The sequence below is a fragment of the Bactrocera oleae genome, chromosome 2 (genome assembly GCF_042242935.1).
Source record: "Bactrocera oleae isolate idBacOlea1 chromosome 2, idBacOlea1, whole genome shotgun sequence".
Classification (NCBI taxonomy): Eukaryota; Metazoa; Arthropoda; class Insecta; order Diptera; family Tephritidae; genus Bactrocera; species Bactrocera oleae.
Genome location: NC_091536.1, coordinates 94,601,660 through 94,673,748, shown reverse-complemented (window position 1 = coordinate 94,673,748; position 72,089 = coordinate 94,601,660). Strand labels below are relative to the sequence as shown.

The 72,089-nt window shown below is 34.4% G+C and overlaps 1 protein-coding gene across 1 annotated transcript; it reads left to right on the top strand.

Moving 5' to 3' along the window:
- Nucleotides 1-38,098: 38,098 nt before the first annotated feature.
- On the top strand, nucleotides 38,099-69,321 carry Dr (muscle segmentation homeobox protein Drop). The gene is made up of 2 exons (XM_014238188.3): nucleotides 38,099-40,275; nucleotides 68,251-69,321. The coding sequence occupies exons 1-2, from the start codon at nucleotides 38,892-38,894 to the stop codon at nucleotides 68,586-68,588; spliced, it is 1,722 nt and encodes a 573-aa protein (XP_014093663.1). The 5' UTR covers nucleotides 38,099-38,891; the 3' UTR covers nucleotides 68,589-69,321.
- Nucleotides 69,322-72,089: the final 2,768 nt, after the last annotated feature.

Here is a 72,089-nt window from a genome sequence, read left to right as displayed (position 1 = left end):
ACAGGGTATATTAAGTATGCTACGTAGTTTCTAACAGCCAGAAGGAAACGTCGTAGACTCTATAATATGTATATACTACATGATCAGCATGACGAGTTGAGTCGATTTAGCCATGTCCGTCTATATGTATACAATATACGCGAACAAGTTCCTCAGTTTTTGAGATATCGATCTGAAATTTTGCACACCTCCTCTACTCCTTAAGAAGCTGACGGAATCGTCGATATCAGATCATAGTGGCATATAGCTATCATACAAACTGACCGTTCAAAATGAAGTTCTTGTGAGGAATCTTTTGTATTTGTGAAGGATAATGCAGCTTCGGTGCAACCGAAGTTAACGTTTTTTCTTGTTATTTGCTTAGTTAGTATCAATACAAGGAGACGTCAAGTTTATAATAGAAGAATGGAACTTCGGATTCAGCAACATTTTCGAACACTTGTGTGCTTTGTTACTACATTAGATTAGCTAATTGTTCATTCTATTAAAGATAAATTATTTTTCCTATCTCTTTCTCCTTCTTTGGCGAAATTTACAAAGCTTTTGATGTCTTTTACATTTCATGGCATCATTTTGTGATTTTTTTAATGCTAAATTAAATACATGTTTTCGACAACGCGAAGGTATTTTTAGGTACAATAGAAAGTCTCTGCGATTCGATAATATACGAACTCGTCACGCCTATCAATTATATATATACATATGTATATTACAGCGCCACCGACGTTCACTTCTAATAGTACTTAATATGTCCTGTTCAGGGTATAAAAATATATTTTGGGTTAAAAATCAAAGAGAAAAATTCCAAAAGGGCGTTAAATCAATACATTCAATGCTATCATCCATTATTACACTGTACTCTAACTCTACAATACTATATATGTACTCAAATACTCGTAACCGACATGCATAAGTCGAACGTCTAAATGGATGATTAACTGCAATGACAAACATTTATATGAGCGAGCCCTTGTGTTAGAGATTATTGTGTGGGCTGTCAACGAATTTATCAAATAATCTCCATATAATTGGCATATACAACAGTTGTATATATGTAAATATATAAATATATATTCATATACACAAATATGGTACATGAATATAAGTAGTTGATTAGATGTGTAGATATGCTGCGAGAAGTAATATTCACTTTATGTAAAATATTTAGTTCAAAGGTACACTTTGGGGATGTTTTCTCTTCTCAGCCCCTTGCTACCCTTCAATACATGTATGTATTTATCACACATACATACACATAATTTTATCATTCCATCATAATCATAACAAAGTACCAAAAAGAATTCCAAATTGACTTTAAGCGAAGAACAAAAGCAATGCCAATTTATAAAGATGCCTCATTCAATTCGACAAATCAGATAAAAATCTTTATAATGAGCAGATTTGAATGCTTCCCACTCCTTTTGTGAGGATTAGAATGCGTCGTATTGTTATTGCTATGAGAAACCACTGATATTATGTTCATACACATCTATGTCTACACATGTGTTCGTATGTATGTATGTGTGCTAATCAAGTTGACAGATGTGCGAAATTTTATTCATCTTTTAATCAGCGCTGATTTCAGTTTATGTGAAAGCAAATATTTATATATATAAATTTATGAGATTTTATGTACATACGTGTGAACATGCATTTGTGTGAATTACGAGTTTCTTCTCACTTAATTTTCATGTATTCAAATAATCAATGTTAGTTTGGCATTTGGCTATTAATTACACAGATATTTATTTCACCTATTCGCCATTTGATGATTAGTAGAACATTTTTTTTTTCATTTTGCTCTATACAAAGTGTTTCAAACTAAGTTTTTTCTCTAAGGGTTACACTATGGTTCAAAAATAATTTTTTTTTCTTAAATAAGTTTTTAAATACTTTTGGCATTATTCACAAAAAGCTTATTTTTCGAATTCTCTGAGGTCAGTTTAATAAATTCGTCTCTGTTTGGCGCTCATCTACAGTAAGGCGCAACAATAATGCAGTAAACCATTTAAAAGGAAGAAAGTTGTATCATTAAACACTATACAATTTTTAATAAAGCTTTTTGGCTAATTTTTTTTTTACTTTCAAAAAGTTGAGATTTCATCGAAGGAAAAGCCCACTAACTTTGCCAAAAAGCGGATAACTTGACGTGATAGTTTTCGATTGAAAATTAGAGTCCTGTACCGATGGTGGCTTACAATAGAGTAAAAATAAATATTTTAAGTAAAAAATTACATTGTAGTTGAGACATTAAAAGCTTAGTTTACTCCAAATTTCGAAAAAAAAAATTTTTGTAAAAGATTAAAATAAAAAAAATTAAAAACTTAGATTTTGATATTATTCATATGATTTGTCAGATTATGTAAGAAAAGTGTTAACAAAGAATTTGTATATCATCGTATTATCTACAAATTTATCACTGTAATTTTTTTCATATGGCGTTTAGTTTTTCCGAAAACCGAGATAGCCGATCACAGATCAACCTTTGAATTTTCTGATACTCTTCCTTTTCCAATGATTTTCAACCTAATGTTATTATAATTTTTTTTTTTTTAGTTTCAAAAATTATCGACCCTGTCGCATATACATACCTATTGTCCAATTATAACATACAGCGAATGTTACCATCTTAAAGCCCTTCGGCTAGTCTTTTTTTGTGTAAACATGAATAATGCTTTTAAGCGTTTCTTCAGTATAAGAAAAAGTTGCAAAAACCGGCGAGTGAATCGATTTTTCACTTTTAATCAAGCTATTTTCGTAGTTCCCCAAACACAACTTCAAAGTAATTCCCACACTTTTTGTTGGTTCCTTTTGTGATTATTTGAGTCACGACTATAATAGGCTTTTCCATTGGAACGCTCGCTATTTGACCATTTGAAATCAGAATCCTAATTAAAGTCAGTCAGCTCCTAGTGAATACATTTGTAAAGATTCTTTGGAAACCAACATTGCTAATACATTCCTCATCCTCGAAGCATCTAGAAATTTAGAGACACATACTAACTGAGATAACTACTTCTACCTTCTTAAATTCGGATTGGAAAATGCCGCCGCGTAACTTTCGCTCTCAAAGTGTATATATAATGCAATGAAGTTACACATGCTAAAATCTACTTCAAAAATAAAACTCAAAACTAAACTTCAATACTTACCTAACCACAACAATAGATCCGACAGTGGCACAAAGCCACATTTCACGTCAAAATAATAAACTAATCAATAAATTCGGAACCTTCGCCGAGCGGACTCTTTTCAAGGCTGCAACCGACACATATCCTCGGTAACTTTAGTGCTGCTTACGCCAAAGTCATAAAAATCAGACATCTGCTGCACGCTTATCAACAGCAACAAATCAGACAACAAACGGTGTGGCGAAGAGGGAAAATGCAAGCAACGACAGGATAAGCAGAGCCGTGTAGCGGTAGAAGGGCTGATTGGATGAGATGCATTGCGAGAAAGGTTAAAATGCTTGCAATATACCAATGCATATCTACCAACAATAAAATTACGAGTATGTTAAAGATAGCAGTGCCATATACCTAAATATACATACGTACATACATATGTGCATAGAAGTAGTTTTATATGAGTTTGTGTTTGACTCATATGTGCCAACACCTTTCCTTTCAAATGCGTTATTGAGTTGCGGCAGCCAGTCAACAAAACCGCCAATCCGTCACAGACATTTAGGTTAACTAACACGCACAAGGTGGTATACATATATGTACATTTATGGTATATATATATGTACGTATGTAATTCTAAAGTATGTAACGATCGTATGAGGTATAGATCAGTGGACGCTTGTTGGCTAAATGCCTAGCTATTTTGTTTCTCCTTAAGTGTCCGTAACTCCATGTGGCAGCCATGTAGTTAGAATGGCGCACTTCTTGTGGCTAATTCGCCGAATCGAAACGACAGCTGCGCTCCCACCTTTCATTTACCCATCGACAATAAATAGGTAGAAAACAAAATTAACTGGAGCAAGGCCGAGGAGCAGAGAGAGGCACAAATAGTTGGGTAATTAAATCCATAAGGTATTACACACATTGTAGTCAGAGTTTAATGCAAAGAATTTCAATAATCAAAAGTCAATGAACCTATAAATATGTGTGAATATGAAAGGATCTCTTGGACAATGCTTCTACGCAGAAATAGAATTACAATAAGAAAAAAAATTTAAAAAAAATGCGCCACTCATGGCACGAAAAGCGATTAAGAGCCAAGAAAGCAGATTAACCAAGAAAGTATACAAAACGAAGGCATACCTAATCCCATTCTTAAATAATGCCGAAGTCAATTTAGGAGTCACGAGTCCTTAACCCGCTTGTAGTGCTTGTGCCGACCACCCGAAACTGAAAATGTCATTTCGAAAACAATACCGAGCGAGTTATCATTCTCTTTCACTGTCACTCTCTAGCACACAGTCTTGCAGTCTCTTACGCTCTCAGCCGCTCGACTGTTTAGCGCGTTAGTTGACGTGTCAAAAATTTGTATTTTCAAACAATATAGTTTTCATATGTTCCATAATTAGAATTTTTCATTGAAATGTTAAAAAAAGATAATAGAAAATACAAAAAAGGATAGCATAAGCAAAAACAAAAACAAATAACAACAATGCAACTAAAAATCCTCTTGACCTTTTGTCTTTTTGGCTTTCAGCTTTAGCAGAGTTAATCGAATAACAGGGATAACATGGATAATAACACAAACAAAACAAACACTTCGTCACTTCAGTCCTTTTCTGCTTTCCGAAATAATTAACAGTAACAAAAACAACAACAAATCGTTGAAAAACAATAACAATGACTAAGTAGATTATAATAAACCGTACGCTTAAGCATCTCGTGACCATTGATCATACGGCGGAGTGTAATGGCCGAGACAGCAGGGCGCTGCATGACAGGGGGCACTGCCACCATGTGATTAACCAATTTTTGGTAATAAAATCTACATAGAATTTCCTTTGGTCTTAACACCGGGTCGGTACTTGAAGACAGCATGGCACGTGAGTTGTAAGACGCTATGACTCTTCGTTTCTTACGTAGCATGCACACACGTGTTATTGCCACATTTTTCGCTTTGGCAACCGTTATGTGTACGCAATTGTATGCAGATGAAAATTTGAAAGTCAGTAAAATGTGCGAAAAGGTGCTGAAACCATTTTTCTTTGCATTTTTTATGCATTTTTCCGAGATTCTAATTAATTTATGAGAATTTCTGCTTTATCAGGTTGTAAATAGCGTTGCTAATTAAATAATTAATAACTGTTGCGTGTCTAAACTGATGAATGAATGCTAAGGAATAAAAGCGAACATACATAGACACTAGCGTGGAGCGAAAAAAAAAAATTTTGTTTTGCTCAGCCTGACGATAAAATTTGTAGATTATAAAAAAAAAAAATTTTGGAAAAAAAAAAGTTTTAACATAGCGGCCCACTCACTTTTAAAGTAAATTTCGAGTTAAAGTTTGATAAGTGTTCTAGAAGCTGTGAGGAGTCTTCTTTCTGGCCAATTAAAAGTTCTCAACTTAAAAAAAATGTTTGTGGTCATTATTGAAGTTTTAAAAAAAGTCTTAAACGACAACATGTTTTCCTTAAGCGTCAAAATAAATTTTGAGTCAAAAACCGTCAAATTCGGTAATTTTTACATAAATGTAAAGAGTTTAAACCAAAAAATGTTTGTGTCCAAAAAATTTTTTAACTCGAAATTTACTTTAAAAGATGTTTAAGAAAAATTTTTTTCCAAAAAATTTTCTTTTTTTATAATCTACAAATTTTACCCTCAGGCTAGTAAAAAAAAATTTTTTGCTCTACCCTAATAGACATACGTACATTAGAGTAGGTCAAAAAAAAGCGTAAATATTTTTTTTTTTTTTTGGTACTCTGAGAACTATGTAGGTTCTTAGACACCTCTAAGAAAGTCTCGCCAAGTTTGAGCTCGTAATTGTAATGAGAAGGTGCTCCACCATGCAGTTTTATATTTTGTTCTTAAAAAATTTAAATATCGCTTCCAACTACTTGAAAAAATAACTCGTTCCATGGGTAAAATATTGAATGCTCTACAAAAAATATTTATTACGATATTTTCTTAAACCTAATTGTTTAAAAGATATTAACGCTTAAAGTTTGATTAATTTAAGGGACAATTTTTTTTCTTATGAATTTTATAACTCAGTGAAAAAAAATAATTTTAAATTGCAAAGCTCATAGTTGTGTTCGAAATTTAGTGCTAAAAAAATGTTGGCAACACTAATTATTGAAATTAATTTTATCAATACTATAAACGATATATATTTGTTCTTTTTGTAGGCATGGCTCACGAACGCTAGATGAACGCTGCGAACCAGTTAAAGAACCTTTTTAGCGACTCTAGGTTTTAAAAACACGTTTAAGTTGCCTCAATTAATTTATAAGATTGGATTTGTCCTTTTACTTAATAAATATGCTAAGAAAATTGAATCTAAATTGAGTTTCAATTATATAATATACTATTCGAATAAATTAACATACACTTAAATAAGTTCTTTGTGGAGCAAAACAGACATCTTGTTTAATAGATGTGAATGGCAGCTAAATGGGTCTGAACTGCTCGGAGATTGTAGCGTTGCCGCAAAATTTATTTTTAAGATTATGTAAATATACATTTTTTCCTCTGACTTATTATAATTCACAGGGTTGCAATAATTTATTGCCAAATAAATAATAATTACGCAGTGCTAAATTGAAATAAGAGGTGAAATTTGTTAAATTCTCTTAATAGTTCAATTAGAAATATATTTTGCTTAATAACTCAACAGCTGAGAACTACAATTTGAATACTATACTAAAATTCTTAATCGGAATAATAATAGAGATATGTAGATTACCCTAAACTAAGAAGCTGCTGTAAGAAATTTGTGGCAATATGACAATAATGTCGGAACGCCTTCGTAAGTATTCGTACCACGCTTGGATTGTATTCGCTAACGGAAAAAAGGTTTAAAAAAAACTGTCCGATAGTTGCTTTTCATTAGTACATGGAGCCGAACCGAAATAGAGCTTGTCAGGAGAATATGTTACGAAATTTATATGTCGATATAAAATCGCTTAAGGCTTCGTATGCGTTACTGCTACAAGTCAATTACTGAGTCATATAGCAAACGAAATAGTTTAGTCGATCTCGGCGCTGACAAAATGTTTACAGATTTTGTAGACTGGCCTTAGCCACTACATTAAATTAATTTCATTTCTTACGGCAGCGTTAATTGCAATGCAAACACACACAAACATGTAAGAGTGCGCTCATATCGGCCTAAGTGTCTCACCATTTCAGATTAGTGGCAAGCAAGTATTTTCAGTTTCAGCTTCATTGATTAAGTTCTGAATCTGGGCTTTGTAGTTATTTGCTTACGCATATTTCATTCAAGTAATCGATAATTGTCTACGAAAATGTGCTAATTAGGTGCCTGTGTTGATATCCTTTGACAACTGCTGCGCGACGGCTCACTCGCAAGCGGCTCACACAGCAACTTAGATGACTGCAATGTATGGTGCGGCAAAATGTTGCATGTTGCCGCATTTTCAGCCACTCAACTGTCGCCCTACGGCGGCGCAAGTGGCCGCTCCATTGCCACCACCACCACCTTTAGTCGCGCAGCGTTGCCAATGACGCGACCGCAAGATCTACACTCGCATGACTATGTACGCATATATACATTTTTATATAGTTATATGTATGTATGTGTTCAAGTGTGCCTGCTGGTGAATTTGCGCACAAAACAATTGTTGCGTCTGTTGTCTGCCGATGCGTTGTGACCAGTGGCAGTCAGCCGCGTCAATTGTTCACTCGTTCTGCGCTTGCTTGTTTGTTTATTTACTTATGCGCTCATTCAACAATTCGCCCACAGAGATTTGCAAGCAGCTTTGCCGGTCGTTGCTTGGGTCGCGGAGGGGGTGTGGCGAACGCGCTTATGGCCCTTTTATGCCGTCACTTGATCGTTTTTGGTCGCTGTCGTTGATTGTTTGTTTGCTCAATGGACTGTCTGTCCATGCCGATTGCCTCCAGTGCTTGCGCGTAGTAAGCGTGTGTATGTGTGTGTGTGTGTTTGTTTATCTGTTTGTCAACAGCAAACTTAACCACGGAGCTTTGGCTTTTAGTGTTGCACTGATTGCGTTCGCCAGCTGACAGCGCCAAAGCGAGTGTCCGCATGCGCGCCGGCATCGCTTACATTCGCTATTGTGGGTAGCTGCGGCTACTGTAACACCAGCGCTTGACAATTGTAGGCAGCAGCAGTCGTTGCCGCTGAGTACACCTTAGAATTTCTCATAGTCCGTGTCGTTGTTGTCGAACGTCAGCGTACTCCTTTGGCATCGTCGTGCTGCTTCGTCGCCTTCTTTCTGTCTTTCGTTAGCTGCCGCATTTGAGACACGTTAAGTGTCATTCTATGGCCGCTAATTGACATTGCAAATAATGGTACAGCATTTTTCATGTCGCTGACACTTTATTCATATCAATTGTATCGCAGCGCTGCCATCAGACCCCATCACTTAGTTCGCAAATAAGCAAATATCGCTACAGCTTTCTACACATAATCAAAATCTCAATTAGAAACACCAACACTGGCAACACTGTTCGCTTATTTTTATTGACTTATACTTACGTGTGTGTGTGTGTAATTGTGTTTTGTGGTTAGTCATCACCAGAGTAGTAGAGCAGTAAATATGCAATGAGACACTGAAATATATACATATTACATTTTTAGTTCCGATGTGTTAATGATAAAATGAATATCACACAATGTCGGGTCCGAACTGCCGAAGCTCACAAAAGGTCCAGTAAAAATAAATTCATTATTTTTTGCAATAAATTGAATGTTTTATTTAGCAAAGTTAGGAAGATCTGATTTGCATCAAATATGCACCGTTTTTTTCGATAACTTGTTGCTATTATGAAAATAATTTCATAATGTTACTTCTAGTCAACTTTGAAAAGCTTCTCTTGAGTATAATTTTTTACCAGCGAATCACTTGCCATAGACAGAAACAGCTAGCAATAACTTGGTGTCAGGTCTGGACTATAAAGTTAATGCATAAGAATCATTCAACCAAGCTGCCGGTGCTTCTGGGGAGTCCCTATCGTTGTGTGTGGCCTGGCGTTGTCTTGATGGAACACCATTCGTCTCCTATTGACCAAAGCTGCCCACTTCTGGGTGATTGCTTACTTCAGACTGTCTACTTACTGACAATACAGGTGCGAATTAAGACTTAGACCGTAGAGAAGCAGCGACCCGACCGTTTCCGCTTGACGTTGTCGGTAGCGACTCACTTTTTATCACCTGTAACTATCCGCTTCAGAAATGAATAGATTTTGTTGCAGTTCGTATAAAGAAATCATGAAGTTTTTTGGGTTAGCTCGTGTGGCAACCATACATTCAGCCTTATTTAAATAAATACCAATGGTTTTTGCGCAATGTTTAGCTCTTGGACAATCGAAACCGTGCTTATATGAACGTCCGAACCGACAAACCGACAATGGAAGAATCTGAAAAAGATTATACGTAGGTTTCCTTTTATATATATAGGGATTTGGCAACCCTAGAGGTGCAATCTGTTAGCTCACAACTTTAACGTAAAGTTTGACATTTTTGATGTTATACATACTCAGAACAATACAAGCGATATTGGTGTTGTTTACAGTCACTTAAAATATTCAACTCGGCAAAAAAAATGGAATTAAACCGCGAACATTATTTTTACGATTATTTTTATACAACTTTCGACGTGGATTAACTCAGCGATAGGACATCGATTAACTTAGTTCGTTTTTTGGTGCTACAGCTTCATCAAGGACCAATGTTTATCGACGGTATGGTTAATTCAATCAGGGTCGTAGATCACTCCAAGACGAATTTCGTGAACGTCCTCCAAAATCAGTTCTTGTTCCGGAAGCTATTGAGTGCGCAAACTGATATTGCCAGATTATCATGTGACCTATCGTGAAAAAGAGACAACTATAGGCATTAGTGAGACTAGCATACATACAATATTGCATGAAAATTTGACTGTAAAAAATTGTCAATCCCAAACAATTTGTTAATTGTGAAAAATATACTCCTGCCGATTGGTCGTGAGAAATGTCAAAAAAAGAGGATAGCACCACTATATGATATCCAGACAGGTTATGAATTGAGGATTCACGCGTATGAGCCCGAAAGTAAACAGCAGTCGACTGTATGGGTTTTTCAAGATTAGCCGAATCCAGCTTAAGTTGTTTGCGCACGAAACACTTGCACGCAAACGGGAAATATTTTGGAAAAAAATAAAGCGATTTTCGATGATTAATATAATATATGTTTTAGTTCTCTCATACCGAAAAATAAAAAGGCGACCTACGTATTGAAAGTCAGTGAAAAAAATGAACTACTACAACATCATTTATTTTTGTTAGAGATACTAGTAGTGTTATAGGGTAAATTTAAAATCTTTTGAGAATTTGAATACTGCGACATGGTATGTCAAATATTAGTGGCTAATCAAATTGACTATGTAGCAAAGTTTTTACAGGCCTTTTAAAAAATATTCAAGCCAGACATTTTTGTTTGGGCGTTTTTTGAAAACTTCTCGTTTAATGAATATTAGAGAATAGTTACCCCTCAATTTAATTATCAATTTCCTTAATCCAGTAGACAGAAATAGATAATGCTATGATTTATATATTATTAACTCGAAAATTTTACCACAAGATTTATTTTCCCCCTGTATAAAGCAGTCACTTTCAGCTGGGTAATAAAAAATAACCAAAATTACATTTTCAATAATCAAATTGTTCATGGCTCATTACTCTATCAACATTTTCGGTAGTTTAACCATTAAATCGCCCAAAAAAAAGAGAAGAGCCCTTGATTTGCTTTACAATGATGCCAATATATATATTACGACGTTTTCATTTTAAAAGCAATAAATAATACAGAAAACTTAAAAGAATATGAGTCTGGAACGTGTGAAAGTAATCACAAAGTGCAGCGTTGGCACAAATTTACATACATATACATACTATATGCTTGCACAGTATAATATGCGAGGGCTGTCTTATAAGTTTGAGTGTTTTGAAATTTTCAAACTAAAATTTTTAGAAAACAGAGCGCTTCTATCTATTTTTTAAAAGGTAACTGCAGTAAATATCTGTTTTAGTGCAAAATGTTTCAACTTCAGTAGTTAGGTTAGGTTAGTTTATATGGTTTATCCCAAACGAGGATGGCACTTAGAACAAGAATCTTGTGATGGCACAGGTATCGAGTGCTTACCAAGCTCCCGCCAAGCTCAACTGTACAATAGTAACCCGTAAATGGACAGCAGAGCTTAGGCCCGTATCCAATTCAACAACAGCGAGGTGAGGTGAGAAGTAACCCAAATAACTTTTTGTAATGGGAGCTTACCGATATTTTACGATAACGCAGTCGAGTTTTGTGGTAGTCATGGACATCCGAAACCTAGAAATAAATGTTTGAAATATTTCCCTCTACTGAACATGCTCAAAAAGCAGACAATGTGGCTTATAAAGCCACTGCTAAGACAAAGTGAAAACAATCATATAATATTTAGAGAATAATTATAATTAATTAATAATTATATTATTATATTAGTAAATTTGAGAATCGCTGACTCAATTAACGTTGCAGCAAGTTTCAGATCTCTGCGGCTATTTGCCGTTTTCGAAATAGTAAAAGTAAAAATAGACGTGAGCCATTTAGGTCAACAGAAAATGTTATACCTGAAGAAGTGTTTGGGAAACCCTGAACTGTCTAACAAGAAAATTATAATTTTTTGTACTATACCAAATATATTCAAGATCCACCCATTTATCAAACTACACCTGTAGCTGCCTTTGTGTGCAGTGAACCCGGCAACTCTGGAGACATTTTAATGTAAGGTGGCAGCGACAAATAAGCCGAAATGTCTTTCCACTTAATTGCACTTAATGGCAAGATTTCAGTTTTGTTTTGCTTTTTTGGTAAACGACCAAGGCAATAATATGGTAGAATGTACGCCATATTAAGAGGCCAAAAACAATAAATCAAGCAGTTAACGGTATTGGAATATACTTACTGAAAACAGACACATGGATAAGGCAGTAAAGGCTCTGAAAGGTTTTTAAAACATCAAGTTTTGCAAATATATAAAAAATTTCAAGTTTCTTACTCTAAATCAACACACTTTTATGTAACGGATCATCTTTTCTGTCAGCTTCAACAGCATTTAAGTAAATCGTGCTACAAATTCACTACGAAAATATCTGCAAAACACTTCCATTTGCTGGATAAATATTTGTCTGAATTTGCACTGAAATGTCGGAGCAGTTGGAGCGAATGACTTTTGGCTTCCTTAAAGCACACAATCTCCATTTACATACATACATTTACAACGGCGGCAAAGCACCAATTCAGTTGCACTGCATGGGTGAATGCCTCATCCGATTGCTGGGCAAACAGTTGTGAGCGTAATACGAAAATATCCTGTTTGCAGTGAAAATATTTGCGCTACAGCATTAATAATAAACCGCTAAAGAAAAAGCAATAACAATAGCAACAATATTTTTGCTTTATGCAAACAAAACGGCTGATCAACTGTAGGACAATCAACTGTAAGGCCGCTGAATCTTTGGGCCGCCGCTCCCACCTACCCGCCCTAACAATCGTCGAGCTTAATTATTTTTTGCTACGCAGGGAATCATTTAATGTATTGACTTGTTGTGTGAGTTTATTGTGTGGTCGAACTGTTGATGGTTGAACGCCATTAGCATTTTTGTTTGTCCACCGCTTCATAATCACTTTAGCTACTGTTGCTAAAGGTGGTCGCGGACAGTTCAGAGCCAGAGTCAGCGGTCCAGACGGCTATTATTTTCTTTTTGAAAAGAAACGGTATTTTTTTATACACTTTTTTTCCTTTTCGAAAGAGTTAAATTTCTAAATTGGTATTACAACTTTGTAGGGGATTTTTGCATCGACTAATAGAGACCTTTGATTAGGTTATATATGAAAAAAAAATTGAAAATTATACTACTGTACAGTTACAGTTCGTTGCAAAACACTGAGCGAAATGCAAAGTGATCGATTAGTATCTGTACAAAAGTTCGTTGTCTTTAAGTAAGTTCCAAAAAAGAAAATGAAAAAGATCTAAATGTAGAAGGATGTTAAGGAGGTCATCCCATGTGATGGGCTCCAAAAATCATAAAAAAAGAGCAAAATTCGCAACTCCGTTACATGGGATGACCCACTTAAATCGGTAGTCTGGCCAAAGGTATACTCAATTAGAATCCAGTGCCAGAACACTATTTAGCGCAGCTTAACGTGTGTAGGCAAGTACTACAGAAACAAAGCAGTATTCGATTCGCCAATTCTTGCAGCGTACCGTATCGAACAAACAACTGCTATAAATCAAATAGACTGATATATAGAATAGAAATAGAATAGCAAGCGGTTATTTAAATTACACTTTATTAAAGAAGACTTTCTAGAATGAGTTATCTCTATACGCTCTGGCATACAACTCCAGTGGATAATTTTGCTTCCGCCTTCAATATATCCATTTTTTTTAATATCCTCTGTAATTAAAATTCCTATAACCTTATTAGTCTCTTTCGCGGTTCGAGATAAGCAGCCTTAAAGTCTGATCTTTATTTTTTAAATGTATACATACAAATTCACTTATATACGCATTCCGATTACATACTTACCTAAATCCTTAGCTGTCTGACTTTTCATGGCAAAAAGGACATCGTGCGGCTACCATCAACAGCAACACCTTTTTCCACTGCTCAGCGCAGCTTAATTCGACTCAGCTGACATGTCACATCGATCACTCACCGCAACAAAGAAGCAGTACTCGAGGTTCGAGTACCAGTTCAAGTACTCATCTTTGGCATTCCTCCAGACATGACAATCTGCTTGTGTGTGAGTTTTTCAAGAGGCGCCCCGCGGTTTTTGCAATTTCGCTGTTGTAGACTATTTGTCTATTTCTATTATTTTTTGGAAAATTAGCAGTTGGACACACACACATACACGATCTTCTCTACATAGACAGACGCAAAACTAGCAGCTGGTCAATCACTGCCATTTGTTATACTCAATGAGTCCTAGTCAACTCCGTGGGCGAGCGAAGAGTCCTTATGTTGTGATTGTATGTCTGCAACAGCCCTTCGAAATGCCAACCACATTGCAGTCTTTAAAAGGCCAAATACCTATCCGTATATGTTTGTATTTGTGTGGATTCCTTGAGCAGCTCACCTTTCTTGTGGCATGTTTGTGGCACAATATGACATTTGGATTGCAATTAGGCAATCGTTTTATGGTTTTTAGATTGTAAAATAATATTGGGAAACCAAAATTGGAAGGGTGCGGCACCAAGGTGGTTACTTTGGAAAAAATAATAATGTGAAAAAATTTATTTTAAATGTCGCTCATGCTAGACGATAGAATCTTCTATCTGTAAGTTAGTAAGTTGACTTCACGGTAGTAAACCCAATGAGCTCAATTGTTTTGAAAATTGGGCAGCAAAGAGGTCAGCTCACTTTCGAACATCTTTTGCATAAGCATTTAAATGATCAGCCATGTCTGTCTGTCTGTATATAAACGAACTAGTTCCTCAGCTTCAGAGATATCGCTCTGAAATTTTGCATACGTCCTTTCCTATTCAAATAGTCAGTACCGACGATAACGGATATATACCCTATAACTGCTATACAAACTGATCGATCAAAATTAAGTTCTTGAATGGAAAACTTTTTTATTTGACAGGACACATAACTTCAAGAAATTTTCCATAGATTATATGCTACAATCTCCGCACATATCGTTCAGATCGAACCACTATGGCATACAGCTGCCATTCAAACTGAACGATCAAAACCAAAATATAGATCTTCATAAAAGATATTTTTTCCTTATTGAGAAACTTAACCACGACTTGAAGAATAATCAATCAAAGAACGAGGACTGAAAGAACTAACAAAACATTTTCCGTTGTATGCAAACCGTTGGTCAGTTCAGTTTTTAACTTAGTTATACATATAATTGACATAATAAATGCATCTGTGAGAGGTTATAGCTTCTTCGTAGTATTGGTAAAAGAACTTCGCCCAACCCAGAGTTTTTTTTTATGCGAGGCAAAGCTTTCCGTTTTTTCCGAGATCGCTGAGATCCAATTAAGTATTCGATAAGGGTACTCAAAGAGTACTAAATTGCTCGCAGAGAGGCGAAATGAAAGATGAATTGTCAAATGTCAGGCGCTCAGATCGTCTAAGAGAATTATATGAACAGTTTCGTGCTGAGTTTTTTGTTTGGGGACAATGATTTCATCTAAAATCTTTACGAGGGTATCAATTAACAGAAGCCTTCCATTTAAGGAACAGAATATTCTAGGTATACACCTAGTTGCAATCCTTACAGTTCTATGATCGTCAGCAAAAATAAGTATCACCCTTGTGGTCTCTAACACTGTAACCGTATTTACAAAGCGAAACTCAACCCAGCAACGCATTCACAAATATTTAAGTCCAATTAATATTTCTAAATTCTCTGTATAATCGCATTTTCACGCTAATACTTCAAAGCTAAATTTTAAATCCGTGCAATGTATGCGAATAACACAGCAAAATCGAGAATTCATTTTAATTTACCAAACAAATTATAAACAAAATTCTTGCAACCACCCACACAAAAGTGTGCCTCCGAAACCCTCGAAAAGAGGTTAAAACGGTAATTAAATAATCAAACAACAACAGCACGCCAAAATGGCAGACGACCGCACAAATTGCAATTTCCAGAGAACAAAAAGGACAAAACGAGAGAAATGCAAAGGAAGGACGAAAGCAAATAAGTAAATGCGCACTCCAGCGCTTGCAAAAGCAACGGCACACAATGGAGTAAACAAACAAACAACAGCAACAATAAAAGTAACAGCCACCCACCAAATCAAAGCCAAAAAAGCAACGAAAGATGGCAGGATATTGTGTACAAACAGTTAAACAAACAAGCAAACAGAACGACGAAGATAGAGGAAGACCAACAATTGACGATGCAAATGAAAAATAATACAAAACAATCAAAATTCATTATGACTAACAGCACAGCAAGATAAATATTGTATATTTCTATAAGTATGAGTATATACATATATATATGTACATATATATGTAAGCAGAAATGCTAGCATAGTATGTTAGCACATCGAATTGGGGTAGCTGTGGAGCTTGTTGTTTGATAGAGAGAACACACGCACATGTATGCATAAAAATAACTGTAAAACAACCGCTGGCATATGCTCCAGCAACACCACACGCCTACAGCATTTCATGCCACCAGACAAACAAACGCTTGTGGGCGACAAAGTGGGGTTGAGAGCTGTGAAAAAAGGAAGTCACTGAAGTCACTGCTAATATTTGCGCAGGCGGGGCGGCGTACACAAATAAGCAAACAACCAGAATCGACACCCCAGCTGCTCAAGAATGAAGTCACGGAGTCATAGATAAATATGCACATACTTGTACATATACGCTTATAAATATATATGTACATAAAGCGACTATGGGATTTGACAATGGCGTCACTCCCCAGGCGCACATTTTGAAAAATTGCAAATTGAATTAAGCCAAAGTTAACTGAGTAAATGGGCTTAAATAGCGCAAAGCTGAGTGGCATGCTCCATGTGAACGCACACACATATACTCACATGCCCGTTTAAGGCTCATGAAGAGTGCAAGGAGCTAACAGCCTCGCAGCGAGGAAGCGAGTTATTGTGGTTACAAACGCTTTGACTCAATTATCTACACATATACTCGTCCATGTATGTGTATGTATTGTATGGATGTATATGTGCTTTTCTTTGTAACATAACGGCATATCCTGCGCGCTGGATTCACATTCGCACTCTCCACATATTGTTAGTCACCCTCCGCTACTCGGCAATGACTCTTGATATGCCTTTGAGTACACATCGCCTCACTCGGCTGAGTGTTATTTACCCGTTTAAATTATTAAACGATTGTTAGCGAAGTGCTTGCTAGAAATTCTTTGCGATTTCTTCCGCCTCGTTATTATGCTGATGGCGCTACCACGTCTTCCTCTTCTTCGTATTCTTCTTCTTTTTCGCCATTGTCGGCATTCTCTATCAGGCGTTAATTGGCTGGAGGGTTGGTTGGTTGTTGCACGAGTGTTTGATTATCGCTGTAATCGTCCTGGCAATCGTCTGCCGCATCCTGTCGTTTCGTTTTGGTTGCTTGGGAATTTGATATCTCGTAAATTTATTTGATTATTTGATTAGCTTACGCTGCCTTTGCTGGCTTAAGTGTTTAATGTGTGTGTGTGTGTTTGTGTGGCGGGAGGGTTGCGTTGGATTTAACGATTTAACACTCGTCCGTTTTTGTTGGCAATTATGGAGGGTTGCATGCAAATACTTTCGCATTTGGATATGTAAGTCCATACGCGTTTATGTAGTCGAAAGGCTAATGGGTATCGTACTTTAAATATTATTTGTGTATATGTTTATATGTATATGTGTTTTGCATTTTCTAGAAATAGTTTAAAGGCAGCTTCGATTCACTACTTTGCTGCTCGCTAAATTAGAGCTCTGTTGGCCTGTTAAACTTCTGTCTTAAAAATAACCGCACTTTTTGGATCTAAAATAAAACACACATTATATTATCTTTAAAAGTTATTAAGTACTCAAAATAGGTTCGATTAAACTTAATACAACGTTCGGATCGATCAATCATTGTCTACACAGGTTTTTATGTCATTTATAGGTCATTTTTAGAACATAAAAGAATCTATGCTTGCAAATGTTCTTCAGCACTTTGGTTACGGCTGCTTGAATATCTGCGACATCATCCCAAAATGTTCTTTTCATGTTGGTTTTCGGTTTTGAAAATAGTCACATTGAGATAGGCGAATACGGTGGGTAGTTTTTATTCGAAATCAAATATGATCTTTGTGCTTTAAATGACAGGTTTTAACCAATTGTTTTGAACTAGTAGAATTATTTCAAAAATAGTTTGTATATAAGTTAAAGTTATAGTTCAACAGTTATTCAATTCAATTTCAATAAATGTTCAAAAGGATAAGCTTGCGATAATAGGAACAACAAAATTTATTTTTTCCTGCGACAAGGATATGTCTTATTTTACCTCATAAAAACTTAGTTTTTCGTCCAAAATTAGTTTGTCGCTATTGTTAAAGAATCCAGAACTATAACTTGTTACTTCTAATAGACTACTCCTACAGCATCATATTTATAGGAAAACTAAAAGACGCAGACAAACAATTTAAGTTACAATTCAATTAAGCATCAGCTAGACTAAGAAAACTCTATATTGGCGAGTAAAAAAAAGTAAATTTGGAAATAGACCAATTTAAGCGAGTAAAAGAGATCAAAAAACTTTCTTCAAATCGGCTTGAATGCATTTGTCAAAAACTATGAAAAAGGTCTAAGAACAAATCAATCACTGTTGATAACTCAGAAAAGCCAAACAACCAAAATTAAAGGAAATTCCTCAGCACTCACAACATGTAGAACCCACACACCGCTTTCCATGCGCTATAATTTATTGACCAAAGAAATAATAGAATCAAATTACGTGTTAATGATAGCTTTATTATCGCCGACGAACCATTAACTGCCTGCTTGGTTTTATCCCACCGCTTATCACAGCTTATCCCGCTCCTCCGCGCGGCTCCACTAACGTTTCGCGTGTAATTCATAGAGCACAATTTTTCTTTGGGGAATTAGCGCGCGTGTCGCAGACTGCCAATGCGACATTAAGCTTACCCAACCGTTTGCGAAAACTGAAATTATACCCGCCACTATGCACCACTCCTTCCAGACTTTCTCGCATTAACGCTGATTTCTGGTGCTAATCTAAAATTCATTACACTAGCAATGCGTTAAATCGGCGAACATGCCGTGGCAATGCCACATTACGTTGAAACAACAACAAGCTGTTCTGAATGTTTTTGTTGTTTTTGGCGTTTCTCGTTATATTCGGCGACAGCTCCACCACAGAGTGTGTGTTGAGAGTTATCATTCAAGTCACTCTCCCCACTCGCCCCTCATCGCTTGTTTTATACTCATCCGGCTTGTTGTTGTTATTGTTTTGAGGGTTGTTGCTAGAGCCTTGGCAGACGTTCAGTTATAACAACGACAACATTTAACGAAAAATTTAATTTTATATAATCTGACAAAGTTTGCTGTCACTGCGTTCTTCTTCTGCTTGACGTTGGGTTTGGGTGGCCAACAACAACAAATAAACAAAAAGGGAGTTTGTTTCGCCGTTATGGTGACAAGAGGGTAGTCAATTGAGAGTAAATAAACCACCCCTTAGTGTCAATGTGTACATAAACATTTAATTTTATGTTTATTTATGTGTGTGGTTGTAGTTGTATGGTTGTGTGTGTAAGTGTGCATATGTATGTATATGTAATCAAATCAAATGTTGCTTGCGTACAATGAAATTGCTGCCGCTGCAGAAGCCGCAACCCCGCAACTATTTCATTGCTGTGGTTGTTGCTGTTTTTGTTGTTGTTCTTTTCAATATATTTGCTGTGATATTCTATTAGTGACGGCGGTGATGCTGATGGTTATAGTGCGTTTATTGAATTACAACTAAATGGCTGCACGAACAACCGAATGTGTGGCAGTAGAAGCAGAAGAAGCACCTTTCCAGCCCTAATAAGCACCCTTCTACCACCACCACTCTCACTTGACATCGTAAAACAGCAAGCAAATAAATAGGTAAATACATTTTTGATTTCTTCATAAGCATTTTTGTCATTTGTCCTTCTCTGCTGGCTGTTGTTACACACACACTCGCATTTATTTCACCTAACGACATTTGCATGTGAAGACACGTCTCTTCTGCTTGCTTTGTGGTGGATGATGACAATTTTGATTGCTTTGGTTAAATTGTGTGCAAATACGAGCATTTCCCTAACACAAACACATACATATATACGCCCACACTGCCCTGCGGGAAATATCTAAATCGTAAATGACTAACTAAATGATTTTCGAAAATTTGGCTTCGAATGTCAATATTCTATATTAGGTGTAGTTACGACATATCTTTGTTATCACATTAATTTATTGAAGAAATATGCCTTCATTAATGTGGACTAGTTGTAGATGTGGACTAATTTCATCAATTTCTTGCACCAAATAGCATTATGCTAATGAAAAAATTTTTTCCATTTATTTTTAAATATTTGAAATTTCTGACCGAAATAGACTACAAACTCAGTCACAGGGACTGGTTATCCGGGGATAGGCGTAAATATGGACAGATTTTATGCAATCTTGCACCAAACCATACAATGATAAACAAAACACTCACACTTTTAACTGCAATAAATAAATCCATCCTCATAACCATGATCCATGAACTATTTATGGGGCTAAGGAGACTAAATATGCACAGTTTGCAACCAATTTTGGTGTAAACTTACAGATATTGTAATTTACGAAATATTTTCATTTAATTTTAATAGCATCCTTGTGGGCATATCTTTATTGGTGCTTGAACTATATTTTCCAAAATAGTGTATATAAGTAAAGGTATGATTGGAGTAACATTTCCCCCTTTTTTTTTTTTTTTTTGGCAATGTTATGTAACAAATTTGTTTAGATTTGCGAAATAGTTTCATGTTTTTCGCCTGGATTTTCGGAAGACATCAAAAATTTGTTGCCGTTCTTCATTATTTTTCTTAATCTTAACCTTACTGCTCCATAATTTATCCATGGGACCTCTCTGAAGTCAGAGCTTTGTACCGGTTAGAAACTTCTTCAGAAACCACACTACAAGATTTGAGTTTTTGGCCTGCACAAATATCCATTTTAATCTTAAAATGTACAATGATTTTTGCTTCCTAAAGGCTAAGAAAGCGGATAAGACGGTTTAATCACAGTGCCAATACATAAAATAAATTTTGTCAAAACAAAACTTGCCTAAAGTCTTCGTTATATGCAAATTAATATTATTAAATCTGCAAGGAATTCCTGATTGGGTCTTTTTAATATATAAGCACTGTGTTCTTAAAAGTTGATGTATATATGTGTACATTAAACATATGACAATATGTCTTTTAATTAATAAAACTTATTAGGTTTTTGCACTTTTGTGTGTTGATTTTTTAATAACTTTTCCTGGTGAATGGCATTTCACATGGCATGAAATAGAAAAAAAAACTATAACCTGCTAGAATTTACATTTTAGGACGCGCAGTTCTACTAAAATAAGAACTTATATGTTACAAATATCAGAATAAAGCCGGAGATATTTTTTTGAAAAATTATTGTTTGAAGTTGGTTACGTGGACGCAATTTGTTTCATCTTTTTTGACTAATTCGTAAAGCTAGTATTGCAGAAAATTTGCTAAAAAAAATACTTAGATATAGTATATAATAAATTCACATATGTATGTATATGTAAAAGAATACTCTAAAACTCAAGTTCTTTTCTCTAATTCATTTAGTTTTTATTTTAATTATGAGCAACAATAAATTGCCCACTGTTAACTGTTGGTCTTCAAAATGATTCTGTCGTGACAATGACTTTCTATATATTTATATATATATATCTATATATATCCATTTGTCACTTACACTTTCTTTTTTATTTCCTTTTTATTTTTGCAATATTAAAATATCCGAAAACATTTATTTCATTACAATTTCGTTCACATTTATTTCTTTTTGTTGATTCGGTACATTTTAGTATTCTCATGTAAGCAGTTAGACCGACTTGACTTGATTTAAAATATTGTTAAAATAAATGAAAATGTCGTTGAGTTTAGTCACAAAATAGAGCCAATATACATTTGTATGTATATGCGATGTAAATATTTATATACGTACATGAAGCCACTAAAATTTGTGAATCGAAAGAATGTTCTTACATTTCTTCATCATTTTAATTGCTTTTTGGAATGCAAAAGAATAACATACATTTGTACATTTTTTTCTTTTTATTTAATTTGAGAATATTTATTTTATTCACAATTTAAATAAATGAATAAAGGAACTGGAATTTGACTTAAAAATTTGAATGCAAAGGCTTGAATATTTCTTTATTATATTAGTATACTGAGAATTTGCGTTTTCAACTTCTCATGTTATATGGTATAGTTCTTGTTCTTCTTGTAGATGAATAAATTCCACAACTTAATATTCCACATGTTTCGGCAAATAATGGTCATGTTTTATCAAACCTAACTATAAATTACTAATCTTTCACCTTAAGAGTAATCTATAATTAATTTAAACTTTTCTAAGGAAATTCGCAAGGATGACAAATACTCAGAGTAAGCGTAGTAAGAAGATTGATATCAAGATTGATTTCGGAAGTCATTCTAATTCTATTCTGAATCGTTAGGGGAATAAAAGATCCACTTTACTCCGACAAACTTTTGCGATGAGAAAGAATGTGTCCTATAAGAATGACGGACAACTTTGTCTATCTTGTGCTATACAACTGCAGGTTTCAATATTATTGTATTAATTAATGATTCGATAATTTTAACTGTTATATGGGTAGTGGGGTGGTCTTCCTCGCAGCAAATTTGATAAAGTTAACTTTAGCGGTTTGCAAGATATGTACATTAAGCCAGTTAGGGGGCGGGGCTACATCCACTTAAAAAAAAAAATGTCTGCCAATAGGTGTCTTTTGTTACCGCGAGCCCCTGTAATAAATTACAGTTCGGTATATTAATTTAGTGCTAAGTTATGACACTTTATATGTTTTCTTTTAATGACGTTTTCTGGGCCTGGCCGTGGCCTGGCCTTATTCCGCCCACTTTTCTTGGGGGCCGTATGTAGCAAGCTCAAGATATCTCAATTTATATTCATGATGCCGCTTCTCACACAGGTGAAACTAATAAACGCGTTATAAAAGAAGCTTTATTCGTGTATCATCTGACAAAAATCTGAATATGTTTTCTATAACTATCAACCTATTTAAGTACAGACTATTTTTATTTTTCGCTCATCAAGAGATCTATATATTATATGTTAATCACATATACGAGTACAATTGCACCAAAATGATATAACGAAATATTCTAACTATGTACGATCACTCTGCCGCTTATTACACACGAGCAAGCATACTGTATAATACTTATGTTTCTACCAATCTACCTTTCAGTTGGTGGCATCCACCGAGCTCACGCATCCGCGTTTGAGAGTGGTCGTTTTGTCTGCTAGCTGAAGTGCCCATGATGATGCTGCTGCTGCTGCTGATGGTGGTGGCGGTCTGTTCAAGTGGTTGAAGTTGCCCAGTTGGTTTAAGTCTCAGCGGCTGCGCAACATGCTTTACTACGCTTCAGTTCAATATATGCCTAGCTTCCACATATCAAGCACACATATACAAACATATATGTGTGTAAGTATATATGTATGCATATGGATGTGTGTTCAGTGAAGTGTTTGCATTTACTTAATTTCAGATTTCAACGCCAAATGAATTGTTGCGCTAATAAAGATGAATGACTTAATAAATTGCGACCCTAATCGCAACAAGATGGCGGTGCACTCTTCTGCCTGCCAGCGGAGTCGGCAGTTGGTGGATGGCGGATGGCGGATGTCGGGCGCGGTATTTCACTTTTATTTCTGTTTAATGATGTGTACACACATCGAACGCACCGTATGAAGTGTCAGTCGGCGACTCACGCAGCCGTGAATATCGAGGTGGAAGTGATGATAGTGTTAATGGGGAAGATAGAACAGATACTTGTATTGTTATTGCTGTTGTTGGCATTCGTAGCGCTAATGTTACACTTTACGTGATAGCAAAAATGGCTGAAGTGCTTGAGCGGCATTGGCGGCGTTGGTTAATGTTCGGTAAAAGGGAAGCACATACATTATTTCACACGTTTTGTGAACACAAACGAGTACTAATCGTTGCATTTCATTTAGTACATAAGTGGCTATTAGTAATTTACTACGAAGCATTTGCTATTAATACTTAATTAAGTCAATAAAATTTTTAAGGTGAATAGCATCATTTCTGAGTTTTAAATTCATAATTATCACTTAGTTTTTGTAAATATGGCATGTGTATTGTTATTTTTTTTTTGTTTATTTGTGTACATTTTATAAAAAATATTTCAGATATTTTAATAGTTTTGAAAACTACCAAAAAATTTTTTATTTTTATTTTTAAATCTCGCTACAAAAATAAATAAATATATTAAATCATATGATTTTTAAAGTAACCCTTTTTTGTACAAAACCGCAATTTACGAAAACTTCATATATGTACATCTATAAACGTATCCACTTTATTAACAAGTATTATACAGATTAAGTGCTCGTTTACTATTTTGTTTCAGATAGCACGAGTTCCTGGAATCAGCGTCGCCACAGAAGCTCTGTTGAAAAAGTCGATTCCGAAGGTGGGGCCGGCAAACGCCATTTTGTATCAAAATCTCAATAAAATTTTTTTTATATACTCACATATATGTATTTTAAATAAAGCCTGAAAAAATTCGATTTCTTTTTATTTACTCCCAAAAAATATTCTCAAAGTTAGGCCTTTTTAGTGCTTTAGGCTGACCTAACTCTTCTCATGTCATGCGCTTAATATTGAAAAATCATTTATGACTGCATAAAACATACTATAAATGTACTCAATATTATTTACTACAATATAAAATTTCGATTCTTAATGGTAACATTTTCCAAAGTTTCCTTGGACATTTATTTATTTATAAAAATTTATATTGTAAATTGTTTTGTAATCATACAATATAATCGATTAGGTTTGTTTATTAACATTATTAAATAATAATACTAATTGTGAGCCAAACTTATCTCATTGCAAAAACAAAAAAATGTGTATATATTTTATTTATATACAACTTATTTAATAATAAAATTATATAAGCGGAACAAATTTTAAATTTAAAATCCTATTTTTAGCGTTTAACAGGCGACAAAAGCCAAAGCAGTAATTGATTCCCGAGCAGCCTACACGCTAGTCGAATACGCATTGTGCTCAATTAACTCGTACTGGCGGTAATCAGCTTGGCTTGGCTACAAAATATTATCGTGCTGAGTTCTAGACACAGTTTAGAAGCGAGCTGATTTGTCTTACATGATATCTAATATAAAATTATAATTTAAATATATAGCAGAAATAGTCGTACATATGTATATATACGAGTATGCGAGTAATCTGCTAAGATACAAGTATACAATATATACTTATAAATATTCATAAATATAGAAATAAAATAAATATATATAAATATAAATATATATGTATAAATATAAATATATGTGTGTAAAATTAATCTTTAGTTTCGTTGAAGCCGAGTGTCAAACTCATTTGCTAATTCCATTCTGGGTTATCATTGTTGAAATGTTCGCATATTATATTTTGTAGAAGTAAAATTTTCCAAAAACATACCTATATATGTATGTATATATAATATTTAGTTATTCCTATATTTTTTGCATTTCTCTCAAATTAAATGAAATAAACAAATGAATTATAATGGCAGAATATTCGCTTTGAAATTACTTGGCAGTTTATTTGACATTTTAAAAGCAATTAATAGAGGTGTACCTTTAAACCGCAATAAAAAAATTTCATACTTTTTAATGCGCATAGGTTTTCTTATTTTTTGTATTTTCCCAAATTAAAATCTTTACCTTAACAACTATAGTAAATTTTTAGCTTTTCCACACATTTTGCTTTGTTAGACTAAATGAAACTATCAAAATATTTACATTCCACACGCTGAGTGGACCAATTTATCATTTTCAACCGTCAAAGCATTGTCCGCAACGCACAGACGACGGCGGCGTTTTATCAAAAGATTTCATTTCATGCATCACACAGCGCCAACTTAATAGTCGAAATCAAAAAACTCAAAATGTGGACACAATAATAAAACTTGCGTTGGTGTAACTCTGAAAATTAAGAAATTTTCACAATCAACGGTTTGTGAGTGGATAATTTGTGCTTTTTGTGGCTAAGCATAACAAACAAACATACATACATATGTAAGTTTGTATATAAATACAACCGTACACATTTCTAGTTTTGCGCTTACATATATATAGTAGGTATTATAGGTGTACCATAAATATACTATATTTGTAATAAAGATTACGGATTTTTCATTAGTCCAAACCCCTATTGTTTTGAATTTTTTTTTAAATCTTATGTTTAAGTACAACATTATTTTTTGTTATACCATATAAAAAATAATAATTTGTTGTAATTTCAAAATTTTTTATAGATTTTTATTTCAAATAAATATACATTTAGTTGATTGAAAAATGTATATAAAATAATATAAGATGCTGTTTTTACTGAATTAAACAAAAATTTATTTTAAAAGCATTCAATTAAAAAATATTGATGTTCAAGTTTATTCCGCATTCTTCTGTAATATAGAAGAGCAGAGGAGAACCATTTTCCAAAACAAAACGGTACTTCACAAAAAAAAGTAGGTTAGCATCATCTTAATAAATAATGGTTTGTCATTATTGCAGTAAAACGTTAAGAATGCGGGACGCATAATTTGGCACTCCTCCATTAATATAACCTGAAGGAAGTTGTTTCTAAAAAAAAATTAATTTAACCAAAAACTTTTGTTTGTTTTTGGTCTACCAGAACTAGATAGGCCGTTTTGTGGAGAACTATATACAGCACAGGCAGAAAAATTTGATATTCATCGAATCATTTGTCTCCCAGTAACGACTGCAGCAAACTCCAAAAATGCTGTTGCGAGAAAAACGCGTTTAAGGGTGAACTGATGGAGCTGATTGAACTGAGCGGCTAAAGTGTAGAAGCCTGCAACTCAAAAACTATTTAAGCTATCGATTTAAAATTTTATTATGTTGTAATAAAATTACAGCTCCTAAAATTGAGGAGATACCTGCTAAGTGGAGTGAAAAAATAACTAAATCAACAGATGCTCCTCCGTGAGCGATAATGGATGCCAGGGGTGGATAAACAGTTCAACTTTTACCAGCTCCGTTTTCTACTATGCTGCTGACTAATAATAGGGTGAGAGAGGGGGGTAATGTCCAGAAGCTTATATTATTTATTCGGGGGAAAGCTATATCAGATGCTCCTAACATTAAGGGGACTAGTCAATTTCCGAATCCTCCAATTATAATAGGTATAACTATGAAGAAAATTATTACGAAAGCATGGGCAGTTACAATAACATTATAAATTTGATCATCTCCGATCTAGGTCACCCTGGAGCACTGATCAGTTTTTTAAAGGCATTGAACATATTGAACTTTTTTTTTATTAATTACGCAATAAAATTTTCATCCTAAAAATATAAATAATAAAATTCAAAATTAGTTTTTGGAGTTACTTGATGCCAGCGTCAACTATCATAGATATTGTTGGTTTGATATTTCATATCTCGTAGTAAAATATGAAATCAATCAGATTGTAAATAGCAAATATCTAGACTAGAAAGTAGTAGTAGTAGTAGATACCTCTAAAAAAGCCTCTCCAAGTATGAGCTTTTAATTGTAACGGGAAGATTCTCCGCAGTTATCTATTTTTTTATTATCAGATAGAAATATTTATATCTCGCTTCCAACTACTTGCAAAAATATTTCTTTTCATAGGTTTTGTAGGAAATAAATTAATTTTTAAATAAAATTAGAAATATTTTTTTGATATTTTAATATCGCTAAAAATGGTAACGTTAAATCTATCAATATACACTCCCCATTCGATTTCAGGTAAGCTTCTTTATGGTATCCGCTGAATGTAGAAATATAAAAAATTCTAAGCGGTTGGATCCACTTGCAAGTCAGAAAAAGCGGTTTATAGTGATTTTTTTTTTGTTTTTGGAAGTGGAATTTTATTTAAGGGGGGGTGTATGATTTTATGATGTTTCTAAGAAACATTGAACATTTTTGTTTTATTTTTTAAGCAATGGTATATTTTCGTATGACAGTTAAAGAATATTCTGTTAAATTTTCATGGAGAAATATTAAAAAATACGGCAATGGCAGTAATTACCATTGAGCAAAAAATCAAAAGTTTTTAGTCAGCTTACTGCTATGACAGCTAACGCTCTGAGGTTTTTCGAAATTTAAAATATTCACTTTTTGGAAACACTTTGAAGAAAACAACGCAATTTTTTTGTGAAAAAATCGATTCGTTTGTTATTGTGAAATGAAAAATATTAACAAATTTGAAAATCTCCAGCGTTACCTCGTAAATTATGTATATAAATAGTGTTCGAAATTTTAAAACGATCCTTTCAGTAGTTTTGAAATTATGAGGGGCACCGGCTTCGAAAACGTGAGTTGTGGAGCAAAAGTTTTGAAATCTGATGTAAAACGTTCATAATACAGGTATAAATATACTCATAACTGCGTTAATTATGCTAGGATCGACATGAAATTTAGATACAACATTTTTGAGGTATTATGCATTCATTTAAGATAAAAAATTCGAAAAAATTTAAAAACCCATCAACAAATAAAAAATATGTACATTTACCGAATTTAATGTACTTTAATAATCAGCAACTCATTTTGAAAAATTTTGTATTCTTTTGTTCCCGTAGCCTATCTCCAGAAGGACCTCCGAAAAAGTTGCCTGGCGATGAGGAAGATTTAAAATTATCTTAAATCAAAAAGCAAAAAATATATTATTACTCTCGATAAATACAAGTATAAAACGAAGGACTAGTCAAAATTTTTAATTATGAAAAAATGGCAACTCACCAAAAACCAATTTACACTTCAGAGTAGCTTAAAACATCGAAAATATCATTTCTTTAATCACTAATTGGCTAACTGTTTTGGGGAAATTTTCCGTACTGGCTCTAAAAAGAGTGTCTCGAGGAAAATGGCGTTTAAAGTTTTTGGATTAGACTTAGTTAAAAAAGTCTTACGAATATGCTCATTTCTCCAAAAGTATTTGTCGGATAAATTTTAATTTTTTTGAAGAATATCCTATAATATATTTACATTCGATATACATATATGCAAATAAAATGTACTGTAAAAGAATTTAACCACCTAATATAGTAAATATATAGATTTTACTTTATTTTACAATATTTCAAATACTTCACAAATAAATATTTTTTTCAGAAAATTGGATGGATGCACTAAATAACAACGTTTACGTCATAAAATTACTCTCCACACTCATATGAATCTAAGGAAATTATATATAAATCTATATAATCTATCACAAATACATTTTCGCTTTTGTTGCCAGCAACTTTTAAAAACTCTCGATTAACAAAACCGCAGACATGGAAACCCCTACTCATGTCATATAGCCACCAAGCAGAGGGATAACACCACAAAGCGCAAAATCACCAACATTAACGACACTTGAACACTGCAAATAATAGTCATTTACTGCTCCATTCCTCTTTCGGCCTCCGCCAGCTTACAGCGGTAACCACTTTTAACGCACACACACACACACGCTTCGCTCCAACAACACTAGCAACTAGCAATTTATCACTTTCAATGGTGTTGCAGCTACTTCCAAGCCAACAATTTCGAATAATAATAATCCTTAAAATGAGTTTAATTTGTTCAGTCAAATTGCTGGCGCGCCTGCCTCGCTTCACTGCGTTGCGTTGATGAGGTGATGCGGGGGGAAGGACGAGCTCATTGGTTGCTTGCAGCAAACTTTTGTGGGAGGAAAATGGGCGAGAAATATCTAAAAGCAGGCAAAGTCATAACTACTCGAGATACTTATTTATATATACATACACACACACGTAAGTACAAACATACAAACGCAGTTATGTAACCTGCAAAATGTTACAATAATGAAATAAGATGGGAAATTAATTTGCTGCAGATAAACGCTCGCTATTGCTTTGCGAGAAAAAGCGCTACATGCAGAATAACTGTAAATAAGTTTTGTGAGGAAAGTTATTTAAAAGCCTGAAAAGCATTAACTTAAATTCACAGATAAAAAGTTTCCATACAAAAACTTGATTTTGATTGACCAGTTTGAATGGCAGCTATATGATATAGTCGATCGATCTTAACAATTTGTTCGGCGGTTGTAGCGCAGTAGTGGTTGCACAATAAACCGTGCTACATTTTGTGAAGATATTTTGTCAAATATATAAAATTGATTCCGATTGTTCAGTTTGTATAGCAGCTATATGTTATCGTTTTCCGATATCGGCGGTTCCGACAAATGAGTAGCTGCTTGGGGAGAAACGGATTTATGCAAAATTTCAGTTCGATAACTCAAAAACTGAGGGACTAGTTCAGGTATATACAGACAGTCGGACGGACATAGCTAACACGACTCAGCTCGTCATTCCGACGTTTACTTCTGTGCAGGGAAGGGTTTATTAATTTTATTTCCAAGTAGTTAATTAAAGCAGTGTTATTGGTGTATTTGGCCGCAAATATTATTCCAAATTTTCAACCATAAAGTTACCGTTATTCCAAAAAGCACTCAAATATGGTTTTATACCCAGTATTTACATAAGTAGCGCACTAACAAGTCGTCGCACGCTTGCCTGCCTTTTAAGTCAACCATTTCATCATTCATACATTTAATCGTCTCTTCATTGTAGCGTAATGATTCTACCCGTTTTTAATGAGCTTTTTTCTTGCTCCCTTCCATTTCACTTTGCTCGTCGCTGAGTTTTGGTAGCGTTTGCCCACCAATGCGGCTGTGGCACTGCGGCTCTGCAGCCGTGGCGCAACAATTTCATCCGCCCGCCACAACAAAAGAAATCGCAAAAATGTAATTTCCGTTTTGCTGCTGCTGCGCTTTTCATACTTGCAAATAAAGAGATCTCCGGACGATGATAAGCCGCCATTCAAGCACCCGCCGTGGTATGCCATCACTACCGAAATACATATCTATGTAGGAGTACATATGTATGTATGTATGTGTGTATTGTTGTCAGTTTGGTACATACTTGTGTATTTACCGTTGCAAGTCATTCTCATCAATGCTGTTGGTGCCATCAATAGAAACATCTACGTATGTATGTCAACAACGGCATCGCCAGCAGCTCAGCCAAAAATAATCAATACACACACATACATACATACATATAAATTTAAATATAAATACTTTCAACAGAATTGCCGCCCACCACTTTTTTCCTGACAGCTCTATTATTGTTATTGAATATGTTGTCCTTTTTGTCAATGAATCCGTTTTGTCTGATTATAACGGGACAGCTTATTAATTTATTAATACTTTGTATATTATTTGTTACCGCATGACATAATGCTAATTAATATATTCTTGCTTAATTTAATTGAGACACAAAAGTAAGAAATATCAACTCAACCCAAAAAACAAAATTTAAAATAATGAGAGTTTTGGGAAGGAAATATAACTGAAGTCGCACACAACTATATTTTCGGGTTTGCGGTTATACCGATATTATTCATATTCAACAGGAAAGTCTGTATTCATTATATTAGGTATATGGGGGGGTATAGGGGTTGTATTGGCTCGATTTTATCCATTTTTAGCAGCATGACTTACTGTTAGTAAAAAAAATATGCTTTGTGAGTTTCATTAAAAAACCGCATAGACAAACCGACATACATATATATGTATATGGTAAAAATACTACCTGAAATTTGAAAATCCTTATGCATATTGAGTATATGAGGGCTAGGCAAACTATTGAACCGCCTTTATGTATTTTTGACACCAGGAAATTATGCTCCCTGAATTATATTATATATGGTAATATTTAACGGTTCAACCGTTATTATCGGTATAAAGTCAGACATACTTTGGGACTCGAAAACTTATGGTCCGATTTCGACCATATTTTGGTAAGAGACTAATACAATAAAAACACTATTCATGCAAAGTTTTGTTCAGCTGTCTTCATTGTATCTTGATGTATATACTGTTAAGTGAAAGATTCGGTTGGAATTTAATAATGTGTTATGTGGGAAGTAGGCGTGGTTGTACGATTGAGCTCATTTTCACACCGTAACCAAATTTGTTTGATATTGGTCAAGTAGTTCTTCAGATATAAAATTTCACCTAAAAGGGTGATGCCAACCCCCTAACTATATACATTTTTACACTGAGTCTTATGCAGCCTTCTGTGTCATCTGGAGTGGGGTCTTTAGTCAGTTATCAGACTTTTTCATCATAACCGTTATATGCAGATTAGGCGTGGTTATCATGTGATCTCATCCATTTTCACACAGTTTGAGGAGATCTTAAAGATACTTCTTCACAGCAAGTTTGGTTGATTTTGTTTTAGTGATCTGTAATTAATCAATATTTAAACAGTTTTAAACCACTGGTGCCTCTCCATACTTTGATGTCCTGTACCAAATATTTTTTTGCTTCTTAATTTGTAGCTTAGTTATAGCAATAGATTTTCACGATTTATCGATTGCAATTACATTGAAATGCAAACTGATTCTAAAAATTATTTAATAGATAATTCACTATTTTTTTACCATATTTATTAATGTCGATTTGTATACTCTACGAGTATATCTCTTATTCGAATATAAAGCTAAATTTTTTAAGATTTCAAAAATCTAAAGAAGCAATAGCGCAAGATATAAGCGATGTGAGAAATCACTGTAATTTCCTAATTTTATAACAAAGATTTCAATTTCAATGAGACGACTTTTTGAAAATAATATTTTTTGGCATAATTTTAAATTACATGTTCAAAATTGTATTTTTTTTTAGTAGATTACACTCAATTATCTCTTGTTAACCAGAGCATAAAGTTTCTATATACGCCCATTTTAATTTGCCACAACTGTACTTAGTTCCCTTTGTTACAATTTAATTTATTCCGCTATTACAATTTTACAATTAAATCCTTGAAATGACCGCAATCTCTAACAACTAATCTGCCTTCTCGTATGAACGCAAATTAAGAATTCTGCAAAAGGCCAGACAATGTGGCCCCAACTGCCAACCAAGGCAGCGAGTGCTAGGAAAATGGGAGAGGAGAGTTTCCACAGTGCATATACAAAGAGGTACCATTTTACAAACATACATACATATGTATATGTAAACCTACAGCTATCCACATATAATACAAGTAACATTGTGCACGAAGTATACAGTTTAATGCTGCCAGCAAAACCATTATGCATTTAGCATGTATAAAAATATATAATGTATGTGTGCAGACGCTACGTGCGATTATCAATTGCATATTAGTGGCCAACGACGAAAATAAAGCCATAAGCCATAATAGCCAAATAAAAGGAATTAATAAAAATATAAAGAAAAAAAACGAGAAAATAAGCTCTACAATAGAATTGTCCACACATACATATTTATGTACAAATATAATTCGTATTTGAGTTGCTTGGCAATGTTTGCCAATAGTAAATGCGCAAGCGCTCTCACTCAACTGCAGAGAAGCCGTTAGCCTTGCAAAAGCAAAACTAAACTTGAATGTGTGTGTGTATAGCTACGTATGTTCACAAATAAAGTATGGCGGAGACACACTGGAGACCAATTAGGTTATGTGCGACGACGACAGCGGCAGCAACAACACGTACGCTTAACTACTTGGCTGTGCGCTGGAATGCAACCAGCAAAACAAAAACAAAAAAAAACAAAAAAGGTGAATAGAAATATTGCTAGAGAAGAATGCCGTGGACATAATACATATTGCATACAGTTTCCGTTGCTTGCAGCGCACTAAATTAAGCAGCGATGCGCGATACATTCAGCGGCTGGGAAAAATAGTCAGCAACATGCTTTATGCTGATCGCGTTTAAGAAGAAACGTTAATGCAATTAGCAGTGCCAACGCATACATATGTACATACATAAATATAAATACATGTGTGTATATGTAAATACTCACAAATGCATATGTATACATGTGTACATATATACGCAATACCTATGTATGATCAGCGACGTTTATAAAAACGAAATAAATAACTTTGTTAGCAAACAAGCCATCAAATGCAAAACAAATTGCCGTGTGACGCGCCGCAAGGAAAGAGAAAGAGATAGGTGCAGCGCAGAGCTCGGAGTTTGTTTGCGGTTGGCGCGCATTTTGATAGAGCGGTTAAGAATGTGTGGCATTAAATTAAAAAAAAATGATAAATAGTAAATAAATATTTAACATTATTGTCTTAACTGAACAAGGAACTGTTGCATTTTTCCCATTGCTGCAGCTGCTGTTCCGTTGCATGCCACGTTAATGTAATGAGTTATTTGTTGGTGTTCTGTTGAGAAGGCTATACTAACAACAGTTTAGTGCCTGTAAATGGAAATCATATACGATGCGAGTAGGCTTTAAGTGCCGAATATGTGGATGATTGTATAATAGTTTTTTTTTTCTTAAAGTTAAATTTGCATATTTTCTGTTAGGAAATTAACACGATTAGTTCTTAGAAAATCTCAAAAGTACATATCTACACACATATAAATTTGTAAAATTTCTAAAAAATAATATAATGTAAATATACATAAAATAATATAAAATAAAATAAATCATAAACTTTTAAGGGTTTAATTAAATATGTAATTTTAAGAAAACACAGCAAATTTTTTAAAGAAAAAAATTCATAAAAATTTTTAGTTACATGCGATCTCCGACGGCGCTAAAAAATGTGCTACACTGCTGCCATTATTTCGACCTTATCTGTGGAGGAAACTTAAAAAAAGCAAATTCTCTATAAGAGGATATTGTGCGTACAATTACAATGATCGAAAAAAAGACTAAAAAATTTAGAAAATGGCGGCATTTCTAAAGAAAATTCTATTAAAAACAAAATTTTGAACGTTTTTGGTCTGCTTTTTCCGGAGAACTACATAAGGAGAAAAATTTGGTTGTAATCGGTTTTTTTGTGTCCGAGTAATAATTTTTCAATAAATTCTGTTTCGAGAAAAATGCGTTTAAAGATCATCTGGTGGAGCTGATTGAACTTAGCGCCTACACTTAGAAGCTTGTAACTCAAAAACTATTTGAAATATTAATTTAAAAATTTGGTAAGGTATATTTCAAGTTAAAGACTAACAAAATATGCAAAAAATTAGAAAAAAAATATTTTTTAAAATTTTCACATTAATCCTTATGTTAGTTACCGGGTACCCGGGTACCCACCGCGGTGTGTGAATAGCTTAATAAAAAATCAATATTTCATTTTACGCAATTTGGGAGTTAATTTTTTTAATTTTTTTTTTATTCGACGTTGTTATTTTTATTAATTTTTTCTTTAAATTGTCACTGACCATGAATATTTGAAGAAAACAATTTTCTAGAAATTTTTTTTTTAATAAAATAAACAAAATAATAATAATACTCAGATCGTGGGTACCCGGTTGCTAAAAGACGTCGGTCAAGTTGGTTACTAACATAAGGGTTAAGCGTGCCACTTATAAGATATTATATATATAATAACTCCATTATAAACTGTACCAAAGATAAACTAAGATAAACCAAATAAAACACATATTAGTTAATTAATATAAAATTTATTGTAAAGAGAAAATCGTCCGGGGAAGGATATAGGATGCGGACCACTTAATCCATCAATTTATTGATAATATACATAAATGTACTTTATAAATTGTTACAAAGCAACGCGTCCCCCTGATATTTCCGACCTGGGAGAAATTGTTCGCGATCTGCTCCCGCTCTCGTTCACTTATTGCATCTAAAAAGTAAAACGTTCAATTTCCTCCCAAAATAACTTTTAAGTTTACATTTAAAATTGTTTTTCACGTCATTTAAATGGAAAATGGCAAGTTAGGAACAGTCGCCTCTTAATATTGATATTGACATCTTAAATTTAAAGCGGTTATTTTTAAACTTCTTAACATTTTTTAGCCTGTTTTTTAGTTAAAAATTCCACATCCTAATACATGTAATAGTTACTAAGATCATTCAAAATGTTTCTAAAACAATTATTTTCAGTAGTAAAAAGTTTCTCTCCCCTAAACTTGTCTGATATTTTTTATGATATGATGACAATATCACAGCAAGATTTTATTATTATATAAGCATTTCCTTATTCCCTAAAATGTATGCTAGTGTGATTATATATACTTATAAATTTTATTTTTCGAACAACATACGAGTATACACCAAAAAAACAATTTGCAATATTCTTCATTCATTGGTTATATAAATTTAATTATTTTACGACGAACCTGAGTATTTTGATTTTCAAAATATATGAGTACATATTCCCTTCTATTAAAATTATACCATAAGTATATATTACCCTTATTAAAATTTCATATAACATATGAAAAACAAATTTACACCATTTGCAACTTCCTGCAGGGTATACATATATTTATGCACTTACATATGTAGCGTATTGTCGAAAAAGATAAACTAAAAATTGGTTGCAGAGACAATAAATGCAATTAGAAGCAATCGACGTTTTTAAATGGCTGGGTGACAACATTTCTCCGCCTTTAGAGAGCAGAGATACAACACAAAAAAAAACAAGCAGGCAACCAAAGCCAAGTAATACAAATTCACCACAGCACACCACACTGGAAATCAGTGGTCACTTCCAGCGCTGAGTGCAGCCGAGTGAGCACAACTAACGGATGTGTTAAATGAGTGTGTATGAGTTGGAGTGTGTGTGTGCGACTGCATTTTCGTGAGCACAGTACAAGGGGCGGTGACCAGTGCGCTTTTCCAATTGTCTGCCATCAACGGCAGTGAGTGAATGAGTGAGTGAGCGACTCGAGTGGGGAATTGCTTATTTATAAGCATGAATATCCAATAGATACACAAACAGTTGTTGAATGGAATAAAAAAATTAAAAAGAAATAAAAAAAAATAGATTTAAAAAATAACTTGTGAATAGCATATGTGAGTGAGTGTAATAGAGCGCGTGCAAACGTGCAATTAGTTTAGGGATGGCAGTTAATGGGTGTGAAAAGAATAGCAAGAGCGCGGAGTATTGTGAGAGCAATAAAAAATTATGAATTTTTCTTTTAATTTGTTGCCGCTTATTTGTTATGCTGCTTGGTAGTTTTATTACTGTTATTTTATTGAGAAGTATTTCGAACGACTTTCGATGGTCAGACGAATAGCTGTCAAAAAACAATTGTTTGGAAATTGTCTATTGAGATTTTTTAAAAAATAATTTTCAATTTTTAAAGGCATTCAACACAGTGTTTTTTTTTAGTTTTTGTTAATTACAATATTTTATATACCATAAATGTACATAAGTATTTAATGATTATAGCACGAAATACATGTACATACATATATATGTTTTCGAATAATTTTTTTTAGTCACCAGAAATGTATATATTTCCTTAAAAACATTTATTTTATTTTTAAAAAAATATTTTCATTGATTTATAATAATAATCGTTTACAATGTATAATACCAAAATAAATTATATTTTCCAATCAAATGTTTTCTAATAGAAGTGCGCATCTCGAAAAATATATATGCAACTTGTATAATACCAAAATAAATTATATTTTCCAATCAAATGTTTTCTAATAGAAGTGCGCATCTCGAAAAATATATATGCAACTTTGCTATCTAAACCACCTCTTCCCATCTCCTCAAACACTATTTTGTATACTCCATGGCTTTAACTGCAATAGTGTAACACTTCGTTGTTTTTGTTATTGCACGCATAAACCAATTAGAAGCAACACACTCTAGCTCTCACGTCCAAGTGTCGTACTGAATACGAGCGTCTTATAAAACTATAGCCAACACGCTCGCACTCACAAATTAGCGCAACGCCAGCGCTGCTATGAGTAGTGACGCTGTGCTTGTTGCTGCGGCTTTGTTGTTGTTGGGTTTGCTGTTATAGGTGGTGGTAGTGCATGCCTCAGCGCTGGGTTTCAATGAATGGACGTTTAGCCACATATAACTGGCCAGCAGCCTGCCTTTCACCCTCGTCGAAGACTTGCTGGCATGAATGGCTGGCTCCCTGGCTGGCTGACTGCTCACCTATTTGGAGGCTCATACACAGCAGCGTACGCTACTCAGATCTACCACCGCATGTGCCGCACAGCAAACCGGTCTGGCGAAGAGTGTGTTGGTGTGTGCGTGTGTGCATGTTGTGCGGAGCGACCGCGTTCGCTCTGTTTCTACAAACGCCTCAACGCTCAGGCACTTGGATTTGTGAGTATGAAAATAATTCAGTTGTAGACCAGTCGTGATCTCAAACGGATGTGTAGGTCCGTAGTATATCGTTCGTTTGTACACGCTCGCCAACCGTATGTTTTACCGCTACGCTAAATCAAAGTAAAAAGCCAAAGGCTTGATTGAACAGTGACAAATCATTTAATTAATAAATGTATGGAAAACAATTTTGAATATTTTTTGAGTTTGATAAGAAATCGCAAACGCCGGAATTGTGTTACAAACTAAAAAAAAAAAATATATTAAAAATAAATACATACACACACTCATAAAAACTGGTTTTAAAGTCCTGACTACTGATGCATTGTGCTTTTGTTTTTGTTGTTACGTTAATGAGAACGCGCGCACACGGTCGCATTAGTCATTAATTAAAAATTAATTAAAGCGCTTTAGTCGAAAGCGCTTTGCGAATAAACAAAGGTGACAAGCCAATTTGAGCGTGACAAAGCGAAAAACAAAAACAAATAATAAATTAAAACAAATTGAACAAAATTGAAGTTAGCCAAAAACTAAAATAAATAAAAATTATTGCAAAATAAGCGCACAGCAGTGTTGAACAAATTTCATTACTCGCACTCGAGCGTTTCGCAGAGTTTGAAACGGCAGAAAATATGTTGTTGTGTTTAAAAACAAACAGCTGTGCACTGTGATATGTTTTCCGCTAACTTTTGTAAGAAATAATATTAAAAAAAATTAAATTCAACTAAAAATTAATATTGTGTAAAATCAGTACAACGCCAGCGTCTGTCACATTCTCGCCACCCCGCTGCCCCATGTTAAAGCTGTCATCCACAGGAATGACTGTCACTGGTTTACGCACAAGCATGACAAGCCCGACGGTACCGCCGCAAACAGCGTCCGCCGCCATCACCACCACCATGACAATGACCAGCCCCAGCACGCTGGTGGTCAGTCCCGCACATCTAATCGGCGGCAGCAACATTAACAACAACAACAATAATACAAATCTCAATCGCAGCGGTAGCAATAGCAGCCCCACATCACCTTCCACACTTCTCTTAACACATCAGCAACAACAAACGTTGCAGCAACAATTGCTGCCGCTACATACACAGTCAACGCATAGTCACCCGCATCAACTGAATAAGACGAGCTCGCGTCTAAGTAATTTCAGCGTCGCTTCACTCTTAGCCGATACGCGACCAGCGGCAAATTTGTCCCCCTCACGCACTCATAGCGCGGACGCCATGCAAATGGAACCACGCAATTTGTCTAGCCACACACCAGCCGTCACGTTGTCACCTGTTTCACCGGCAGGCTCCTCACCCGCCTCACCTACCGCCGCACATGGCACGCAACAATTAGCGCCACACGCCGCCAGCCATCCGCCACATCAGCATCCACACGCGCACTTTCATTCCGCCGCCGTGGCACATCATGCGCATTTGTTGCACGCAGCAGCAGCCGCACATGCGCAACAACAACATGCCGCTGCAGTGGCTGCCGCCGCTGCAGCACAACAGGCGGCGGTCGCAGCAGCGGCCAACAGTGGCACAGCGCCACATTTGCACGGCGCAGCGGCACATTTACGTCACACATTGAGTAGCAGCTCAGCGGAAGCGCCCACTAATCTAGTTACCACGGAGTGTGGCAGCAGCAACAACTCACAACAACAACAACATCACCATGCTGCAACATCGCGCCTTGGCTCACCCGCTGCCCATATGAGCGGTCCCAGCGCGGACACGTCCTCCTCCTCATCGGCCACAGCGCTGCTAGCGAAACATGAACGTCACTCGCCTATGGGCAGCTCAGTGGACTCAGAGCTGGAGTATGATGATGATTACAATGAGCACGAGCATGACGGTGAGCATGAACATGATGAAGAGGAGGATTCGATAGTGGATATTGAAGATATGAATGCGGACGATTCGCCGCGTTCCACACCGGATGGCATGGATAGCAGCAAATCACCGGAAACGCTTAGCGCTCATATGCCCAACTCACCGCATCTGCTCTCGCCAGCGGCACTGGCTGCCTCGGGTCATGTACCCATTCGGCCGACCCCGTTCAGCGCGCTGGCCGCAGCCGCGGTGGCGTGGGGCGGCATTGGCGGCGGTGTGCCTTGGCCGGGTGCGCGTCAAATGCCACCATTCGGGCCGCCTGGCTTATTTCCAGGACAGGGATTTGGCGGAGGTAAGTGGCGATTTTGTTTATTATTTTATTACCACAAAAAATTAGCGAAGTGGGTGAATTGTATGTGAAAAGCCGGCGGTTGTGCGAATATATAGCAGTGCGTTTGTTAAAAGTTTCGTTGTAGGAAAGAAAAAATGGTGGGAGTCGTTAGGAATTTTTCAATAACTTTTTGTTATAAACTCCACTATTGAAAGTTTTGTGAATTATTTTTCTTGCTTAATTTTTATTTTTTAAACTGTTTATTTTCGAAGCCTAAAAGTCGGCCCTTGGATTAAAATTAAAAAAAAATAAATAAAAAAATATTTACTTTTCAATTGTTGTTTTCAAAAGTCAATTGAAGCAAAACTAATATTTTTCATAAAATAAAAATTATCATGATAATAAAGTATGTACATATGTTTATGTAAAAAGACTAGATGCATACCTACATATACTTAGCATTTTTTTTATAAATTTTTCACCATCCTCAGCAGAACTCAATTTTTCAAATGAAATTATTGAGAGTCTCCTAAATGTCATGAATATTTGAGAGTATATTATTCAATACCGTAATTTTTGTTTAATGAAAGAAAAATTGTGCAACAAATGTACAGTTAGACAGTGCTTCGATGGATTTTTTTTAATACATCTAGAATTGGGTTCGCCACAATTGTTAACAATTATAATTATATAAAAAAATATTGAAAATTATTTTGGATAATGTACTGTTGCCTTGAACAATGATTTATGCCAAATTTCGAGCAGATAGCTGGACAAATAAAAAATATTTATAAGAGGAAATTGAACAATTAAAATGGTTCAATTTGTATGGTATCTATATCTTATAGTGGTACGATATCGACAGTACTAATGGATGTGTGCAAAATTTCAGACCGATGTCTCAAAAACTGAGAGATTAGTATGCGTACAAGTATAACAACAGACGGACAGTCAGACAGAGAAATGGGCATGGCTATACTCAAACTCCTTCAGGATATTACAAACTTGGTATTTGTTGTCTAAATATATGTATATTTTCGAATATTTATTATTGCAAAGCTCCTAAGACATTACACATATATAGTATTATTCAAAGATCTAATTCCGACTGATTAGATCAGATTTGAAGCTACATAAATATGTTTATTAAAAGCGCATTAAGAATATTTAGAAAGACAACAAGTCGCTGCTTAGACTTTGAAAAAGCTCAAGCTTATTAAAAAGCCTCATTTTTCTATATTAATTTTCTACAATTTATAAAAAAATTTTGTTAATTAAGAAATTATTTTAACGCTAGAAACAAAGATGAAAATTCATGAAGTCTCAAAATTGAAATTTAAAATTTTCAAAACGCTTTCATCAAAAAGTTGCAAACAATTTTTGAACACATTTGCCTCACTCTTAAACCCCTCCCATTCAATTGGTTCACAATTGTGTTACTTCATTTACATATACACGGACTCATAAGCATGTGTTTGTAAACGAGTGTACGCATCAATTACTCACGCACCCATTAGTTACGAATTCTCCCATTTCCAACAGGAACGGAAGAAAACACAAAAACAGCAGTAACAAAATTGACAGAAATTTAAACAAAAAATTTTAATGAATTCCGCAAAACGCTGACCGCCGCAGCTAACCTCAACAGAAGTGAGCCAACAAGCGCACATTGAATCATTAAAAATTATTTGACAATTTTATTCTTTCGTTTATTTTTCAAAATTTTAATTTATTTTATTTTTGTTACACATACTACAAATGCGAAAAGCTAAAAATAATGTGCGCTGCTGTCGCCATTAAAGAGAACGCGCAGATGAGCCAAAAGCTGATGCTAGTGAACGCATGTGCGTGTTTGTGTGTGTATGTGTGCAGTAAGTAGTCAGTAAAACAAAACCTATTGACAATAACAATGAAAAAGTCAAACGACGGCGAGAAGAGCAACCAAACCACACACACACGCATATATATACATACATATATATATATATTATGTATATACATATATATTATATTGTAATTGGATAAGCAATATGTGTTGTTGGTGGGCTGGTTGATTGGACGGCCGGCCGTTGGGACACTTATTGCGACTCCTCCGGTTGGTTGTTGTTGACGCAGCGATTCAATGCTGATTTTCGGTTAACCAAGCGGCACAGCAAACAATTACAATTCATTGTTTTTCGACTTTACATTTGGTTGTTGTTGTTGTTGTTGTTGTTGTTATACATTTATCTGAAATGTCTGCAATATCAATTGGACGGCGCGCGGAATGGCCGCAAACGGGCAATTGTGCGCAGCTGATTGGAGTTAATATGCAATTACGCGATGCGGGCAGCACAACAACAATAAAAACAATCAAAATGCCTACCATAAAAAAATAAAAAGTTTTTAGAATTTTTTTACCAGTAATGTTTTCCGCTTCTGCTTGCTTCCAATGACTGCTGCGGCGGCGCGGCCAGTCAAAACGCGTGCAATTATCATATTAAATGCAATAAAAAGCCCATTTGGGCGCAGCCACTCATCCACTCATCCACGCAGACTAACGGACTGCTAATAAATAATCATACAAATATGTACATATGTACATATATAGTTGTATGAAGAAAAATCTGGCTGATTGGCGCGTCGGCTTAGCTGCGTGCTTCCGGTAGCCTAATAAGACGCGCATCACATCAACGCTTTTAAGTAAATTTATGCATAGAAAAAATATTTTTTTTTTTACCGAAAACGTTAGTGTTGTACCATGTATACAACAACTGCCAGTAAAGCGCTTCTACTTCCGCCTTGAAAGTTTTTAGGCGTTTTTGTTGCGTCAACGCGCACAGATCTCTATCTTGCCACCCATTTAATGCACAATTCACACTAGGAGTGTGTAACAATTTTCGCAATGTATGGAATTTACATATTCTCAAACATATATACTTACTTATATGCTACAAAATGTCTTCTTTATATATATATATACCGATGTTGCAAGTATTTTCCAGCCAACATGCTTGACGCGCGCTTCCTCCACTGCCACTGATAAATGCACTATATAGCCTATTTTCAAGTTTATAAATAATATTTGTGCCTTGCACTTGACTAACGAACTAACGGTACGAGAAACATAGTTGCAACAGCGCCAAGCCAACCACGGTATTGCATTTTTGCAAGAAAAAACTTAAATTGTATGCAAAAAAGATGAAGCATGCATATGTATGTATACAGCCTATACAGCCACTAACTTGCCACAAAAAGGCGCTGGCGGTCACACACTGTTTTTGTAGCGCTCAACACTTTGTCAACGATGCGGCAAAGCGCGATACAAGCGCATTTGTGGCATCTTTCCAACGTGCCTACGAACCCTTTTGAGTGACAAGCAAACGTTGTGGCAGCAATAGGCAGCGCAGCACAGTAACAAAAGTCAAAGTACCAAGTCCACCTCAAGTCCAAGTCCAAGTCAAAGAGACAGCTACCGTTCGAGTACAGAAAAACGTGTGTATTTTAAGTTAGTGTGTGTGTGTGTGTGTGTTCTCTTCACTATTTACTTATTTTCTACATTTGAGAAAGTCCAATTGCAGCATAGCCAATTGCCACGACTACTAACTAAGCGTGGCAATGTGTGTGTTTGAGATATGCATGTGTATCAGTTCATGCCTACTTGAAATGCATGTGTGCGACACTTTTCCACACCGTTTGCACTCTATACATTTCACCTTTTCAACGATTGCATACAATATGCATGAAGTTCCTCTTCTAAATAGCTAGTTTTGTATGTTTTTGTTGTTGGTATATCTAATGCAAAATTTTGTACCTACGGTCTAACCAACTGTGCCCACACACTGTGCAACATAATATTATTGCATTTATTTGCTATGCGCCACTGTGAGTTCTGTTTAAAAACTAACAGAGGCATCAACTCTGTCCAGTGGAACTCTTTAAATTGCTTCTATTGCATACTTTATGGACTTGCAGCAGTTCTTGTTGCATTTGAGTTGCATTTTATGTAACTGAAGTTATTTATATGGAGAAATTTTATCATATACGATTTTTATATGCGCTTCATTTGGCTGAGATTCTAAAACTTAGTCGTGCTTACGTAACAGAAACATGCTCGGATTTTTATACGGAAATAACTGTAAAATATATAATACATATTTTTATAAATTAAAAGCAATATTCAGCAGTCAGCCTGTCACCTTTGCTTACTTATACATATCAGGATCCACGGGAGCCTTTAAAAAATTAGTGAAAAAAAATTTTTATTGATGAATTTGTATGGAGTCAAGGCTTTAAACTTATACAAAAACATATACATAAATACCAAAAAAATATATACTTTCTGGAATTATAAATAGCATTACTTTATTAATTCAACAACCAATGATCTTTTAATAAGATATTTTTTTTTTGTGAAAATATGCTTTTAATAATATTTAACCATACATACATATATATATAGAAACTTTAAAACTAGACATAAAAATTTAAAATTTGAGTTAATAAATAAATTTCGGCATAAATAACTTAAATATCGAAATTCTCGACTTAAAGTGTTTATGCTTCAACGACGGCATTTCCTTTCATTCCTGGCCCCATGTACGGTTTAGTGTCACATTAAATTGCAATTGGCCTTTTGGCCACGTACCAACGGGTACAAAAACGGCAATAAGTTCATCAACGTTGACAGCAATAGCAACAGCAACAGCAGCGGGAGTGAAGCCAAAAGGACAGCAGAGAAAATAGCATGCAAATTTTTTATAAATATTTCTACTTGTAATTTAGTTGCTGACATTGGTAATGCAACTAATTCCGACGAAATTGGATTTTTCAACAAATTTGAATGCCAGCGAGTGCCGGCGAAAAAACAGGTGCACTGCCGCAAGGGCACACAAGGCAGCCAACCAAGCGCAAGCACATATAAAATATATACATCACACAAACATATTTCGGGAGAAACAACAAAAGCGTTTATAAAAAGTACAGCAAATCAGCAGCCTGTCAACTTTTTACCTTTGCGCATCCGCGCCACTTGAAGCAGATACGCGCATGTGTGTATGTGTGCCACTAGCTATCCAGCGTTTCTCCACTTATTTTGTGTGATGTGTTGTTTGCTATTTGCTGTTGAGCTGCGGCTGGATTATTGTCAACGCTGCAGGTTGCCATACAACTGAAGTGCCGCCGCTTTTGCCGGGCTGTCACCGCCAGCTATGCGTCCTTTGTGTGTGTGACAAGTGTGAGGTACTTAGAACCTCGGCAGATCGCACAATGCGACACACACACACTCACACAAGCATGCATATATACGTAAGACACTTCTCACCCGCTCGATAGGGCGAATTGGTCATGGCCGATAGCTGGTAGGCAGCGGCAAAGCCAAAAGCGTGCATAGCTGGAAGTTAGGCTCACTGCCACATGTCAGATTGCCACTTCAGATAAGCGAGATTAGCCCAAGTTGCAGCGGGCGCACGCTGCTGCAAATGTCGTAATTTGGCTACTGAGTGTCACTGCTCGCCGCATTACAGGTAGCTGTGATGTGACAAGTGTTTGGCGGTTGTCGGCAACTACCGGGCCACTATCTTCATAGCCTTACTTCACTCTGGCAGTCGGCAGAGAAAGAGAAAAATTAAAATGTCGCTTATCTCCGACTGTGTTACACTTAATTTGAGTCAAATTAAATGATAGTTTGTAGTCATTTAACGTATATATTATTACCTGACTGGACACGCTGCTCAAATAAGTACGCGGCACACTCGCACACGCACACACACAAAATAACTGGTGGCCACACACATGCACTTGAGATGTATAAAACTCGCTTACACACACACACATACACCCACGTATCAAAGCAAACGCTGCAATAAAAACAAAAAAATTACAACTACAAGTTAAGATATCAGTAGCATTCAGCTCCAACGCAGTCGCAGCCGCAGTCGCCGCGTGGACAGGAAAAAATTACACAAAATATTCGTGTTTTTCAGCTGATGAGGCAATAAAAAAGTGTCGCATTTAAAGACAAAGAAGCGTTTGTTCGATAAAGCAACTGAAAAGGTCTAAATAACAATGTGACAAAAGCAAAACAGCAGCAGTTAACTTCAAACAACAACAACTGTTGCTACTATAAAGCGCACTACAATTATGCCTCGTCTGTTGGTAATTAAAAATTTTCAGCTGGAAATTTTTTCGTAAATACGCCAAGTTAATTGGGCGCTGCATTGCAATGGCCCAAAAAATGTAAATTAAAATAATAATGAGAGGGAAATAACGAGAGAAAAGGTGCAATGCCGTTAAAGCTGAAAGAAAAAGCTGGCAATGGAAGTTTACGTGAAAAGCTTACACCATAAAAACGGCTAAAAATAGCATAAAGCTTAACAATTTTGTACAGAAAAATTATTTTTTTAAACTTTGTTTTATGGTAAGTTTTTTAAATTGTCACTTTATGAAGAAGATAATATAATTGTTTATACTTTTTATATTGTGCTTCTGCTTCTGCTTAAATTTACTTATTTTGAACACATTGTATATGTAGGTATTAAGTCGATTACGATCGAAAAGTATAAAAAGTCAGCAGTTCATTCGTTGATCCATTTCTTTACCCATTATTACTATGAAAAAGTAATATTCAAACTATAAAATAAATTTTTATTATTATCAAATAATATTCATTAGTAAAAAAATAAAAAAAATAAAAAATTAATATGCTTTCAGATATTAATATTCATGAACAATATTATTAAATCAAATAAATATTTTATTTTTATATCATAAAGTTAATTTTTATATCAATCAATTCTATTTTATAGTTATATAATTTGTTATTTTATCAACTTTTTGAATTTTTCTTCATCATTATATTTATTTTCAAATCCAAAATATCGTTTTCTATTTTGCTTACATTAAAAAATATTTTTTTTGCTCCGTAAATAACCATTTCAGTAAAATTAATTTCAGTTTTCATATTTTTTTCACTTTATTACTATGAACAAATATTAAAAAAATGTTATTATATTTACTTCCAAAACATTATTTTATTTTTTATTAAATTAAATGAATGTTTATCGATTTTATATTATTTTAACTTATAGTGGTTGTTGATTTACATTTTTAATTTCATTATTGTTAAAAAAATGCGAAATTTTGAAATATAACTTATGGCGTCGGTGAATCCATCAATTTGCAATCAGCAACAAACGAATTTTTTTGCAAAGAGATTTTTCTGCTTAAAATTGTGTCAAATGCAAAAACTAAGAAATTTATTAATACTTTACTTACCGACTCTGAGAACAACCTTTATAGAAAAACGGTTTAAAGTTTTGGTAGCCGATTACACTAAGTTAAAAAAATCCTACAACAAATTTTCAGAGAATATTCCCAAATATATGTACATTTTATATACATATGTAACATATACATATGCAATTTTTTTTTTTAAATCAGTGGTTATAACCACTTAATATAATATAATATTTATATATGATAATATTTTCACACATTATAATTGCATTTTTAGAGTTAAATATATTTCAGTTTTTTGGCTATTCCAGATTTCGAATATACATATATACTTTTTTAATAATAATTTTTTATATTTGAAATATAATTGGTCTAAAAATTAAAAATCTGTTTTTTAATGAAATTCGATTAAATACAATTCTATAGTACTTATTTACATTACTTTTCCTTCAATATTGTGATTTTCTCTTTAATATTTTACTCCTCATATCATTGACTGCGTCTCGTGCTCCTCAATGCCTCATGTCTATTTACTGCAATGCATAGAACAACATACAATTACTTAAGCATTAATAAATTAGTATTATCACTAGTGAAACGAAATATTGCAAAAATTTTGCGAACACACCTCATTGCAAGATTTGCAAACATTTTTACAGAAAACATTTGCTTTGCCGTTTTTTTTCACAACTTTTTGCTGGCTACAAAATTCAATTAATTTAATGCAAATGTGCATGGCAGCACGCACGCAGCGAATGAAGAAGCAAAAGCGTGCACAATAATACATATACTAACATACATATACACTATTACTATCTACATAAATATATATATATATATATATATATTTGTTTTTTTTTTTATATATTTGTTATTACAAGTAAATTGCATTACGATGCGTCCAAATGCTTATAAGCGTGTAATTTTATATGTACGTACATGTCTATATGCACGTATGTGTGTATATATAGATATATAAGTGTGTGTATGTGTTTGGTTGCACATTTATTTGCCGCCGCACCCGCGATTTTCGACAAGCGCAAAGGTTAAGTAAATATCTTAAATCAAATTAGCCAAAGTACGAATTGCCTGCAATGCAAATTATGCGAAAGAGTGGCCGGCCAGCCAGGCGTTCAGTTATGCCGACAGACATGTTGCTGCACAAATGCATTGCATTCACGCTTTTATTGTAAATATATATAAATATATATATATATATATATGTATGAGTGTGTATATATGTATATGAATTTATATATCTGTGTGTGTATATAGATTCCGCATGTGAACGGCATTAACACTTACAAATTCAAAATATGCGCCTGTGTATTTGGGCAACGACCTAGCGGTGCATTTCCACACGCACACACTCACATACGTGCATACATATGCCTTTGAGCACTGCCCCTTTTCGCTACAAAGTTGACTAACCCCCTTCAAAATAGTATTTCTTGCCATTTTTCTTGTTGTTTTTGTTTTTGTTATTGTTGTTAAAGCGGTTGCTTGCAGCGCGCCTAGTTGATATGCAAATGGGTGTAAGCGACTAATATGGCCTTATATGCTGATTTAATGCAAATAAATTTTATTTGGCACAACATTTTTCTTCATAAAGTTGAGTGGCGGCGCTGTCGTCTATGAAAGCAATGCCGGTATATGTAAATAAATATATATGCATAAATATTTGTCTGTGTGTATGCGTGTATGTGTGAAGTTTGGCGGCATACTTTTTGTTGTTGTATTTTGTTGCAGATGGCGTGCAAAATGCAAATATTATTAGCGCTGGCGTCTTGGCTAGCAACGCCCTGCCGTGTCGTCACCAACAGTCAGTAGCTAAGAGTCACCGGTTGGCAATTTGATGCGCCAACGCGTCACCGTCTTTGCAACGAACTGCTAAAAGTCCAACAGTTGCACGCGGAGCCAACATTTGTGCCCAGACGCCATCACGTGCAACGGCAAAAACAACAAAACATCGGTACCAGCGCCATCACCAACACCATCTTCGGCCAAATCTGCCGTCAACCATCAACACCTCAACTTTTAACTGCTGCTTCCAACCATCAAAGTCAATTGAGTGAAATTGCTGTAGTTTTTGTTGTTGCTATTCGCAATTGCATGCGCCAAACAGAAACAAATTAAACAAACAAACAAACAACAACGCCAACAAATAATTATGCCTATACTCATTTGCGAAAAATTTGCCTGCTCGGTTGCGTGTGTCCGTCGCGCTTGGCGTGGCAAACAAGTGTCTACACACATGCATACATGCATACATACATACATATTGTAGTTATATACATAAATACATATACATATGTCTATGCTTATATGGGCGTAAGCTCATGTGGCATGTCTGCTTTTCTGCCAGTGTGGCAAGTCCAAAACTGTGTTTTCTTACCTCTCACACATTGTAGGTGGGTTTGTGAGCAAAACGTTGTTGGCAACCATCCGTCCGTCCGTCTGTACGTCAGTTAGTCAGTCTTCAAGCAAAACCAATAAAAACAAACAATGGCAATAACAATAACAACTGCTTGACTTAAGACACACCCTCATTGCTGCTTGGCAAATAAGCTGGCACCCTTCACGCTAGGCAACAGTCACCCCACCCACTTGCCTCACCTCCCTCCCCATCACTCGTTTTAACCAGTTGGCAAGTTTATGCCACAACAACAACAACAAATTACAAACAATAAACTAGCAATGTGTTTATTTGCGAATTTATTTGTCTTTTGTGTCGATTTGCTTACGTCTATTGTTGTTGTTATTTTTTAACGTGTTTTTGTGGTAGCTGCTGCCTCCATTATTTTGCTATTATTGCCTTGGCGTATGTCGCGCAATTTTAAATGCAACAAACTAATTTGACTGCAATTATATTTTTATTATTTTTTCGTTGGCGTTCTCCTCTCAGCTCTTCTCCTGCTCACTTTTATTTATATGAAGGTGTATATATACATTTTCTTTATTTTTATTTTTTTTATGGTTATTTGGTGGCATACAATTATTTAATTGTTGTTTCTTTTATATATGGTGATTATATACGAAAATTTATATACATATATTTATATATACAAATGTATATGGAATTCAACTAGGGACGTAAAATTGTCTTTACTCGAAAGAAATTGTCGCCGGAAAACGAGAAAACCCGTCGATTTCTTACGAAAATTTCGAAAAATATTTCTGTAAAACAAAACCCAAAATAAAAATATTTTAATTTTATCTCGTTGACATTTTTTAATAATTTTTTTAATACTTGAAAGGAAATAATAATAATATTTATAAATCTTCTTATATCCTTCATGTAATTGAAAAACAAAATGCTTATATAATAATATAATGAACTTGTTATACCTATTTATTAATTTGTTATACTCTTTTTAACAAAAATCAGCGCAGCTAACCTTCGAAATTACAATTTTTTAACAAAAGTCAACTAAGCGAAGTTTCGTAATGATACTGATAATGATTAAAGGAGTAAGCTGCCCTTGCAAGTCAGAAAAAACTTGCCTTTTTGTGAACTTTTTTTGTAGAGTCATTTTATTTGACAAATAAATAAATAAATGTATATCTACAGAATTTAATATACTTTAATAATCAGTGATAATTTTTTGAAAATTTTGGCTTCTCTTGTTCCGTAGCTGATCTTGAGGAGCACTTGCCACAAAGGTTGTCTGGCAGCGCTGAAGATTTTTCTGCTTAAAACTATCTCTAATTCAAAACCCAAAAAAAAAAGTATTATTACTATAGATGAATATTGGAAATAATAGAAGCACTAATCAAAATTTCGAATTTGACAAAATACGACTTCCCAAAAAATGGTCGTTTTTGTGAGAAAAAAAAAGAAAAATTACACTTCAGAGTGGCTCATAGAATCGAAATGAATGTCAAAAATCTTATTCATTTCATAATAATCTGCATAATACATCTTAAAAATTCGTGCGTAAATTTAAAACGCTCGGTATAGCCGTTGAGCAGAAATTTTCTTCACCGTCTCTGAGAACTGCTTTTCAGCAAAACGCGTTCAAAGTTTTGGGAGCCGATTACACTAAGTTAAAAATTCTTAGAAATCGCTCATAACTTCGAAACTATCGCATCATTTTCAAATTTTCGGAAAATATTCTGTATGCAAAAAAACGATTTTTCGGTTTTTTAAAATTCACAAGTGGATACAATCTCTTAATAAAGACTAAAGCAATTTCTTTATATAAATTATAACTTTTAGCTCAATCACCAAAAAGCAAAAAAAGCACACATTTTTCATAATTTCTTTATAAGAATTTATAAAAGTTTTTTTTTAAATTAATTTTTTTGAAATTGCAAAATAAAAAAAATTTGGTTTATTTATTTATGGTATATTAATATTTTCCCCAAAAGATACAATTTTCACTCATTGAAAAATTTTAAAGATTTTTCGAAATATGATATATTTCCAATTATAAAATAAAAATTAAGTTAATTAATGCAAAAATACAAAATTGTACAAAAGAAATCTCCAACTAAGTATGTGTTAACAAAATCAAAAGAAAATACAAATATAGAATTTTTGAAACCAGTATACACCCTGCAAGCCAACTATCGGTTAAGCCACCCGTTAGTTATCTCACAAACGAATTTTATTTTTTTTAAGTAGATACGTGTGTACGAAACATATATGTATTTCCTAAAATAGCACAGAGATTCCACAAATTGCATATAGTTGAAACAAGCTTGCCTCAAGGCCTCAAATTTATAAGAACTACATTTATATTTTGTAATTATTTTTCAAAATAGCTTATCGGACTCTTTTTCATATCGAAAAAAGTAAATCTAAAGCGAAGGATCCATAAAACAATAACAAGCTCCAAGCTTTGGCATCACTGCTGCCAAACAGCTGTTACGCAGCTGCATCGTCATCGCTCATGCCATCAGCAGCGCATCGATCACAAAGGTGGATAGCCAGATTTGCCAAAAACAGCGAGGCAGCGCTAGTGTTAGTGTTGTTACTACACTTGGTTATTTGCACAGCACAGCAATTTAACTTGTTTGTGCATGCAGTTGTTGATGTTGTTGTAAATTGCAAAAATTAATTGGTCATTTGTCGTTAATTGCCATTGGAATGGGGTTTGCTTTCCTACAAATCATTTGAGCGCATAAGTGTGCGTGAGTGTATATGTGCGTGTGTGTGCGATTATGACCAATGCGGGCAACACACGTACGTGGCTAACAGCGATTGGTAGCAGCACACGCTTACTTAGCTCACGACCGTGGTGACGATGATGGCGATGGCGATGAAGATGACGAGTTACGTGTACACATTTGCTTGCAAACAAGTAAACAAATGACAGCGACAACAACAACAACATATGGTGTTGCTGCCAATGGCCGACGCTATTGCCACACAGCGTTTGGCGCTACAGCTGCAACAGCTTGCAGCATTGTGTCATCAAAGTGCAACAAGCGTATGTGTGTGTGTGTGTATGCCGGTGTGTTTACTGAGATGTTAAGTTCAAAATGAGTGAAACACTTTGTCGCCGCATATTTGTGCTGCTGCTGCCGCTATTGTTGTTGGCTTGCTGTTGGCATGTGTCTTGCATGCGGCATGCATTACTACGCGTCTCGCATGCCACAGCTGGAAATTGTGACATTTAACCACCATTTAACAATCAGTCAGCGCAGCAAGTATGTGTGTGCGACAATGATACGCCGCAGCGGCTGAAAGTCAGCGGCACAAACCGTTAAGCGGCTAGTGCCCAATCATTGCTGGGCTTCTTTTTCACATATTTGTGTTAACTTTGCCTCATTTCACTCCATTTTGGGCAGTCAATCAGCTGAATTTGTCTTATTGCACTGCTTTTGCTTCGTTCGCCGTCGTGGCAGTCACTTTTCACTCCCCACGTTACAGTTGCAACGCATCTATTGGCTTTGTGTCCAAAATTGGATGAAGTATTTTCAATTAATTTGAGTTCTCCAGAGTGTCGTAGGCATATTATGAAATCAACAATTGACAGCAGTGAGTATGTACCTGCAGCTGTGGCGGCGGCGTCGGCAGCGCGCGCTACGTGCCACTCGTAAGCACTAGCACTGCTAGCTGACTAACTGACTGACGGTAGACACGTATTGCAACGGCTATTAGTTGTTAGTTTTTTTTTTGTACTTGCTGTTGTTGTACTAAGTATGGAAAAGTTTCTGGAAAATGAGTTGGATTGCGCTGCAAATTGCTCGCAATTAGCTTTTAATTAAAGCCTTTACTAGCCAACCATTTGATATGCCATTAATATGCTTATTGTTGTAAGTGTAGCTGATTTATTTCCTTTCCCTTAAAATTGTTTTTGGTATTGTTGTTGTTATTATTATTAGAGTTGCTTTGTTTGTGTTTTTGCATTGGTTGACAATGTTATACTTCATGTCTGTGTTATTATTATTATTGTTGTTGTTGGTTTTTCTGTTTTTATTGTTGTTGTTGCATTGACTTACAACAACCAGCGTTATATTAGTGTGCCGCATTTGGCTATTTTGCAAGCCCACCAACCTGCAATTATGTGCTCAGCTGCCGCAGTCAGTTCGTCACTCAAATGGTGGCATGCAACAAATATATGTATACCATAACTGGCGCTGAGAGCGCACTTGCTGCTGCAACTGCAAAAACCATAGCAGACTCTAGGTGGCAGGAGAAACTTATAGCTAACTATATATAACTATAACTATATACTATATATGTGCATACATACACACACATATGTATAAAGGCTTACATAAAAATATGTGTGTTCCACATGGCTAACGCGATCGTCGGCTATCAGCTATTGATATTGGTATCATGGCGGCAGCTCACCACCAAAATATTAATGTGTTTGCCACATGATATGCCATACACATACATACGTACATATAAACACATGAAGTTATGTTACAATTGTCGCCAATCGTGGCAACTGATCGATCGCATGAATTGCACGAATTGCAGTTGTTGCTGCGCGATGTCATAACTTCGCTGCTTTTTTAATTAATACCAAATTTGTCATGTTGCACGTAACTGCGAACATACCGCTGCACACTGTTAGCAGCATAACAGGCGAATTTCGTTTTCCAACTGCCGGCGGCTGTTATAAGTAGTTGCAACGTGTTGTTGTTGTGGTTTTGCGGCCCACCAGTGCCCAATATGTCAATTATTGCTCGCTTGCATTCGCTAGCAATGGACACCCAGTGCTCCTCTTGCTATTTTGTTGCTGTTGTTGTTGTTGTTGTTGTATTTTTTTGTGGTGCACTATCTTGTCATGCCAAAAACAAAAGCTGTGTAACTATTGCTTAATTGTTTTGCCATTTAATTACACATGTATATATTGCGCATATGTACATATACAATTTGCACACACACACACGAGTATACTATAAACCGCCGCTGCATTTGTGCATACAACTTTTGCTTACAAATAGTTTTGTGGCAATTAATGTGAGTTAATCTGTGGTATGCGCCACAAAAGTCAATTCACCGCTAAACGTTGTTCGTGCGTCAGTCTACTCGGCTGCCTTTCGTTAATGTGCAATTAAACGTTTTTTCTCGCATTTTTTTGATTTACGGTTAATGGAAATATTACCGCTGCGTGTGTGCATGTGTGTGTACGTGGTGTGAGTGATTCGCGTGTGATTGTCTCGCAAATTAATTTTAAAATTGCAGAAATTTATTTTAATGGAAATTTAAACGCCAGCGATTTTAATGAGTTTGACTTTAGTTATAACATAAATATACAAGTGTGCCGTCAAATAGGCGGAGAAGGGTTAAATAGCAAGTTAACGAATTGAGACGTTAAATAATAGATATGTTATATTTTTATATACGTACATATGTAATATAATATATTTATAAAGGTATAGTAAAATGCGTTAAAATTCTAGTAATGATTTATTTTTAAGAAAGAAGTAAAATTTTGTATATTATAATATTTTATAGGTTAGATTATTGTCATTATTTGAGATAAAAAGCAAAGTATTTTGTACTTTTTATATAAAGAAAAATATTAGAGGGATTATATAGACTGTTTAATTATTCAAACTATTTTATGTTCGTTGTCTTGAAATATAATTTATATATTTTTGTATATTATAACAAATTAAATTGCTTAAATTATAATTTTTTGGCGAAAATGTCGTTTTATAGCATAGCGCAGTTAAGTTTCATACTTTAGCAAAAAAAACTGTAACTACGGCGGTACATGTTTTATAGCATAAAAGGGTATAAGAAGATCTGCATCTCGATTATGATCGATTAGTTTGTATGGCAGCTACATATGTATAAGTTTTAGTGGTCCGATTTGAAAACTTTGTGCACAGATTGTACCGTTACTTGGATCGTAATCTTAATTTCATAAAGATTTTGTGTGAAATTAAAAAGTTTTCCATGTAAGAACTTGATTTTGATCGTACAGGCTGTATGGCAACTTATGTATGCTATAATGATTCGATAACGCTGTTTCCGAGAAATAAGCTGCTTTTTGGAGAGAAAATGACGTGCACAAAAATTCAGATCGTCACCTTAGCAACGGAAGTACTAGTTCTCATATATACAGACGGACGTGGCTCAATTGACTCAGGTCGCCCCGCTGATCGCTTATATACACCATATGTGCTTTATGGGGTCTCCGACGCTTTCTTCTGGGTGTTAAAAACTCAGTGGCAAAATAAATACAACCCGTTCAAGGTACACAGCATAGATTTTCTCATCGCAAATTCTAATTTGTCATTTTTTCGCGAGTTTTTGTAGCGATAAAAGCTGAAAATCGGAAGTTAAGTTTTTTCTTGGAACTCAAATAATTAAGTTCATAAATTAAGCTAACTTATTGTTTCTTCAGAATTCTTTATTATTGTTATTAAAATAATGAACAAAAATATTTTTGAAAGAAAGCCGAAGAAATCGATCTTTAAAATTGCTCAATTTTATTAATATACTATCAAAATATATATTATTTAAATTTTTTTAGACAAACCGTAATTTTATAACAACTAATTTTAACGAAACTATAAAATTTGCATATACTTGTATACATACACATAGTTACAAAGCAAACCAGTTCTAAGGTTTAAATTCAAATTTTGCATTTCTCTATTAACTGTCATCAATTACGCGCTTTGCTACCACAGTTGACAGACACACCAATCAATCAAGTTTTATGGCAGCAAACAGCCTCGCCAAACCCCTTTTTCGCATGCTTGTGCGATAAATTTTCGTATTAGAAAAAAAATTTAAAAAAAAAAAAAATTCGAAAAAATCCTGTTCATTTTCTCTTTCCACTCGCTTTGTGCGAACACTCATTCGCTACTTTTCCAAGCTGCACTTCATGCGCCTACGGCCGCCTAACTAAACTCGCCACAGCAATTGTGGCATATTTGGTTGCACACGCACTCTCAAACACACACACACGCGCGCGTTCACATCAACATGCACACTGGAGGCGTTAATAACTGTCACAAAACGACATTAAAGTGTTAATGCATGGCAGCGATGCTACGAGCTACGAGAAGAGCAGAAGAAAGAGGTGCGGCGCAGGCAAGCGCAATGCGCACAAGAGATGCTGGTGAGACAGTGGCAGCAGCATGCAAACGAGCAACAATCAGCGCAGTTGTAATGAAATTAGCATATTTAACTTCAACATGTCATAATCGCCGGCTAAGAGATAAAAATACATGAATGCATTTGTTGTGATCGCCGATACGCTGATACCATTTAACGCGCTGTGGGCATATAAGCGCAACAACACACTGCCACTGCCACAAATATCTATGAAGATGCATGTATATATGTATGTGAGAATGTGTGTGTGTGAGGTAGTTGAAAACATGTGAGCTGCACTGGCAGACGGCGCACGGCAACAGATGCTGGTTGCAATGATGCAACTGGCTGGTTGCTACCGTGCAGCAGCCAGCAAGCGCTTAAATTGCCTGCACGCACTCGTTCCCAGCACAACCACGCCGAACACGCAAACGTATTAATTTCGAGCCGTTTTTGGACTTCCCTGAATGTCTGACTGCTGCACCGCGCTGCCTCGCCGCCCTGCTGCCTTGCCGCCTAGCTTCGTCAACTTGCTTGGGCAAACGGCTGGGCGTCTGGCTGCCTGGTGGCTGTTGTTGTGGCATGCAGAAATGCTTAAAATTGCGAAGGCGCAACTATTTCTGCGACACGCCGCGCCACTCATGCCTTTCTATGCGAGTTGGCTGCCCTGCCCGGTGCGGCCGTTGCTGCCGCCATGCGCGCGCTCGGCATGTAGGCATTTTTACGTGCAACATGCCGTATGCGGGTATACAGTGTTGTGCTTGTGTATTTATGTATGTGCTTAGTATATGCATCTGACTGACTCGCCTTGCGACTGCGTAGGATGCGATGCGCCAGTTTGTCGGCCACCGCGCAGCCATTGCCGCTCGCCACTGATTGTCGCTGAATGCGCGTGAACACGATATCTTGTTTGGTCGTTTGTGTTGACTTTTCGCTTAGCCATTGGCGATTAAAAATGCACTTCATTGCTGTTGCATGCACATGCACAGCGGCGACAATAACAGCAACAACAACAACAACAAATTGTTTAGCAATTGCTTGGCAGCCAGCTGCTCACCTCCCCAGTTGCAGGTATATTTTCAGCAATTGTTGTTGCGGTTGTTGTTGCCTTTGCTCGCGTGCAGGACACACAATCGTTGACATTTTGCTATAATTATTTGTTATTATTGTTGTTGTCGCAAGCACACACATGCCAGCTAATCCTTGCCACATATGCGCGTGTGTGCGCGTGTCGCTGTTGCAGTTGCATATTTGCGCTATTTAGTTGTCGTTGTTGTTGTTGTTGTTGCTGTGGCATAAGTGCCTGCGTGTTGGTATTTTATTGCTTTTACGTCATTACATTGGCTAATTAATGTTCCACAAACACCAAACAGCTCCTCGACTGCCTTGCCGCAGCCATTTAGCTCACTTGAGTTCTTACTCTGCCTCACTTGGTGGTTTAATTCATTTACTTTCAGCTTTAGTGCCCGCATTGTTTTTTTTTTGCGGTTTTCTCTCTTCATTTTTAATGATTTCCTCATTTTTTTGTTGGCATTTTCAAGTTTCTTCCGCGCTTTGCTCCATTTCGTTGGCTTTCTTATGGCGCACACACTTCTTGACCATAAAATGGTGCAAGCTATGCGCACATTCACACACATACACATGTATATGGACAGTATAATGAATGCATGGGTTTGTGGGTGTGCGTGTGTGTGGTGTAGCGCTGCCCTCCTCATAAACAATTGATTTGTTCGTTTTGATATGTGGCGCTACGTATTGTGCATGTGTATGATTGCAGACATAACTGTGCCCATAAAAAGGGCGTTTGCCATTTTTTGCTTCACCTTTCATTAACATGTCAAAATATTTTCATTGCCGATAAGCGAATGGACCTAAGCATGTGAAAAGTATGGTGGGGATTCTTAACTAATAAGTGAGAATATGTGCATATATATTATTGTACTTATATACACATATATAAAAGCGCTTATATGCATATAAAAATATGTTCGTAACACTTTTTAAGAATTTTCTATGGCAATCTAAAACATATCATGAATTTTTTTGAACGAATTTGAGTAAATAAAATTTTCTACCAACAGAAGATATTAAAAGTGGATAATGTTTATGATAAATAGATTTTTTTAATATTTTGAACTGCTTGAAAATTTTCAGAAATAGAATTTAATTGACTTTTTTTTTGTAAAAAAATAGTTTAAATCGTTTCACAGTGACATAAATTTGTTGAGAAATATTTGAAAGCTTATCAAAAATTTTAATTTCAAACATTTTTTATGCAAAATCTTTACTAAATCTAAGTTTTTTTATTCAATGAAAACAATTAAAATATTTATTCAATTAAAACTTAATTAATTTATAAACTATTTATTACTTTAAAAATATTATCAAAAAAGGCTCAGTTAAAGTGCAGTGAGAAGTACAAGAAATTTTTTCATAAAAAAATAAAAATCATAAAAACGTTGATGGTAAAATATTAATAAAATAAACTAAAACTTATGAATAAATACAGAAAGCACACACGCAAACACAAAAAATTATGCAAAATTTGTCCACATTAAATAAAAAAAAAACATTTAAAATTATATAATAATAATTTACATCCCACTATATATATCACACTAAAAACGAACGAGAAATTAGTGGAATATATTTTCAAGAGGCAAAATTTGGACATTGCTGTTGGCATGGGGTGCAAAATCTTAACAAAAACCAAAACGCAAAATAACAGAGATGTATAAAAACGGTTCAGTAAATATGCAGTGGGAAGTAAATTATTGAAAAGAAAATATAATAATAAAGAAATGCACAAAAACTTCCAAAATTGGTCAAATAATTTTTTAAGTAACTTCAATCTCATTTAAATATTTAAAAAAAAGTCTTTAATACCAAACTACAGTTAAGAAAAACATATATTAATTTATAATATGAATACAATGCTCTTTACATAGCTTTATATTTTTTATCTCCATTCATCTAATCACACCCTTTACCACCCAACTAGTCCGCTATTATTATATTTGACTCAATATATTTACAAAATTAATACATTTTTATTAATAGGCGAATAATTTTAAGCCACTTCGTAAATAACATATACTCGTATAGCTCATAATTTATAAAGCACGAAACAATCAACGCCCATTTATGCTTTTATAATTTGTAAATCATACAAATTGAGCACTGATTTTATGAGCGAAAAAGCTTATGACCCAAAAACATTTTCGCTGTCTCTCTTACTGTCTTAATTTATATGTATTTATATTTTTATTATATTATTTTCTTTTTTATAATTTTTTCTGTATTTTTATTTTTTTCTTGCAAACGACAGAAATATTCCCACACATTACTATAAATCACTTAACTACAAAGCCACCAAATTAAGCGCGTACGATCAAAATTAACTGTTCAATATGCTAAACAATGGGAACCAGCAGATAGAGAATCCCTAAAACCAAAAATGTGTATGTTCACCCTTTTCAACAAACGCTTTACCTGCACCGTTGCATGTTAGTATTTAATTCATTCATATTTATGTTGTCAATGCTCGTAAATGACATCTTCTGGATAAAAACCCTTTTTGAAAATTTTTAATTTTCAAACAATCGCCCAGTTTCATAAATATTTTTTTTTTTTACTTATAGTCGATCTTATTAGCGTTTAACTTTTCGTCTTATGACTTTTTTTGGGGTTTGTTTATACTTTTCGTAAATTAAGTGCAGTCGCTTTTGTTTGTGTTTGTTCTTGTAATGATCTTTAGTGGAGCTTCTATTTTTTAAAATGTTTGTTCTTGCTTTATCTAGTTATACGCTTCTTTGTTACTTAAGTTGTGGTTATTGTTGCTGTCGTGGCACACTCTAAATTGTATTTTATTTATTTGTTTAACCTTTTTTGGTTGGACGATACTATATTTAATGTAGTGGCCAACTGTTTACCCAGCAGTAAAAAGCTGTAGAAGTAGTGTGGAAATAAACTGACTGTGTAATGTGTGTTTTATACCAGCTCTTTTACAGTTACACTTTCCACAACATAGTTTTACTAACTTACCCGTGTCGAGTTTGAAACTAGTCCCAAAAAGTATAAATTCAAAATTAGCGCAAAACAATTGCAGAAATCATAATTATATTTGTCACAAGCCGTACATTTTTGAACTAGTTAATAACTAGACTATAACTAGTACGACAGTAGAAAATTTTTTTTTAATGCGTTAATACAAAATTTTAATACCTTTACTCGCCGTTTCGAATAAAGATTATAAGTAAGTCCGAAAGTAGTTTATTACAAAACGGTTTGAAATTAGTTCGGATATAGTTTATTAAAAATTAATGCTCATCACTTTTACATACCATTTCCAATATTTCAATATTCTGCCAGCTCTAACAGCATTGTATCCCCCATCCAACGGCAACAGTTCATTTTTTGTGGACCAAATTATTTTTACCATATGTAAATATATCTTTCTTCTTTAATTCAACTGCTGTTGAGCTCATAAATGAGCCACTAACTATCAGCCATAATCATTTCCGAATTGTTTGAGGGCAAGTTGTTGCTTTTGTTTTTTTTTTTTCATTTCTTATTCCATCATTTTTATTTGTCTCAATAAAATCGCTCGAAACTGTGAACGAAAAACCAGTTACAGACTTTCTGAAAGACTTTGCTTATGTTTAGGTTGTTTTGTGCATTGTTGTTGTTGTTGTTGTTGTTCTTCACCGTTGTGTGTGTAACTTTTGTCCCTTCATCCGTTGGCTGGCTCCATTGTTTCGTGGCTTTCATCTGCTGTTAAATGTCTCTGCTCTTTAACTCTTCGACAACACTAAATACTGTCTCAATAAACAAATGCAACTCGGTGAGGCAGTTGTAGCGACTGTCTGTGTGTTTGCGTGTGCATACATAAATATTAAATGACAAACACAACCTGTCCGCTGAGATGTTGTTTTATTTTAATTAAATTCATATTAAAGCGAGAACACAACGACGCTGCAAACGTAACTTTGACATGTCACACTAATTACTTAATGGCCCCATAATGCTGCTGGGACACGCTGTAGTTGCGATCACACGTATATATGTACGAGTATGTTATGTTTATATACAGTATGTTTATATGTAAGTAGAAACGTTTTTCAATTAATTCCTGCTCCAAAGTCATCGACAGCGCTCGCCGTCAAGTCTGGCTGTTTAGCGTTTAGTGCGACTTGGCGCGGCGACACACCTGCGCGGATGCGACGCTCTTGCCCAGCAGCATTGGCTCCTGCGCACACGTGATTCCCACCAGGCACATATACACTTGAACATATTTATATGTGCAACTCATATGACTCTTGAGCACCTTGCAGCAATGCTGCGGGTCTCGTACGCGATTTATGTTTTCTTTTTCTTGTTGTTGTTGTTTTTATTTTAGTTTTTGACTTCTTCTACTTGGCAGTTAAGTTTATTATCATTATCAGCGTTTTTATTGTGCTTGTTGTTATTGTCATGTATGTAGTTAGCTGTTTGGTCTCTGTGCCACAACAACAACAATGGGGAGCATATATGACAACAGCAACAACCAGATGAGGCAACAATTAAGCCACAACCCGTTTCGTTTTGTTTTAATGTGTACATGTATATATTATATATCTACCTTTATATGTAGATATGTACATATATGTATTTATTTGTGTGTATGTGTGTGAGCGAATTGAAATGTACACAAATGAGCCCAGAAATTTGAATGTGGAAGCTGCTGTCGCTGCGTTGATTTCAATTTCCAAGAATTGACAAGCGTTGCGCATACACTCAGCCCAACAATGTGTCGTTAACCGTGCTACAACAACAACTGCCTCTGTAAATGCAACTCGGTAACTGACTGCGCGTTAACTGTTGCTCCTGTTGGTGCTGGAGAGCATTTTACCTGCGTTCACCTCATTGCTTCGTGGCAACATTCTCACTACACATCTTTCGCTCCTTAACTCCCGTGCGCACACTTACTGCTTTGATGACATTCATTTGATTACGTTATGACGATAACATGACGTGACAGCCGTGTGACAAAGGCGACGACAACAACTAAAAACAATCAACTACAATAATAATAATAATAATAATAATAATAGCAACAACAGCAACAACAAAATATGAGCGGTAAGCAATGACATTCCTGAAGGCAGTCAGCAGGTCGCTGGCGGATCTTCTCCCCACAAATACTTCACCATATAACATGTATCCCAGTGAGCAAAGAGCTGTGGAGGCGTATAAATTCTATGAAAAGGGGGCTTTATGCTCTCAACTGATTATAATAACGACAGAGTATATATATATATATATATAAATTATCAGCGTAACGAGCTGAGTCGATATAGTTGTCGATCCAAATCTGGTTCTTGTATGAAAACTTTTTTATTTGAACAGATATCTTCAAAAATTCGTATGTATTATTGTCTAAAGCAACGGTTGTTCAGGTCGGACAATAAGATATAGCATATAGCTGCCATTCAAACTGATCGATAAAAATCAAGATAAAGATCTTTTTATATCCTTATAAGCTGAATGGATCTGTAAAGGGCTGTGCAACCGAAGTTAACGTTTTTTGTTGTTTGCTAATAAGATTTTTTTTTAAAACTGCTTGCTGTAGCTTAAATTTAAATTACGCTTACAAATACTCCAAAAAGCTTACTTGAGCTTCATGTGTTATAGATTATTGTCCATTTTAAAGTAGGTACTACAAACATAATTCAAGTATATGTATGTATGTTACCCCAATACGGGTCTTTAAACAGAGCATTTCTGTAACCTCACTCTTCTCTTCTTCATTTATAAATTATCCAATTTTCGCATTGCTGGGTTAACATCAAACACATACACACACAAATAAACACCACACATGGCATAACTCCACAAGCACACACACACTTATATCATTATATAAATACATACATGTATGTATGTATGTAGGTATGGAGTTGCACTCCTCTTTAGGGGCTTGTGACAACTAAAAGTTAAGATTTCGATTTAATGGCTGGTGTGGCTTAATTAATTGACAATTAAATTGCTGCTTGTGTTGGCATTCATTGCAACGTAGGAGAACACATGTAGCATCAGACAATTAAGTAGCAAACCGCAGCAAGTTAAAGTTGAAATATCGAAATGGTACATGCACTCGTTTGACTTCGCTTTTTCCAAGAATAAATATTTTTGTGCGCTGCAATGCCATGCAAACACACACACACGTATATGTAACTTTATACAAAATACATATATACTTGCAGGCATATGTGCACTAGCAGCAGCAGCGATAAATTGTGAATTATTTATGTATATTTTTCTCCTTTTTTTTTTTGTAATCAAAGACAATTTACATGCATATACATATATGTACGTGCATATGTATATAGCGAAACAAGTGAATTTAAATGCCTTGAAATACATACAAAAGACACAAGAGTTGTTGCTTATAAAAGCTTTGTACAGAAGTAAAAAATTTATAAAAATATTTTGTATGAAATAAGTTTATAATAAAAAAATAATAACAGCTATATATTTTTGTTATTTATTTTTATATATTTACAGCAAATACTTTTTTTCTCAAGATCATAAATAATATTTTTTTGAAAATACTTTTTATTGTATTTGGAGCAATTATTAATGATATCAAAATCAAAAATATATGATTCATTTTATATTTTTCACGCTGCAATTATACGATTTGTTGCAATTATTATAAAGAACAGCAATTACAATTATTTTTTAAAATTTCTATTCTACTAAAAAATAAAGCTTTTCAATATTAATTTCAATATAATGTTATTACAAAAAAAAAAAAAATTTTTATATTTTTATTTTAACATTTTATTTTATTTTATTTCTTATTATTTTATTTTATTTAATTTTATTTTATTTTAATTTATATTGTTTAATTTAATTTTATTGTATTTTTTTCTATTTTATTTAAATTTATTTTGTTTAATTCTATTTTATTATATCTTTTTTCTATTTTATTTAAATTGCTTTTATATTTTTATTTTATTTGTTTTTTTTATATTTTTTTTTTTTTATTTTATTTAATTTAATTTAATTTTATTTTAATTTGTTTTTATTTTATTTTTATTTTTTCATTTCATTTTGTTTTATTTTAATAATATGTTTTATTTCATATTTAAACAACAACTACGAAACAATTACTCTCAAAAGTTTGTATAAAATAAGTTTTATTTCCGATTTCTTAATTGTATTTTTTTTTAATTTTTTTTTCTCCTTTTACCATGAATTTTATTGTTTTTGGCATTTTTGTTTATGCAGTCGCGCTCTGCGGCACAGCACTTTGCTCACGCTTCACGCTCGTTTGCTTTCCAATTTACAAATTCAACGTTTAATTAATACAATACATAACAAAGAGACCTAACAATGGCGGGGAAAAATGCTAAGATGAAAAAATATCAAAAATCTATATATGTAAGAAATTATGAAATTTATGCCATTAAAAATGCCAAAAAATTGAAAATACACTGAAAAAAATTGGTTTATAAAATAAATTTCAAAAATATATTAACAAATTTGTCAATATTTTCATAAGAATTAAGTGTATCTCAAGCATCGTATCATACCTAAACATTTTTGTATACCTTTAAAAGACTTTTAATTTGTAGTTTTTACCCAAAATTGAGTCCGAATTGCTCAACAAATACGAAATACAAGATGGAGGCAACAACAATAAACAATTACCGCCACGCCACGCATTCAAGCAATGAAATTGTGCATAAAATTAAAATGTTCCTCCTCATTTTCAGTTGACTTTCCACTTGATTTATTGAGTGCGGTATTGTTGTCTTTATACTGTTCTTTTTGTATATAAAGATATTTGTATTTTTGAGGGGAGTGTATTTGTACAGCACGTGTGTATTTGCAAAAATCTACTAGTGACTCTGAAATGATTGGAAGTTTTTAAATTGAAAACAGTTTTAACAAACCAATATTAAGAGGCACACATAAACACACTAAAAATTAAATAATTTTTAAAAAATTGGAATATCTCGATTGCCTTCATCAATTTTCGGTCACCCTCAGCTGTGGTACGCAGTCTACATATCTACACAAAAACATACATAGGCATATGTACTTTAATTTAGCTATAAATTTGTGCCACAAACTTTCTTGTGTGCAATATGCGCATTTGTGCTCGCCAGCCTCTTATAATCTTCGGTGCCACAAGCACCACTTTTATGTTAAACTGTTCATCATTTACGTGCGACCCCATTTGCTGGATGCCGCAACGCATTCCTGACGCATCTTTGTGGTTTTGCATGAAAATTGCCCGCAGCCAGCCTGTATTTTCATTAACATTAAGATGCCACGCCAATATGGGCATGCCACACATTGTTGCTGTGAAATCAATGTCACACAATGGCCAAGCAAGCAGAGGCACACAGCAGCTTGCGGCGTTAATGTGCTTTATTGTTGTTTTTGTGCGAAGCAAAAATGTTCAAATTAAAATTTCGTGGGACTTGCTTTTTTTGTTGTTGTTTTTTTATTTAATTGTTTTTGTTTTTGCATTCACTTTTTGTAGAACAACTTTGTTCCGCTTTCCTCATACGGCCCATACCCAAATGTCTACACGCTGCCTTTGTTTACGCTTTGCCGTAGCATTTTCGTGTACGTCACTCAACCCATCGTGTGACAAATGATTTGGACAGCAAATTTATTGGCCACTTAAATAGCGACTAAGTGCGCTTGGTGTGGCGAAAGAGCGCCGCCAAAAAAGGGCTGTGCAAAAAAGTAAGCAAAACAACAACAACACGAAAATATTGCAATCAACAAAAACAACATGCGCCGTAAATTCACTTGCAACATTCAATTGATTTTTGAATTTTTGTTCATGGCTTCATTTCTTTATGTATTGCCGCCTTGTTGTGCTGCCTTGTAAGCGCGTTACTCATACGCCATGGTGTCTAAACAATAAAAATTTTAATAATGTTATTAATTCAAATGTGCTTTAAATGCGCATAATTCCATTTCATTGTAGCTGTCTTTCATTCTTATAGTTGTTGCAGATTGTTTGCAAAGAAAATTGTTGTTGTTTTTTTATACTTACAACTATCGCTGTCAGCGCGCCTTTTGTCATCGGCGCATTACAGTCAACGAGCGATCGCCTAATTGATTTTCAATTATATGCAAATATCGCTGTTGCCCCTATTATTTGCTAGCTACCCATACACACATGTGTGTGTGTGTGTGTGTGTGTATACTCGCATATTTATGTGCCGCGCTCGTGCCCAGTAATGAAAGCAGCAAGAAAACTCTAATTTCGCTAAATACAAAACTACAAACTAGCGTAAAACACTAGCTACAAAAAGAAAAAACAACAGAAACAACAACAAGAGTGAAATACTAGCAATTCCAAAAGTAATTCAACATGTTCACGTATCGGTTTAATTGAATTTATTTTTAATTAGCGAAAGTATTTATTCGTGTTTAATTGACAATTGTCCGTCCGTCTGCCTGACGGTCGGACGCTTGGTCGTCCGCTCGTTTGCTTGGCAAGTTGCGTCGCATTTGTTTGTCTGTCGCCGCTATACCGCCGGCTGTTGACTGCCGCTGCCATTGTAATTGATTGCTTATTTTTAGTATTGTTTTGAATAGTTTGTACTTGTATGCGCATGTTGAGTGTTGACAGCGCTCATTTGTTAAGCAATTTACAATTTTGTGTTTTTTTTTCTTCCCAAGCGCTTTTTGTTGCAAATAATATAAATACCATAAGTGAAGTTGACAGTTTTAGGTGCTGTGCGCGACTTAAACTAAAAAAAATGTTAGTGTTAGTGTCTACTATTTTGTTGTAGTTGTTGCTTTTTTATGCAGCTGCGGCAAATTTATGCAAAGTGTTGCGACAATTTGCATACGTTTTTGGTTTTTTTTGTGCTAATTGCTTTAAATTGAGGTGGGTCTAGAGTTTGAACCGACCTTTTGGAGAGTCAATGAACTGCGCTGATTTTGAAAAATCATTTTACAGCAATGTATTAGTAGGAAAATGTGAAAAAAGTAAACATTATATTCTTATACTTAATTTGGGTTTATAAAAAACAAAAATATTTTTTATTATACTTTATTGTAATTCATATTGTGTTATATATAAAGGATTATGAATTTTAATTTCCATATATCGGCTTTTCACATACCAAACAATTTCACATCGTTTACCTATTTTATTATTTTAAATATTTTTTAAGATTATAAGCCAATACAAATATGCAAAAACTAATTTGCGCTCTTTTTTCATTCTTTTCTTCCTCCAGACAACAATGAACCGCCACGCATTAAGTGCAATCTACGCAAACACAAACCAAATCGTAAGCCACGCACGCCCTTCACCACCCAACAGCTGCTCTCGTTGGAGAAGAAATTCCGCGAAAAGCAATACCTGAGCATAGCAGAGCGCGCTGAATTCTCCTCCTCTCTGCGCCTAACCGAAACACAAGTGAAAATCTGGTTTCAAAATCGACGCGCCAAAGCGAAACGACTGCAAGAAGCCGAAATCGAGAAGATCAAAATGGCCGCGCTGGGTCGTGGTGGACCGGGTGCGCAATGGGCGATGGCCGGCTACTTTCATCCCAGTCTAATGCATTTGGGATAAGGAGCTAAGCAAACTAAGCACACACTACGCTCTTTAGTGGAATCACTTGACATCTACCATAAAAGTTTAGACCCAATTCTTACATAACACATTTCACATTTTTTCATGGGTAAAGCGACAGTTCGCTACTGAAAAATGCGACGTCAAAATTTTGTATGAAGCGAGCTGAGCGTACTATATAATATTCAGAGGGAGTTCAATAGTTTTCTGCAAAATTTCGAAAACACTTCTTAAGCGCAATTAATTTTTCAATTTCACAATTTTTGTTGTTTGCAAATTTTGTGAGCCACTGTTAATTGGTAGTTTATAATTTATAGTTATGTATTCGTAGTTTAACTTACCCCAATTGCTGTGATGTTAGCGCATTTTACATTGTAACTGTAAATAAATATAAAGAATAAAATTTGAATTAAATAAAAATTCATAAATCTGTATAGTATAATTAATGAAAATAAATTAAATAGTGGAAATAGTAGCATCAAAGTTTCCAAAAAAGGGCAAACAAACTCAGTTCACTCCGCAATGAAAATATATGGTTTTTTTTATTACTGTAAATTAGTTAAAAAAATTTAAAAAATATTATCTCTCAATAATTTGTTGGCACAATGAATTTGATTTGCAATTTTATTTAGAATATACTTTGAGTTTCGAATTTTATTTAGATATATATATTTTGATATATATTAATTTTTCTTAAAACAATTTCGTAATTAACTTTGATATTTTTAAACTAATCCAAATATTTTTATTTTTTAATTTACTTAATAAATATTTCTTTTTATTATTATTTTTTATTATTTTTACTTGCTTTTTTTTTGTGTAAATTTTAATGTCGTTTTCTAATTTTTATTAAATTAATTGAATTATTGCCACTGTAAAATCTTCAAATTGTTTTGTTTTCAAAAACTAATTATATTTTATTATTTACTACTATTTCTATATTTTTTCTTTTGAATTTTTTTTTTTACAATTTTTTCTTGAGTATTAATTATGTTTTATTAACATTATTATATTTTTTTTAGTGTAACAATTTATTTATTTAAACTTTTTTGTTGGCAAAATTCAAGGAAAAAAATATTCACATATATTCCTATTTGTTATTTAGAATATTTCCAAAAAATATTCTATTCACGCAACCGCTACAACAAAATAAATCACAACTATTCCTAAGTAAATTAGCCAACAACAAATAGTTATTTTATTGCAACAACTCCAAAATTGTAAATAGCATTCCCATATATGTTGGCACTAAGCACACACTAACCACACATAAATATATCAAATGCATGAGCAACTGGTATGCGCAAACAAAGCTTTGAGAAAAAAAAAGGAAACAAATCGTTTACTGCTAAATAAACTGCAAATCAATAGCTAAAACAACATAAAAAATTTAAAAAAAAATTTCAAACTAAATAAATATATAATAGCAAATCTTAAAGTCAACAAACACATCCAAATATTGATTAACGGAAATACAAAAATCATTCGCTAACTTGTAACATTTATGTAAATACCAACACAGAGAGTTAATTAGTTAGTTAGTCTAGCGCTTGAATAGCTGTAAATATTTATGTAAACACGCTAATACAAGAGAATGCTGTTAAAAATAATTATGTAATTAATATTGTATTGATTAGTAATCAAAAATTTACTTATGTGAAAATAAATAAACACATAAATACCTAACAAATAAGGACCTGTAATCTTAAACACCCCATAAAAAGTTTAACAAAAAAAAAATGCAAACTATAATTTATTATTAGTACTAAAATTATTTAAATAAAATCTGTACATCTACATACATACCTACTTATTTAGCTATAAATAATCGTAAATACCTAAATAGTTATGCTAATTCGTAAGCTGAGAGAAAACAAGTCGTGCACATAAGAATATTAAATTAAAGGATAAAACAACAAAAATCATATTAAACATAAGTAAAAAGAATAAAAGTGAAAGCCTTTTTTGAGAAAAAATCATAAATAATTGTTTTTTGTTCTACTCGAAAATCATTGTGGGATAGAATGCGTACAAAAATATGAGGGGAATTTTTCAAAGTCAGCAGATTGAAAAGTAAGTGGTTCAAAATTAACACTTTAATCAAAGTTTTAGTGTAACTGTAACTAAGTGGATTTCACTAGTTACTCAGAAATTATAAGCCGAAAGTTTGATTGTATTTTTAGACTGACTGTCCGCAATTGACTTCCATACGTAAATTTTCGGTATGAAATAAAAAGTATGGAGATAAAATATTTACATAAATCTTTAAGATTTGTGCAAATTGGGTCTTTACAGGAGCTCACGAAAATTTTAAGGGACATTAAATCCCAACTCTGAGGTAGCCAACCCACATCACTGACGCGGCTAATAGAACAATTTCAGAAACTGGTTGGTTAAGCAAAAATTTGCTGAAAAATTCACGAGGATCACATGTAGATTACCTCACCCTTAGATCCAACAGTTTTCTAAGATTCTAAGAATAAAAATGCGTTTCAGTAAAGAAAAACCAATTCTCGACCAAATAGTCGTTGTAGTGCCTTCCGTGTGCCAAGATCGAGTCGCACACAATCGGCTACGCCAAATTGTGCGCCATAAATGGATTTATCGATGCATCAATGCTATAAACTTTTTCTACGAAGAATTATTTAAGACTTCAAGGTCAGAATTTAAGAATGAGAAAACCAGCTTCAGTGATAGTTTAATAAGGGCAACAAGAGTCACATGATTTCTATTCCCAGTACAGTAGAAGGTGATTGCAAAATTCGTGATAACTAAAAATTCGTTTATATAATTGATTGTCTTCAATTGAGAATTAGACTACTTGTAAACCATGATGGACCAATTGAAGGATTCTATAAAATCTTTTAAAGTCTGAGTTGCTTTGCCTTCAATGCGTGCAATAGTTCCATAAACCACAGTATATAAGGAAAAAGTTAATCATATCTAATCGTAATAAACCCAAATATTCATTCGTTTAGTTAAGGACCTACTTACATCTTAAGGGGTTACATACACTTGCAAGTCATAAATGAAAAAATGTACATTTACAGAATTCAATAATAATAAAAATAATAATAATAAATTTGGATTCCCTTGATACCAATCTCCAGGACGAGCACCGAAAAAATTATGTCTGGAGGTGAGTAAATCTGCTTAAAATTATCTGAAATATCCAAAACTTTTATAAAAAACTCAAGTAAGGAAGCGCTAAGTTTCGGTGTAACCGAACATGTTATACTCTCGCAACTTGCAAGTATCAAAGCCAGGGGTATACCTTCAGGTGTTGGCAAAACTTTATTTTAAAATCATCTTGAAATTAGATATGTATATTTAAAATAAACTCAACCGAAGAGGTTTATTTTAATATATTGAGTTAATGTGGAAAACGTCAAACAGAGGATTCTTATCTTTATATTAGAGATATGAGGCTAAGATCAAGATCTAGACCAATATTCATCGCTTAACCATTAATATAATTGACTTGTACTTGGGAATACTTTC

Coding starts and splice junctions, on each gene's coding strand:
- Dr (XM_014238188.3), top strand. CDS start 38,892: ATGTTAAAGCTGTCATCCACAGGAATGACTGTCACTGGTTTACGCACA. Junction 40,276..68,250: donor AGGACAGGGATTTGGCGGAG/GTAAGTGGCGAT, acceptor TTCTTCCTCCAG/ACAACAATGAACCGCCACGC.